General features: G+C 43.6%; 1 long non-coding RNA gene across 1 annotated transcript; it reads right to left on the bottom strand.

The window, feature by feature from the left end:
- Positions 1 to 44,344: 44,344 nt before the first annotated feature.
- Positions 44,345 to 53,384, bottom strand: LOC145528908 (uncharacterized). Its single transcript, XR_014070784.1, has 5 exons — positions 49,771 to 53,384; positions 46,936 to 47,096; positions 46,528 to 46,740; positions 46,003 to 46,260; positions 44,345 to 44,609 (listed from the first exon to the last, which is right to left on the bottom strand). It is a non-coding gene; the product is annotated as an uncharacterized LOC145528908 (long non-coding RNA).
- Between the last annotated feature and the right edge of the window lie 18,705 nt (positions 53,385 to 72,089).

The following is a 72,089-nucleotide window of genomic DNA, read 5'->3' as shown; positions in this document are numbered from 1 at the left end:
ATTTAACTCATCATGATCCATAGAAGCAGGTGCCATTCTCTCTGGAGATGAGAAAACCAATGCTCTAGAATATTCTTAGCCTTGCCCTGTATCTGTCCCTCTGCACACAGAGAACTGAAGCCACATCTGCCTATCTGTGTCCTCCCCACTCCAGGCTGCTCCATGCTGGATGTTTGATAGAGCATTTTCCATGTGCTCCCACGAGTGGAGTCTGTGCCTGAGAGGGGGAGACCCTGTCCCCTGTTAGAGGCAGGACCTGTCGCTGTTGCCATCAATTTCCACAATGGAGATCCTGAGGCCCATGGACAAGATGAGAAAGCCAAGGGCAGAGAGCTCTACTAGCTTGGCCAATGTCATTTAGCTGGGACACAGCAGAGCCAGAAATCGGTTTCAAGCCAAGCTCTGTATCGCCTCCCAACATCCCTTGCCCAGCTGGGGTCTTTGATACAGCTAGGGGTGGGGGGCAGCAGTAACAAAAGGCAGCAAGAACAACCAGCAACAAAATGCCATGTACATCCATGGAGAGAGAAGAGACCCTGTTCTTGGGATGGCTTTTGAGAGAAGGCAGGGGTGGGGCTGGCCCTTGAAGGATGGGCCATTCTTGGAGAGGAGACCAAAACCGACAGAGTAATTCACTGATATCTGTTTGAAAAGCAAGACATGGAAACATCTAAACAGAACATGTTTTAAGATTCAGCATTCAGATTCCTGAAAGCATAGAACTGGAGATAAACCAGCGCTCTGTCGGCATGCCTAGTCCCACACCTTGGTTGTTGTTTAGTCTCTAAGTCACGTCTGACTCTTTTGCAACCCCGTGGACTGTAGCCCGCCAGGCTCCTCTCTCCATGGGACTTCCCAGGCACGAATACTGGAGTGGGTTGCCATTTCCTCCTCCAGGGGATCTTCCCTATTCAGGGATCAAACCTGTGTCTCCTGCATTGGCAGGCAGATTCTTGACCACTGAGCCATCTGGGAATCCCATACCTTAGCAGACTTGGAACAGGAAACTTGGGCTAAGATAGACTGGATCAGAGAAAAAGAGAGAAAGAGATGAAATATATAAATGAAATGAGAGTAGAAAGAGAGAGAAGCAGGGAGAGAGAGATGAGGAGAAGGACGAGGAGGAAGGAGGGTAGGAGCAGGAGGAAGGGCAGAAGGAGGAAGAGGAGAAGAGGAACCTCTCTTTCCCACTCCACCGTGCCTGCTGGACTTCAGTTAGAGAGCAGGAGCAAAGGCCTGCGGTCAGAGGGCAACAAGGCAGTTGGTCAGCTCTAGCAGCAGGCTGAGACATTCTTCTAAGGCTACTTCCTCCTCTGGCCATGCACATCTGAGGATGTGTTTGGGGGGGGGAGGCGATGATTCACCGGTCATCTCTTAAGCTACCTGGCGCCTTAGCCAGTGTATCTGCTCTAGCAAGGAGCCTGAGGATGTCTGCTGATAGGACCAGTGGCCAGACCTCCTCCTCTCTATGCGCTTGGAGAAACCAAACTGACTGCAAAAGCACCCTTCCTTGACTCTTTCCTTGACTCTGCCATCAAGATGGATTTGGGCTCCCCTTTCCCCCTCTGGACACCTCCAGGACTTCCAGCACTCGGGGGCTGCCCACTGGACAGGGCACTAAGACCACTTCAGATCAGATCTTGTGAAAGCTTAAAACTCACTTTCCGGCTAAAGTGTCCTTTGGCACCTATAAAAGAAGCAGGGCAGGGTGCACCCTGCTCCGTCTGAGCCCTGTCTCATACCACGAGGATTTTCTCAAACACTCCAAGTTCAATAACATTCCCAAATGCATTAAGCCAAGTCCCCGTGCCCTGATTTTAAAAGTCATGTGCATTTTGATTGAAATATAATCCACATGTTCCTGATTTATTTACAATTAAATCATCAAAATATTATTTTAAGGGTTGTTTGATGTCTAGGAAACCTTTTGAGGTCGTTTCAATAGGATTTTAAAAGTCCCTTGCCTTAAAAGCCAGAGACTTTGCTTTGCTGAGTGTAAATAAACCCACTGGAGAGGAGTGACTTTCGTCTAGAAATGTCAAGGCATTTGACAGAGGTTTGGAAACAGCTGAAATCCTCGCTGCACTCAATAAGAACCGCAATCAGACCCACAGAATTTTCCTTTGTAATGTTCCCTGTAGCCCTTAGTCAGGTATTCAAAGGCTACCATTCATGCTAAATGTTTCATCAAAATCAAGGGTTGCTTTCCACGGGGAAGGGCAGGGGATGACATTTTCTGGATGCCCTGGGCCTTGTGTTTGGCACTTCAAACATAGGCTCCCCATCACTGCTACTGACAGCCTGATGCCATGAGCATTCACGATTCTGTTTCACAAAAAGGAGGCAGGATCTCCGGGAGGTGAAGGACCCTGTCCATCTGATCCCATGTCATCCGTTTCCATGCAATTGCATCTCGGGTCGTTCAGACACCGGAGTGCTTCTCCACTCACTTTACCTTGACAGCACCGCTCTGTGGGTGTGGTCAAAAAGCAGGGATGTGCATGCAATGCTGGTAGTGGCCATGAGTCTTGCATTTGTGTGAAGCTCTGCAAATGTTCAAATGTCTTAAAACAGTCAGTGTGGAGGTTCCAGGGGAGAGATGGCCACATAGAAGACACTGCAGAGTGCTAACCAAGCGGTGATGCTTAGTTTAAGGCTACCTTCATTCTCATTCTCCCTGGTGGCTCAGACGTTAAGAATCTGCCTGCAATGCAGGGGACCTGGGTTCGATCCCTGGGTTGGGAAGATCTTCTGGAGGAGGGCATGGAAACTCACTCCAGTATTCTTGCCTGGAGAATCCCATGGACAGAGGAGCCTGGTGGGCTACAGTCCACGAGGCTGCAAAAAGAGCCTGACATGACTGAGTGACTAACACACTAACACCTTAATTCTCAATTAGTTTATTGATTATCATTGTGACTAGCAGTTATTTCATTGGATTCTCCCAACATTTTGTGAAGAAGTTAAAGTGAAGATTATTAACCGTGGCTTGCAGATTGGGAAACTAATGAATTAAGAGCAAACAGGCCAGTAACTGCTCTTATCATTAGCAGGAGGTCAGAAAAGAGATGTGGTATACCCCTGGTATACCCACAGGGGTATACCTTCCATGTGGGCACCTGGCAGCAGATTCTGTATCCGTGCTAATTTAGCACCTACTAGTCATATGTGGTTATCTCCTTCTTAATTAATTAAAGTTAGAAATTGCATTTCACCGTCACACTGATGGCATTTCAAGTGCTCTGTATCCAGATGTGATGGGTGGCGACTCTATTGGGTAGCAAAGATGTGGAAGATGTCCACGATGGCAGAAAGTTCTATTGGGCAGCCCCAGTTCAGACTCGTGGTTCCCAAGGGGGAATGAGGTGGGAGAGGGATGGAGTGAGAGTTTGGGGTTAACTATCATATAGAGACTAAATAAACAACAGGTCCTACTGTATAGCACAGGAAACTATATTCAATATCCTATTGTCAACCATAGTGGAAAAGAATATGATTAAGAATGCATAGGAAAAGAATACAAGGCTTCTCAGGTGGCACAGTGGTAAAGAATCTGCCTGCCAGTGCAGGAAAGACAAGAGACTCGGGTTCTATCCTTGGGTCGGGAAGATCTCCTGGGGAAGGAAATGGCAACCCACCCAAGGATTCTTGCCTGGAGAATCCCAGGTACAGAGGAGCCTGGTGGGCTACCGTCCATGGAGTGGCAAAGGTTCAGACGTGACTGAGCATGCAGGCTCTGACTGATACATATACATGTATAATTGATCCCTGGGTCAGGAATATCCCCTGTAGAAGGGTACTGGCAACCCGCTTCTGTTCTTGCCTGGAGAATCCCAGGGACAGAAGAGCCTGGCAGGCTACAGTCCATAGGGTTTCAAAAGGTCGGACATGACTGAAGCGCCTTAGTGTGCGTGGGTCACATATATATATATATATACATATATATACAGATAAGCATACATATATACATATATATTATATGTATATAAATATACATATATACACACACACACATATATCCTGGTGGGCTACAGTCCATAGGGTTTCAAAAGGTCAGACACGACTGAAGCACCTTAGTGTGCATGGGCCACATATATATATACACATACATATACATACATATATATACAGATAAGCATACATATATACATATATATTATATGCATATAAACATACATATATACACACACACACATATATCCTGGTGGGCTACAGTCCATGGCATCACAAAGAGTCGAACAAGACTGAGCAACCAAGTACACAGGGAATCACTTTGTTGTACAGCAGAAACTTACAACAGGTAACTCAACTATACTTCAATAACATAAATTTTAGAGGAAACAAATCGTTTAGTAAATAAATATGCATGAGTGAGTCCTGTTGTTCAGACCGTCCCCCTTTTCCCTGACATCCTTCCCTGAGCTGCCTCCCTGACCCCCACCAGGGGTTCCTGTGGTCCCCCCTCCCGCCCCTCCTAATCCGCAGCACCCCGAGGGCGCTACCCAGGATCTAAACTGGGGCGAGAACACCAGTCAGGGCTGGGTCCCCAGCAGCTGTAAGGCTCCGAGCGGAGCGGTGCGCTCCCTCGCTCTGCCTGGCCGGGTTTAAGCTCATCTTCGGCAACATGGGAGGAGGGGCTCCGGAGCGGGGAGGCCGGACTGGGGGGGGGGGCGGGGAGGAAGAAGAGACTTCTGGAAGGTGAGACACAGCAGGGAGATGAGGCGTCTGCCGCGGAGGCAGACATCTGTGCCCAGACAGATAGAGTTCCACCGATACGATCTCTGTCAGTATCCTTGTGAGAGATAAACAACTTGCCAGAGCCGCGCGCCGGAGGAAGTGCCCCGCTGAGAAAGTGGTGCTCGGGGGCCAGACTGTCAGCCCCTGCGGTCAGAGACCCAGGGCGAGGAAGGCGGGGGAGGGCGAGGAGCAGCCCGGCTCCTTGCAGGTGACGGGGCCGCAGGGCCCAACGCCACAGATGCAAGAGAGAGAAGGGTGTGAGCGTTGGCACAGAGAGGGGAGAGGTTCTGTGAGAAAGAAAAAAAACCAAAGGGGAGAAGGTGGTGGTGTGAATATTTAGCTCCGTCTCTTGTGAATCAAAATGGGGTGTGTTCTGAGAGAGAGGTTTTGGGATTTATATCCAGAACTGGCTTCTTATCCGTTCTGCAGGGCTGAGTAACTTCCCTAAACTCAGCTCTACCATCCATACACGGGATGTCTGTATTAAGAGAGCCATCACACGAGTATAGCCAAGCTTTTTTTCTTGAAGCAGAAGCCATAAGTTATTTTTCCATGGATCAGCTGAAGGTGGAGGGTGGAGAGATGGATCATGATTGGATGGATGGATAAGTGAATGGATGAGATGGCTGGATGATGAATGGATGGATGGATGGATGAGTGGATGGATTTATGGGCTGATGGATAGATGAACAAGTGGATGAATGGATGCATGGATGAATGATGGAAATTTGGCTGGATGAAGAGTTAGGTATTTCTTATCTTAAAATATTTCTTTAGGACATACCTTTCTCTCCCTGGAGATTGAGCGCTTTTCCAGGAAAGAGGCAGGGGCTGTTTCAGTTTTAAACTCTGGAGCAGCAGGAATAGAACAGATCCATGTACAGCTACCCAGTAAAACTGGAAAGAAGGAAAAGAGAGGGGGGAGACCAGACAGGAGAGAGGAAAGGCAATGGAAACAGAATTTAAACCTGAGTTACTTTGATAAGGTACTTTCATTAGTATTTTATCCATCTGAAACAACTTTAGAAGATGATGCTATCTGGAGATTTGAGTTTGGCTTTAGGGTAGTATTGCAAGTAAAAACACAGGACACCTAGTTAAATTAGAATTTCAGGAAACCGAAGGATGTTTTTTTCCTTAGTTTGTTTTGTACAATATTTAAGAGACACTTATACTAAAACATGTTGCTTATCTGAAATTCAAATGCATTCTGGGTGACATATTTTGTATGGGAATCTTAGCTTAGGGAAAAGAAAAAAAAAAATAACAGACCTTTGGGCTTGTTATTAATGTATGCATATTAGAACTCATTTTACCAAAAAGCTACCCAGTGGGATTCAGAGCAAAAACTTGGTTAATAATAAAGGCACACCTTTTCCCAGCATTCATGGCACAGACATCACCCCAAGGACAGCCCACTTAGTCAAATAGGTGTAGCATCACCCTAAATGTAGCCAATGGTTCCTAACACCAGTGAGTTGAAACTTCTCGAGGGACTTGGGACTTGCTGTAAGAATGGGGCTGTCAGAGTGAATGGGCGTTTTCAGAGTGAATGGAAATGTTTAGCACGCAAGAGGGTGGACAGGATGGACTGGATACTAGCCATTAAGGGACCAATCAAGTCTCAGCCATCCTGGGCCTCACTTTCAGGGGTGTCCCCCACCTAGAGGCAAAAGTGACTCAACAGACTTACGGAAACAGCGGAGAGTTCTAAATCCACTTGTTTTGATTTAGTTACAGCATTTCTTCACCAATTAACCCTTTGTCATGACCCAGTATTCGGCAGTATTATTTCTCCTTCGCTTATCTTTTTACTTTAAAACTGCATTTCTCTATCACATTCCCATGCTGATACAAACAGTTAGTTCTAAGCTGGTCTTTCTGTTCTCTTGCTACCACTAACTACCTCTCTAACCGCACGGGTCCTAATTTTTCAGGACAATCCAGCCAATATAAGTACACCATTTTTTTCTCCCCTTTACTCTGTGGTATTTTCTCCAAAGTCCCATTTGTGAAGAGAGGTTCATCAGAGAATTCCCTCAATATAAGGAATAGTTAAAGGTAAACTTTCTTTTGAAAATTTAGGAATAGCAGAAACATTGTTTATGTTATAGCAGTATATAACTATGTATAATATAAGTGTGTGGAGGTATTCACATCCCTTACTAACCCCCTTATGATGTATCACTTTTTCTGGCAGTATTTGATCCCTGTAGCCCTTTTGTCAAGACACCTCTCCTTCCCAATCTGAAATGATCTTTTGAGAGAGTGGCAGTGATGATACAATAGATTGGAGTTGCTGTTATTAAAAATTACTACTTTTTTTTTTTTTTTTTACTCTGTTGCTTTTGTGACCCAGTGGGATTTTTGATTCCAGACGTTCTACCTGCTTGACATCCACTGGGGAAGTGATGAAACCATTCATTATTTAAAAGTTTGGAAGCCACAAGAACTACAGTATCTAACCAGATTGGATTGACTTTTTAGCTCTTTTGATTAATAATTCATAAACCTGAGGATATGTGAATTGGGTGAGGACTAACCTGCTAACAAAAGGAGAGTAGGCGATGAATGTTAACATGGCTTTGTGTTATTCTACTTAACACTTTGGACCGACAAAACAAACCCATGTGTCATGGAACCTGTTTCATAGTTTCAATCCGCAATCAATATTTCATGATTAATGGGCCCATATGTTCACACAGGGCCCCTGCCGTACAAAATTTGCACACGTATCTCCCACGTGGTGATTTACAAAATGTCTTCTCTGAAAAAAAAAAGAAAAAGGATTTTGCTTTCTCTAATGAGAACGCCTGTTTACCTTGTTTACCAGGCTGTTTTGTTTTTAATAGTTCCTTTCTGGATTTCATAAAAGGTAGACATCTCCATTGTAGCAAATGAATGTTTGGACCTCAGAGTGGCAATTTACTCTGGAAAACCATTGGAAAATTCTGCAAATGGTAAAACATATAGAGAGAGTTATATAATTTGCAAATAACACATATCTAAACCTGGCTAGTAAGCTGCAGTGTAAATGTTATTTCAGTTGTCATCTGAGGACGGGATTTTGTATTCTGCCTCTGTCATTTACCGTGTGCTACCTGGATGGAACAACTAACTGCTTTATCTACCTGAACCCCATTTTCTTAATACATCATGTGATTAATAAAACCTACCTTTTGCTGTGAAAAATGAAGCAAGATTATCTAAATAACATACATTATATGGGGTTTTATAGCAGTTCCTCCCTCATTTGATTTGAATATGTGTGAAATGCTCAATATTATTAATATTATTAAATATTACCAATATTATTAAAATATGTTATGAGTCAACAATATGTTATTTAAAATGTGTTATAAGCCACACTGTTGGTAGTATGTACAGTGTATAGGAATCATTTTATAAGCTATAATGTTTTAAAGCAAAAAGTATCATTAGATTTTCTCTAGCATTTAACATGGTATTTATGTGAAAGAGATGTAAGTTTTTCATTTCTAAGAGAATTAGCTTAGTCATTTATTAATGCAGGGTATTCTAAAAAAAAAAAAAAAGGCATAAAAAAATTCATTCTACCAGTTTCCTCAGAAAACTTCCACCTTCTGACTGTTTGAGGTCCATTTTAGCTGATCCCTATGAGGACTTGCCAGGTGGCACTAGTTAAAGAACATTTCTGCCAATGCAGGAGACAAAAGATGTGGGTCTGATCCCTGGGTGGGGAAGATCCCCTGGAGGAGGGTTTGGCAACCCACTCCAGTATTCTTACCTGGAGAATTCCATGGACAGAGGAGCCTGGCAGTTTACTGTCCATGGGGTTGCACAGAGTTGGACACGACTGAAGCAACTTAGCATGCAATAGGAGGGCTTCACATCAAAGTCCCTACTTAGGAGAATCTGATAAACTGACCCCAAGATGTAAGCTGCTGCAGTCACTATGGAAGACATTATGGAGGTTCCTTAAACAACTTAAAATAGAGTTAACATATGAGCTGGTAATCACCTTCCTGGGCATATGTCATATGAGCTGGTAATCTCCTTCCTGGGCATATGTCTGGAAGAAATTCTAATTTGAAAAGATTCATGCACCTCAGTGTTCATAGCAGCACTGTCTACAATAGCCAAGACAAAGAAGCAATTTAAATGTCCATTGACATACACGTGGATAGGGCTTCACTAGCAGCTCAGATGGTAAAGCATCTGCTTGCCAATGCAAGAGACCCAGGTTCAATCCTTGTGTCAGGAAGATCCCCTGGAGATGGAAATGGCACCCCTCTCCAGTATTCTTGCCTGGAGAATTGCATGGACAGAAGAGTCTGGAGGGCTACCAGTCCATGGGGTCACAAAGAATTGGACAGGACTGAGCAAATAACACACACACACATATATGTGGAAAAAGATGTGATATAAATATACAATAAAATACTACATAGTCATAAAAAAGAATGAAATAATGCCATATGCGGCAACATGGATGGACCTAGAGATTATCATACTGAGTGAAGTAAGTCAGACAGAGAAAGACAAATATCATATGCTAACACTTATGTGTTAAATCTAAAAAAAGTGATACAAATTAACCTTTTTTACAAAACAGAAATAGATTCACAGACACAGAAAACAAACTGTTGGTGACCAAATGGGGAAGGTGCAGAGGGATAAATTAAGACATTGGGATTAGCAAATACAAGCTACTATACATAAAACAGATAACCAACAGGAAGCACAGGGACCTATACTCAATATCTTATAATAAGGCGAGGGTGGGATGAATTGGGAGAATGGCACTGAAACATGTATATTATCATATGCCAGTCCAGGTTCGATGCATGAGACAGGGTGCTCGGGGCTGGTGCACTGGGATGACCCAGAGGGATGGGATGGGAAGGGGGGTGGGAGCGGGGTTCAGGATGGGGAACACGTGTACACCCGTGGTGGATTCATGTCAATGTATGGCAAAAGCCACTACAATATTGTAAAGTAATTAGCCTCCAATTAAAATAAATAAATTAAAAAAAAAAACTTATAATGGGAAAGAATCTAAAAATTGTGTATAATATATGAATCACTTTCCTGTACACCAGACACTAACACAACTGTGCAAATCAACTATATTTGAGTAAGCATTCAAAAATAAATAAATAAATTTTAAAAAATATTTACATTTCACAGATTTCAAATAAAACAACAGCCACCACCTGCCAAACACCCTGACATATTGAGACTCACATCCTGAGCCCTTCCTTCAGAAGACCCGTGACTGGTGAAACCAGTCACCCTGCGTGCTCTCTGCCCAGTGACAACCCTGAGGCCTCTTGAGAAGGGGGACTGGATTCGGCCCATTTAGCTCACCAGAACTGGAAATGGACTGGGTTTTTCTCCGAGGAAAAGTAAGGCATCACAGGAAGACAGCTTGGCCTGGAATCTGTTGCCATTGTTTACAAGTGTGTACACGGACATATGAGCATGCGAAGCTCTGACTTCTCTTCTGTCAAACCTGAAAAAGTGATTGACTCCTACATTCCACACCCAGTGTCCTCAAAACTAAAAGTGAAAGGCTCAGATCCTGCTCCCTTCAGCCAGTGAACTAGAGGAGAAGCAGGATTTTTAAGCAAACGTCCCTCAATTTTCCAGAGTGGTTTATTACCTAGGGCTTCTACTCTCAGAACTTTGAGGTAGGGGTGGTTTCAGAGCGGCCTTTGTCTGTGTGATTCTTCTGTGTCTAAATATCCCACAGATTTAGGGTTTTGCAGGGTAAGATGAGGTCTTTCCAGACACGTAGACTTTTCTTACTGATGGACTCAGTCTTTTCTCCTTTCCCTGAGATTAAAGAAGCAGGGGCAGTCGTAAACCTTCACTTCTCTGATACCTACTGCACAGAAAAGTGAGGATGAAAAGAAGCTTCGATCCCGGTTCCCAGCAAATAGAAGGAGCTCGCCCCCCCCTCAGTTTTGCCCACTGGTGGTGATGGCACTGTTGCTGGCATCAGTGTACTGTCTCCATCCTGCATCATCAGGTGCAGAGACAGAAGCCTGGAGAGGGCCAGAGTGCCATTGGTCCAAAGTCAGACACTCTGAGGTCCAGCCCTGGCCTACCTTTAACATCCCCAGGCTGCCTGTCCCCAGCAGGGAGAGAGGAAGAAAAGACAAACTTGTTTAGAGACCCTGCTAGGTGCCAGGTGATGCGCTGGGGACATTCTTGCACTATCTGACTCCACATATTCTGCGGGAGACACTTTCTGTATCCTTTTGTTGGGCTAGAGTCCTGCCTCCCCTTCTGGATCTATTTTGAACATTATCTGCCAACCTTTCTGCTCCAGCGTGGTGAGCTGTCTCCCATGGCGAGAGGCCACCCGTGACTCTCAGGCAGCTTTCTGCCACTGCAAATTTGAAACAGCATTTAACAGAAATTACTGACATTTGTCTTGATGGTTTTTTTTTTTTCTTTTTTACCATCAGGGATTAGGAAGAGCAATCATCTCCTGCCTCTCATCAATTACTTTCCCCCGTATCTTTTGCATTTTCCTGCAGAACCATTTTGCAGGTACAACAGAGCAATCTTTAGAGATAATCTGGTGATTATTACAAATTCAGCCTCTTACACTATAGGCATTAAGAGATGAAAATTGCCTGAAGTCCACTGTTGTACACCCAATCTGTACTTCTGGACTCCTGTCCCGAGGTGAAAATGCAAACAGAGGAGATATTTAGAATCATTTTGACAGTTCATAAAATTAAGCGGGGATTAGGGATTCACTTTTTTTTTAAATAATGCCAGAGGGTGCACACAGTGGTAATCGTATCATCCTGCAACAGGTCCAGTCAAAGTTGAGGGGACTATCTGGGAAGAGAGAGGGAAAATGTCAGGTTATTAAATCTGCCATGTATCAGCTGTTGAAAATTCATTTTTTAAACTTTAAATGAACCGTCTGCCTAATGGAGACGCTATCCCCAGCTCCCAACATCAATCCGTCCTTCTCTGGCGTCTATTTTGTTCAGACAATACATGATTTAGCTCCAATGTCTGTGCACATGACTACATCTAGTCAGAGGGGATGATTGTATAAATATGCATGTAGTACAAATAGTTTAATTTTAATTGGGGTAGAGTAGCTGATGTTGAAACTATTTGCATAATTTTGAATATTGAATGTGATATTAAGCATGTGACTGACTCTATTAAATATAAAAAAAAGTACTCATTTTAATTGCATTGTGGGACAGGAGCTTAAGTACCAAATCGTGTGCTTCTGGTCCTTCTTCTAAGTGTTAAATAATTGTGACCAGTAGATTCTCTTCCCAGGGTGTTACTTTCTCTTAATACCATTGGAGGATTTTTAGACTAAAATGATCTTTAAACTGCCGTTTTTGAAAGATCAGTGATCAAATTCTCCTTCATGGGCCAAAGAAGAGCTCTTGGTTCTCAGTGTATTAGTCGGTAAAATCTAAGATAGGCTGCAGTAACAAACACTCCCAAATCTTGATGTCATAACATAACGACTATTATGTTTTGAACAAGCTCTGTGTCCTGTGCAGCTTAGTATCCAGAGACCTGTGCTTACACATATTCCATCAATTTGTCACTGTTCTGTCTAAATATAGCATCTTTTCATTTGCATGGTAGGGATAGAGATTGCTGAAAGGTTGCACGTGGAGTCTTCTACATTTTTTCCAGAAGTTTCAAATGTCAATTCTATGCATAACTCCTGTCTAGAAGTAACCACATGGCTCTGCCTAATTGCATGGTGGCTGTGATGTATGGTGAAGCAAGTGGAATGTTTGGTGATCACCATTGTGTCTGCCATAATAAGATCATGAACTATTCTCTTCTCTTTGATAAAAGAAGATGAAAGTAACAAGTTAAAATAGAAATGCCGTGATGTTTGAATGACCCACAAATATACAAATTTACGTTCAAAAAGGGATGAAATGATGGGTGTTCTTCCTTGTTTAATATTCTGACTAAACTTCCCACCCCGCCCCCAAAGAGGTGACTGAATCATTGTTGCATCACTGAAGTTCACAGGTGCCCAGAGGGGATGATGGAAATCATGAGAACACCTACTCTCCTTGGTGTTGAAACCTGGTTGTGAGAAGTATCATTTGAAAGAGGTCAAATGGGGCTGCTGGCTTTATTGCATAGAATAAAAAGGTAGAAGCTCACAGATTTTAGAAATCTGCCCAAAATCTTGAAGCTCTTTCTCTTCTCAAGCTGGGGCCACATTCCCAACACCCACAATCTTCACTGGCACCATACGCAGTCCTTGGTGAAATCTCAAGAGTGCCAATGTCCGAAGGAAAATCTAGAATCACAAAATTAAGGTAGGAGAGAAGGCCATTAGAGTTTAAGTGTGATCTCCAACCTTGCAAATAAGCTTGAACTTGGTGTTTTAATTGTATTTCTAAACACACACCCAGGGTAGTGTAGTGTTAGTTGCTCAGTTGTGTCCGACTCTTTGCAACCCCTTTATAACTCACCAATCTCCTCTATCTACGGGATTCTCCATGCAAGAATTCTGAAGTGGATTCCCATTCACTTCTCCAGAGGATTTTCCCAACCCAGGGATCGAACCTGGGTCTCCTCCATTGCAGGCAAACTCTTTACAGTTTGAGCTACAGGGAAGACCTGTAGCTCAAACACAAATCCAACACCCATAAAATTGATTTAAACAAGTATTCTGGATCAAAATGCTACAAAAAGTTGAACTCCTCATTCTGCACCCCTGTCACCACCTTTGAATGCATGCCTTTTCCTCTAAAACCCTGGAGAATGATCTGATGAATCAGAGGGTCCACCCTGGGAGGAGAACATAGACTTCATCAAGGACTTTCCTCATCCCTAGAGTAAAGTTCTACATATCTGCCCAGCGGAATATTGGAATTGGTAAGACTGTACCGGGTGCTTCTTACTCTTTGCTTCTTTAATAGGTGTGCCATTGCCCTTACTCTGCCACTTGCCTTGTAACACATTTGTATTGTCCTTGGTGGCGGGTTAACAGCTAACTTTTATAGTTGGTAAGAGTCACCTTCAGACTTCACATACTGACAAATATGAGACCCTGGATTTTGATCCCTAACACAGAGATTTGGCTGAGATTTTCAGAGCATCTCTCTTGGAGAGATGAATCCATTTTGCAGGATTGAAGGAGGAAGATGAATACTTGTGATCAATGTGGAAGATGGTGAAAGACTACATGATTGTTAAAATGTTTTCTACTCTGAAAGAACAGTCCTGTGGAAACAGAATCCTTCCTGCCACAGTGATACCAGCCTCAGTCACATAGCTTTTGTGGCCAAGAAAATGTGAGTGAGAGTGACATGTGCTCTTCTGAACGGAAGTGTTTAGAGTCCTCATGTGGCTCTTATTCTATCCTCTCATCTTTAAGACCAGTATGTGCCAGATGAAGAGGGGATACTTCAGAGTCATGGCACTCCTGTGATGAACATAAATATGAGCTACAAAAGCACTTTCGTTGTTGTGAACCAATGTGGCTTCATGATTGTTTGTTACTCTGGCGTAGCTGACTAATACAAGCCCACTATATGTTTCCCTGTCACCAAACCCTTCCCTTCCATCCAAATTCCCATTGTTTTGGTTCAGGTTGGCATCAAATTCTTCTTTAGTTTTGTAAAAATATTTTGTTTAATTTATCTTCCACTGGTCTAGCCCCTCTCTGCTCCACTATCTGTACGCAGCCAGAGTAATCTCTACAAAATGCAGTATCTGTCTTTCCCCTTTTGTCCATACAACCCTTCAATGTCTCACCATGGGCTTCATCAGTTCAGTTCAGTCGCTTAGTCGTGTCCAACTCTTTGTGACCCTGTGGAATGCAGCACACCAGGTTTCCCTGTCCATCACCAACTCCCAGAGCTTGCTCAAACTCATGTCCATTGAGTCGGTGATGCCATCCAGCCATCTCATCCTCTGTCATCCTCTCCTCCTCCTGCCTTCAGTCTTTCTCAGCATCAGGGTCTTTTCCAATGAGTCAGTTCATAGCGGAATGCAAACTGCTTCTCCAAAGCACCTCATTATCTACTCCCTGCCACTGGCCACCATTCCTATCTCCTGCACACTGTCTCTCCCAGCCCTCACATACATGCTATAGTTGTGCTCATTTCACTCTTTGCACATGCTTCTCTTTGCCTCATTTTCTCTGTTTGAGTAAGTCTCCCTCAGGCATTAAGTGTCAACGCACGCAATGGCACCCCATTCCAGCACTCTTGCCTGGAGAATCCCATGGACGGAGGTGCCTGGTAGGCTGCAGTCCATGGGGTCGCTGGCAGTCGGACACGACTGAGCGACTTCACTTTCACTTTTCACTTTCATGCATTGGAGAAGGAAATGGCAACCCACTCCAGTGTACTTGCCTGGAGAATCCCAGGGATGGGGGAGCCTGGTGGGCTGCCGTCTATGGGGTCGCACAGAGTCGGACATGACTGAAGCGACTTAGCAGCAGCAGCAGCATGCTTTATCTCCTCTATATATTCTGCTCTGAGCAGCCCTCCCTCATGGACAAAGCATGTTGCCCTTTTCCGTGGTCTCTTGGTATCCTGTGCTCACTGCCTTCCTGCCCTGTTCCATTCTCCTCTGCTTCTTCTAGGATTATCACAAAGCCCAGAGCATGAAAGATACTCAGTACAGTAGATGCATGAATGAATGAATGATGAGTGAACTGCACACCATCTTTTCTGATGTATGTGAAATCCTAGCATACCAACAAGGCTAAGGTCAGAGGGATATAAAGAGAAGAGTGATGGTAATACTCAAGTGGGTGAGAAGAAATCCCAGGTCTTTATGTCACTGTCTTGCCTTTGGATTCACTCCCTTAAGTTTCGACTAATGATGTAGGGAGTACCCTGAACAGGACCATTCTCTTCCTTCTTTCTCCTCTCCTCTCCCCCTGTTGCCTATCGACTTTGTCTAGTGTATGTCTTTCTAAGAAAGGAAGAGAAGGGTCTATGAGTGAAAGAAAGAATTAAAGGGTTGAAAGGGGGGCCCTGGGGACTCAGTGCTCTGGGACCATGTGTTCTAAGGAAGAGCACACAGGTGGGTGAATTCACGAGTCTTCAACTATTTATAAGGTCACAGTGATGCTTATCTGCAAGCTTCTCTCCTCAGCAGGTCACATAAGAGCTGTAACTGACCAGACTGACTGATCCAACATTATCCTTCCAGATTCTACCAGGTACCTAACAGAATTGACCCCAGATGGGCAGTTGAGGCATCATCTCATAAGTGCCTTGGAGCAGGGGTGAGCCAGGCAAAAGAGATCCTCCAAACAGTGACCCAAAGACACAAACCACATGCACATTTATAATCATGGCTCATGACTATGTCCCTGAAGTTTGCACCTGAAGCTCAGGTCTTGCTACATCTTTCTTTGGGGGAAGCTGTGCCTCTTCTCTGGGTGTTAGTCCCCTCAACTGCAACACAGGGATGCCAAAAATAATAGGTGAACATGTTGAATGAACACTTAATGGGCACCAGGTCCCTCTCTCAGTTAACCATCGTGTGACTCTACAAGAAGAGCCGTGACTATCTTATGAGGAAGCACTATTATTTTCTCTCATTTCATAGATGGGGAAGCTTAGAGATGTTAAGCAGTTGGTTTATCGCATATCAGTAGAGCAAAAAGTGATAAGCCAAAAACTCCATGATCACCACCCAGACCCTAAACGTTGAACTATCAACACCTGACTGCTCTTCTCAATCTTCCTTGGCTGACTTCATCCATGCCCATCTGTCCCCACCCAGAACCTCCTGAGCCATCACATCTCCTTCTGTTTTCATCAGTCACTCCCACATCTGAACACACACATGTAACTTTCTATGGTATGAACCATTTATGAGCTCTCTCTTTACTAGCTTGTAATCTCCCTAAGGACAGGGACCCATACCAGTTTTGTTCACTAATAAATTCTAATACCTAAGAAGAGCCTCAGACTTGGTAGGTGCTCATGACTATTGAATGAATGCAGGAATGATGATGAATGAAAGTATGACCCAAGGTAAGGGATTCCATACAATGGCTCAGAATCCCACCACAGTCTCAGAAATAGATAGAATAGTCTCTATCTATTGTACAGTTTATAATGCTAGAACTGCCATGGAAGGTCACAAGCTCATCTTCCACATGGAAATTATCTCCCTTTGGCAGGTCACTCCTGGGAATTGTGTGTGATAACCTTTGAGGATAAACGGCCAAGAAAATAATGATGATGATGATGAGGATGATTTTCCTTGGGGCTCACTGGGGGAGGGGCTTTGGTAAGACTACTAGATGCTAGACTCCAGTGGTGTCTGAACCCACTGAGCCTCTTACCTGATACCAGGAAGGCGTCTCTCACATTAAGATAAGCAGACCCTCTGAGAGTCCCCTTGGCCCACGTGTGAACCCCATACCACCAGCTACACAAGCACCTTCCTCTTGCTTGAGAGCGACAGAATGTTCCACAGTGTTTGATGGGACCAGAGGGAGGAGGTGAGTGCAAATTTCAATATGAATTGATAACACTTAGTCAGCCAGCTTCTAAAGCAAAGGGGTTGTGAGCTTTGAGGACAAGCCTGGGAAATGTGCTGACCTGCTCTCACACAGGGTCAGATCTGAGAGGAGAGGATGGGGGTTTCTCAGTAGCTACCAGAGAATTCATATGGTTGTAACTCTGGTTTTCCCCAGGATGCTGAGTTTAGGGAAGTGATCCAGAGGGAGGTGTAATATGTTTTACACATCAAAGTAGAGGTCACAAAGCCTCATGCCTATTTGTTGTTATTCAGTAGCTCAGTCGTGTCCGACTCTTTGTGATTCCACCGACTGCAGCACGCTAGGCTTCCCTGTCCTTCACCATCTCCCAGAGCTTTCTCAAACTCACATCCATTGAGTCAGTGATGTCATCCAACCATCTGGTCCTCTGTCATCCCCTTCTCCTCCTGCCTTCTGTCTTTCCCAACATCAGGATCTTTTCCAATGAGTTGGCTCTTTGCATTACGTGGCCAGAATATTGGAGCTTCAGCTTCAGCATCAGTCTTTCCAATGATTATTCAGGGTCGATTTCCTTTAGGATTGACTGGTCTGATCTCCTTGCCATCCAAGGGACTCTCAAGAGTCTTCTCCACCACCACAGTTTGAAAGCATCAATTCTTCAGTGCTCAACCTTCTTTCTGGTCCAACTCTCACATCCATACATGACTACTGGAAAAATCATGGCTTTGATTTGACAGATCTTTGTCAGCAAAGTAATGTCTCTGATTTTTAATATGCTGTCTAGGTTTGTCATAGCTTTTCTCCCAAGGAGCAAGCATCTTTTAATTTCACGGCTTAGCATGCAGCTAATATGAAAAGAGTGGGGACTGAAGCATACACAGAACACACAACATCTCTAAACGGGGCAGCAGTTTCTCTGCTCCAAACTGTCTTTTCCAGAAAAAGAAGGAAGAACCTCACTTACTGTTTTGTTCATAATGATTATTATTTTTTTACAAGAATGAGAATGTTTCCAATCTGTAGAAGTGACCAACCGGTTGTATAGCATCACAAACTTAATGGATATGAATTTGAGCAAACTCCTGGAGATAGTGAAGGACAGGGAAGCCTGGCTTGCTGCAGTCTGTGGGGTCTCAAAGATTCAGACACGATTTAGCCACTGAACAACAAAGCAAGAGTTCAATTCAGAGGAAGGTGGTGAGAAGAGGGCAAGTAATTCTGTGTTGGATATCTGCTAAGCTCTACTGACATTTGTTACCTCTTCTTTTCTCAGAGCATTATCTCTCTCTTCCTTTGCAGCTGAGGAAGCTATAGCCTAGGTAGGAAAACTTTTACTCGCCAAAGATGCCATGGCTGGTTGAGTGACTGAGACTAGTGCAGATCTTTCTGACTATAATTGCATTCCTTCCAGCTCTCAATTGAACACTTTCCAAAAAAACTTGCCTCACAATGGACTGACTATTCTTGTAAAGTAATGAACTCCCTGTTACTTTGAGCAGTCAAACAGGGTCCAGATAACTTCCCAAGAATGTTGTAAGAGAAGTCTAGCTTTGATAATGAAATGAGACCAGATGAGACGTAAGATCCCTTTAAGCATTATGACTCAGTTCTTTTTCTAATACCGTGTAGCTTTTGACACAATAATCTTTGCTCCATAGATTCACTTTGAGTAGAATTTAATACGAAAAGTCTACCTTGAACACAGAATTTTTTATATCCAGGGACATGATGGAAATTTTGGTGTGAAGGTAGTATATTAACTCCTGATGATTTGTTTTTTTCAATGCAGACTTTCTCGCTATTTTAAATCCTTTGAAGTATGAGCCTGTGAATGCATAGAGGGCTCATCTTACAGTTTGCAGTCTTGTAAATTCATGTTAGTGGCAGCAATTAAACCTACAAGGATAGATGACAGCCTCTTAGAAGGGAGCCAACAATACATGTGTACTGTATTTTATACTGAAATCACTATAATTATTATTTCTGGAAAATAATGTGTCTGAATAGGGTTGACTAGAAAATGAATCATAAAGCCAGATAATAATATTAAATAGACCACATTAGATTATTTCTGGAACAAGATGGGAGATAGATAACTAGCTTTCTACCCAGACAGAACTAGCAACGATAAAAAGTAAATATATACAGCAAATTCAATATACATTTCATTTTTCTTCACATATGCTAGTTCAGTTAATCAATACAACACATCTGGGCTTTGTCTTTGCCTAATTTATAGGGAGCTTGGCATTGTGTTATAGATTTTAACCAGGAGCTTAATGTTCAGACAATTGTGTGAGAGGGGCATTGTTACCATTTTTAATATTATCATTACTATTATTATTATTGTTATTCCTTTTTGAAGATGACTGAATATAGCCTCAAAATGGTGTAATGCCTTAATCAAAGATGCTAGGTTGGTTTGTGGTTGAACTAATCCTAGGAGCAAAATCTTTTAATAAGTCTAATCTCTCTTTTTTATTCCAATAACATAATGCTCTACCAGGAAAGAGAAAACATTTTTTTTTTTTTTATTGAATTGCTAGTAGCTGTACATGGATTTTAAGGCTAAACAAGTATTGGGTTTCCGTGGTGGCTCAGACAGTAAAGAATCTGCCTGCAGTGTAGGAGACTTGGGTAAGATCCCTGTGTTGGGAAGATCCCCTGGAGAAGGGAATGGCTACCCATTTCAGTATTCTTGCCTGAGAAATCCCATGGACAGAGGAACCTGGTGGGCTACAGTCCATGGGATCTCAAAGAGTCAGACACAATTGAGCAACTAACAGGTGTATAGGATCACAACTAGGTTTTGATGTCATGCCAAGACTACTACAATGAGAATTAGGAAAATTGACGTGATCAATCTTCTCGGGCAATGCCCTCTTCCATGTGTGGAATCAAATGTTTCAGATGTTGAAAAATTATCTATCATCTCTTAAAATTTCCAATGGATAATTTTAATTGACTCTACATTGCTAATTTTGAGATATTAGACATCATAAACATTTGTGAAGTGAATTAAAAAAAAAAAGATCGTGCTTCCAACCTTAGTGTTTAGGAAAATCTATTTTCCCCGCGTAAAGGAAAAAAACCCAGTTCTCCTTCTCCTATGTGCCTGTCCTTCAGTCTCACATGAGCACCACACTCATAACACTTCCAACATCAGATATGCAGGGGTTTTCCCACACAGAGCAATTCTGCAACACCAGTTGGGTGACCCATAAGTTAACTCAATTCTAATGCTATCCACCTGGAGATCCCACAGGCTAGGGGCTTAGTCTCACAAAAGTGACCGTCACCCCTCAAAAGCCAATCGTAAGTAGTAGCTCTCCAGATTACCCACAACTTCTGCCATACGTGGCTACAAATTTGAGGTTACCATGACTAACTCTTCCTTGGATTCAATTATTTGCTAGAACAGTTCACAGACCTCTGGAAACACTTACTTATATATATATTAATGTCAGGTTATTAAAAGATATGATCAAAGATGTATGACTTCCCTGGTGGCTCAGACGGTAAAGCATCTGCCTACAATGCAGGAGACCTGGGTTCAATCCCTGGATTAGGAAGATCTCCTGGAAAAGGAAATGGCAACCCACTCCAGCATTCTTGCCTGGAGAATCCCATGGATGGAGGAGCCTGGTGGGTTACAGTCCATGGGGTCGCAGAGTCGGACACGACTCTGCAACTTCGCTTCACTTCAGAGATATAGATAAACAACTAGTTGAAGAGATAGATAAGATTAAGTCTGGAAGAGTCACAAGAGCAAGAGCTTCCACCCTCGTGGAGCTGGGCTCTGTCCCCATCCTCTTATGTAGAGGTGTTCAACCACCTGGGAGTTCTCCAAACCCTGTACAACTGGGATGTTATGGAGGCTTCTCAAGGTAAGCATGATCAGTTATTAACTACATTCCCAATTTCTCTCTTCTCTCCAGAGGATGGGAAGTGAAGCTAAAAATTCTAGGTTTTTAATGGATTGGTCTTTTTGGTGTCCAGCCCTCATCCAGGAGCCCAACAAGTCATCTCATTAGAACCAAAAACACTGCTATCACTCAAGAAATTACAAAAGTTTTAGGCATGGCAAATTAGTCTGATTCAACTGAGAAACTAGTACAGGCTCAACCTATTTGCTAGCTCCTCAACTGTGTGAGAAGAGAAGAAAAAACTAAATGAGGAGTCATTTTAGAGATCATCACATTAAACACACTCAGTGGGAAAATTTGCCAACTCGTAACAGCATCTTTGTTCAAAACTTTATCTAAACCCACTAGCTCCCAGGCATGTGTGGTTGACATGGAGTCCTTGAATCAGAAAGATACATGTTTTTCAGTCAGAATGGCTGCTATCCAAAAGTCTACAAGCAATAAATGCTGGAGAGGGTGTGGAGAAAAGGGAACCCTCTTACACTGTTGGTGGGAATGCAAACTAGTACAGCCACTATGGAGAACAGTGTGGAGATTCCTTAAAAAACTGGGAATAGAACTGCCATATGACCCAGCAATCCCACTGCTGGGCATACACACCGAGGAAACCAGAATTGAAAGAGACGTGTGTACCCCAATGTTCATCGCAGCACTGTTTACAATAGCCAGGACATGGAAGCAACCTAGATGTCCATCAGCAGACGAATGGATAAGGAAGCTGTGGTACATATACACAATGGAATATTACTCAGCCATTAAAAAGAATACATTTGAATCGGTTCTACTGAGATGGATGAAACTGGAGCCCATTATACAGAGTGAAGTAAGCCAGAAAGAAAAACAACAATACAGTATACTAATGCATATATGTGGAATTTGAAAGATGGTAACGATAACCCTATATGCGAGACAGAATAAGAGACACACATGCATAGAACAATTTTATGGACTCTGAGGGAGAAGGTGAGGGTGGGACGTTCTGGGAGAATAGCATTGAAACATGTATATTATCATATGTGAAACAGAACACCATTCCATGTTCGATGCATGAGACAAGGGCTCAGGGCCGGGGCAATGGGATGACCCAGAGGGATGGGATGGGGAGGGAGGTGGGTGGGGGGTCCAGGAAGGGGAACACATGTAAACCCATGGCTGATTCATGTCAATGTGTGGCAAAAACTATTACAATATTGTAAAGTAATTAGCCCCCAACTAAAATAAATAAATTTATTAAAAAAAAAAAAGAATTCCATAAGCCTGATTTTATTTCATATACAAAAATACATTTTGTTTTATTAATTAAACTTTTCTCTACTAAAGTATCACTGCATATAAAATTATAACTATCTTATTATAAAATAATATAAAAATAACAAAATTGATAAAATCTATGAAAAAAACTTCAGTGCACAATTAAAGTGTACACTAAAGTTGTATAGTGTACAACTTTTATTTAATAAATACTATGAAAAAATGCAAATTATTTTTGAATGTTTATCAGAAAACACCAGGGTTTGATACTATCCCATCATAGTTTAGCAAACATAAGTAGACGATTAACCAAAGAAAAATAAATAGTAATTGTAAAAAATTACATTGAATAGTCAAGGGAGGATCAGCATATTACTAAAAGTGATATTTTTAGGAAAACACTTTCAGAGTTTACACAGGTACTTTCACAGCCAGTGGCCCATCCATTCCTCAAAATCATCTTTTGTGGCTGAACTATTTTTGATTCATTTCTGCCAAAAAAGAAATTGATGCTTAATCAAGTTAAGTGATTTGCCAACAATCTCTCAGCTAAAAGTAGCAATGATGCATAGAAAGTCCAAGCTCATAGATTCAAAGAAAAGATTTATGATTGCCAGAGATGCAAGGTGGAGGGTGGGCAAAATGGATGAAGAGGGTTAAGAGGTACAAACTTTCAGTTATAAATTAAATAAATCATGACGATATGATTTGCAGCATGATGACTATAGTTAATAATCCTGTAGTTCATAGATGTAAGTTTCTAAGACAGTAACCATAAAAGCTCTAATCCCCCAAAATACGTATATGGTGATGAATATTAGCTAGGGATACTGTAGTGATCATTTCACAGTTTTGCTGTTGTTGTTCAGTCAATAAGTCATGTCCAACTCTGCAACCCCATGGACTGCAGCACATCAGACTTCCCTGTCCTCCACTATCTCCCGGAGTTTGCTCAAATTCATGTCCATTGTGTTGGTGCTGTTATCTAACCATCTCATCCTCTGCAGCCCCCTTCTCCTTTTTCTTTCAATCTGTCCTTCAGGGTCTTTTCCAGTGAGTTGGCTCTTTACATCAGGTGGCCAAAGTATTGGAGCTTTAGCTTCAGCCTCAATCCTTCCATGAGTATTCAGGGTTGATTTCCTTCAGGATTGACTGGCTTGAACTCCCTGTAATCCAAGGGGCTCTCAAGAGTCTTCTCCAGCACTACAATTCAAATGCATCAATTCTTTGGCACTCAGCCTCCTTTATGACCCAACCCTCATTGTACGTGACTACTGGAAAAACCACAGTTTTGACTATATGGACCTTTGCACGGTACATACAAATATTGAATCATGTGTTGTACACAGGTAGGTAATATCATGCTATATGTTGATTATACGTCAATTAAAAAGTGCTACTGAGGCAAGAATATACAATTGAGAAAAGACAGTCTCTTCTCAAGTGGTATTGGAAAAGCTGGACAGCCACATGTAAATCAATAAGTTAGAAAGCTCCCTCACGCCATACACAAAATAAACTCAAAATGGCTTCAACACTTAAATATAAGACAGGACACTATAAAACTCCTAGAAGAGAACATAGGTAAAATATTATGTGACATAAATAATTTTCTTATATCAGTGTCCCAAGGCAATAGAAATAAACAAACAAACAAACAAACAAACAAGACCTGATCAAACGTATACATTTTTGCACAGAAAAGGAAACCATAAGCAAAATGAAAAGACAACCTACAGACTGGGAGAAAGTATTCTGCAAATGATGCAAATGACAAGGCTTTAATTTCCAAAATATACAGCAGTTCATATGACTCAGTAATAAAAAGACAAACAACCCAATCAAAAAGTGGGCACAAGAATTAAATAGACATTTCTCCCAAGAAGACATACAGATGGCCAATAGGCACGTGAAAAGATGGTCAGTATGGCTAATTACCAGAGAAGTTCAAATCAAAACTACAATGAGGTATCATCTGACTGCTGTCAAAATGGCCATCATTATAAAGTCTACAAACAATAAATGCTGGGGAGGATGTGGAGAAAAGGGAAACTTCCTGTACTGTTGGTAAGACTATAATTCTGTGCAACCACTATGGAAGACAGTATGCAGGTTCCTTAGAAACAATAGTTGCCATATGATCCAGTAATACCACTCCTGGGCATATATTCAAAGAAAACTCTAATTTGAAAAGATACGTACACCCCAATGTTCAGAGAAGCACTGTTTACAATAGTCAAAACATGGAAGTGACCTAAATGTCCGTTGACAGATAAATGGATAAAGAAGACGTGATATATATGTGTATGTATATATATACATATATACACATATATTTTTACACCATTTGCAGCAAACTGGATGGACCTAGAGATTATCATACAGGCTTCTCTGGTGGATCAGACAGAAAAGAATCTGCCTGCAATGCAGGAGCCTTGGGTCCGATCCCTGGGTTGGGAAGATCCCCTGGAGAATGGAATGGTGAACCAGTCCAGTATTCTTGCCTGGAGAATTTCATGGATAGAGCAGGCTGGTGGACTTCAGTCCATGGGATTGCAAACAGTCAGACGCAACTGAAATGACTAGCAGTTTCACTTTCATACATATTACACATATATGTATATACATATATATATATATACACGTATATATGTATATACATATCTGAATCACACTGCTGTACACAAGGCACAACATTGTAAATCAACTATACTTCACTTCAAAAAAAATTTCCTCTCAGCCAGGTATTGGTTTCACATCTCAATTTGATGGGCCTTCTGCTGCTCTTTGTTTTTAGACTGCATAGTGGTTGATTAACACTGAGGAACTAGAGGAAATTGGGGGCTGCTCAGGAGCTCCGTTTATGCCACCAGGTCAGAAAGCCAAAGCTTTCCCAGAAATGTGCCACATGACCACATCTGCTGCAGATGGTGGTTTAGTCTCTAAGTTGTGTCTGACTCTTGGGATCCCGTGGACTGTAGTCCACCAGGCTCCTCTGTCCATGGGATATTCCAGGTAAGAATATTGGAGCCATTTCCTTCTCCAGTAGATCTTCCCGATCCAGGGATTGAACCCTGGTCTCCTGCACTGCAGGCAGACTCTCTACCAACTAAACTACCAGCGAAGAGGCTGGGAAAGTGCATCTCTGACAAAACAAAATCAGTTGAGTCTCCTGGCCTGTGACCAATCAGGAGTCATCTCCTGAGATTGGGTACACTGCCATCCCAAAACAATTGGAATCTTTTAATTTTAAAAAGAGGTGGCCAGGTGATGGTTGGGTAGACGACTCCCAGTGACTCCCACAGAGGCTTTTGTTTCTTGTTTTACAGTTCCTTAACTCCTGACACCTTGATTTCCATGTACTTCATTCTCAACACATAGGAATTCATTGAATTTAAACCATATGAAAAATTAAATCAAGGGGCTCATCAAGGGCCCCTCTTGTCTAACAGATAAACTTGCAAAATTTACAGCAAATGTTTGGGGGCACTGTAGTGAGTGTGTTACACGAGATTTCTCCAAAGACATTCATTGAACTGGGACTGGCTGATCCCTGAAACCCCCACCCTCAGGCTGAGACTCAGCTCAGACACTCCTGAACCACCGAGCCAACCCTGGCCCTCGCCCGTGTCTCCTAGTGGTAGGTGCTTCTTCTTGGTTCTGCACAGGTTCCCAAGTTTCTCTCTCCTTTCCTCCCTCCCTCTATGATCTCTCTACCGCCCCTCTTTCCTTTAAAGATATCAAGAGACTTCATGTTCTGGTGTCTGCCCCCCCCCTTCCTGCCTAACTAGATAACGATCAGCAGAAGAAAGGGAAGCGGTCCCCTTTTGCTCTGTCTCTCAGCCTCTCACCCCTGGCGCAGGAGCTGGTCGGGGCTGGGCACCTGTGTCTGTTGTGTTGAATAGAGTAATGTTCCTGCAATCAGTAAGAAGCTTGGACCAGAACCCACACGCTGGATTGGCCTGTCTATTGCAGAACTGGGCTTCATCCTCACTAAGGATGCTCCAGGATAGAAGCCGACACAGGGTGTCCGGACACAGAGTAGGACAACTAACACCAGGCTGGAAGGGCTCTCTGAGCATCTCAGCTCATCTTCATCCCAGAATCGACATCACAATTCCCCCGCAGAGCGCTGCCTGCTCATCTCCGTCTTTCTCCCCTCTTCCTCCTTGTCACTGGACGCCCTCCGCACAGATGCCAAGTTATCTCTTCCCCAGCCACCGCGGCGTGTTCCCCTTCTCTGTTCCTATTTCCCATGCTCCACTGGCTTGGGACTGAGTGGCAGCTCGGCTCCGGAAAGCAGGTGTTGCGGAAGTGAAGCGCGCCTGGCAGACAGCACATTAGGTAGCATTCGTCCCCCGAGAGCCCCAAGGCTCCAAGCTTTCACGGTCCCAACTGTTCCTCCGAGGGGTAGGAAGGCCAGGCCTGCCCAGCCCTGACCAGATGTTGGTGGAAGTTGCCAGACTGCCGCCAAGAAAATTGCTGTTAATTTATCTAAGGTGTAATAAGTATTAATGGAGCCCCTTTCCCATGTTTTTGTTTACAAGAAAGGCTCAAATCAAAGTTGACACGGGGGCATCCATGTGCACTACAGGGCATGACTCAGATGGAACTCTGCTCTGAGAGTCTGGAGAGGCGGGTTCTAGCCCCTGTTCCACCACTAACTTCCTCGATAGTCTGGAAACATCCTTTAGCATTTCTGGGTTTTGCTTTCTCCTTTGTAAAATGGGAGAAAGAAACTAGAAAAATCTTGAAAGTCTGTTTCAGGTCTCAAAAATGATGGAAAGAGTAAAACCTGGGACTCTACATTCTGCGCTTCCCAGATGGCTCAGTGGTAAAGAATCCACCTTCCAATGGAGGAGACGTAAGAGCTGCAGGTTCGATTCTTGGGTGGGGAAGATCCCATGGAGGGAGAAATGGCAACCCACTCCAGTATTCTTGTCTAGAAAATTGCATGGACAGAAGAAGCCTGGCTGGCTATGGTCCATGGGACTGTGAAGAGTCGGGCATGACTGAGCGACTAACACACACACTCCGCATTCTCCTCATCCTTAAAGATGCAGCCTTAGAGCCAGCCTCACAGATTATTAGAACTTGAAGACCTTGGTGGTCCTAAGTTCCACCCTTTACTTGATAGATCGGAGGCCTGAAGAGGCTTGGTGAGCCCCAGGTAGGTCATCACGTGGGTGCAGGCCCTGGGCTCCTGGATTCCAGACCCAGGTCTGGTCCTTTCTCCACCTTTCAGACCAGAGCTTCTCACCTAGGACAGCTGACTTCTCAGCCTGCGTTTCACAGACAAGACCAGCTCACAGAGAGAGAGAGGGGAAAGGTTCTGTGTGAACTACTCAAGAGTGAAACTGGAAAAGAGGTGAGTCGAAACCCGAAAGGAGGTGAACTGACTGTGTTCTGGCCCAGAGGAAACCGTGGGCTGGCTGGCCTTGGACCCAGAGCTGGAAGCCCTGGCCAGCACCTTTGATGGGGCCCAGCAACTGGGCCCAGCTCAGCAGTTTCTGACAGCTTCACCCCCGACCAAGCAGAACTCAGGCCAGATTTCATGCGAAATGCAGAGCTCCCATGAACACCCAGCTCAAAGTGAAACACAGGGCAGTGAGAATTCACACAGCCCGAAACCAAACGGGGGAAAAAAAGGCCTTCAATGAATTCCCTCCAGCTCGCCAAAACTGCCTCCCAACACTACAGTTCACTTCCACTTTTCAGTCCAGCTTGACTTTGCAAGTCACAGTGATCTCGAAGGCAGGGCCTTGTGCAGGATGGAGCCCTGGGGTCTCAGAGACCAGGGTTAGAATCCTTGGCCCAGGATGTGGTGCTGTGCATCCTCAGGCTGGTGACTTAACTTCTCTGAACCTTAGTGTATGGATATGTGATGGTAATAAGACTTGCTCTCCAGGCTGTTAGTCAGCAGCAGAGACAGTCACTGACCTCTCTCTTTTTGCCAATCTGCTATGTGATTTTTATTCAGTATCCTTTTTAACCCTTAGTATAGTATTATCATGGCCATATAGTTGGTATCTGCATTTTTCACAGCTTTACCGAGATATAATTTACATGCCGTAAGATCCGCTTGCCCCAAGAGTGCTAAGATCTTCATTTTATAGATGAGAAAACTGATGCTCAGAGGTTGAATACCTGAGACCCCTCATTCTGTACACTTACTCTATAAAGGGCCAGGTGGTAAATATCGTTGGCTCTGGGGCCACATGTTCGCTGTTACAATTACTCAACTCTGTCCTTGTAGCTCCACAGAACCACAGATAAGTTGCAAACCAATGAGTGTGGCTGTGGGCCAATAAAACTTATTAAAAAAAAAAAAAAGGGCTGAGTTGAATTTACTGGCCCTTGCTGTATAGCATGCCCCTGTTGCAAACACTATAATTATCGCCCAAGGCATTCAGAATTAAATCTGACCTCTTTATCCTATTGTACGAAACCCCTCACCACCAGCCTCTCCCCTCCTAGGGCACTGAGACCCCCTTGCTGTGTCTCAGTCGTGTGCATCCCCCCTCCAGCCCAGGTGGGGGCAAGTCCTTCTGCAGTCCCACAAGGTCCTCCCCTCTCTTGTTTGGCTGGCCTCCTTTTTCCCCTTAGGTCTCAGGTTAAATACTGCTTCTTCATAGAGCCCTTCTCAACCACTCCACAAAGGATGGTTCACCTTGCTTGTCCCTTTCAAAGCGCTTGACTCTGCCTGCAGTCCTTTGATGAACTGGTGCTTTGAACTGTTTTCCATCAGTTTCCCCACTGGTGTGGGAAGTCTGTGAAGATAGAGATCATGTGTATCTTGTGCTGGGCTTCCCAGGTGGCGCTAGTGGTAAAGAACTGCCTGCCAATGCAGCGGGCGTAAGAGACATGGGTTCAATCCCTGGGTGAGGAAGATCCCCTGGAGAAGGGCATGGCAACCCACTCCAGTATTCTTTCCTGGAGACTCCCATGGACAGAGGAGCTTGGTGGACTACAGTACATAGGGTCACAAGTCAGGCAAGACTGAAGTAACTTAGCATGCCTGCACACACACACACACATATTTTGTTCTAGAGGCTCCAGTGCCTGGCATGCAGGAAGGCACCATACACATTTGTGAAATGAATGGAAGGGATCACAACCCTTCTCTTGGTTTCACAGTCATGTCCTTGGCCATTTTCCTACTGTCCGTACACGGGATCCTATGGTCACGACAGAGAAGGTAGCAGAATATCACTTAATTCTTTGCTCCTTTCTCCCACTGAAACTAGCAGGCACCTTGCTTGCCAAGTGAAGACACACATCCTCAAATGATATCAGTTTCTAAAGAGATTGAGAGATGGTCTGAAATACAGGATTGGAGCTACAGAGAAAGTTGCCTTCTAAAGATCCAGGCAAATACAGATATGTGCGCTCTCATACTTAGGGACCTGGGGGGAAATCCCTTGGTTCCAGCATAACCTCTGCTCCCTCTTCACCAACAGAGGAGAAAAGTAAAGGTACCACTCCCGACTTTATATTCGTTTATTTTCAAATAATGTCTGACGACCGTTTTCATCCTGGAAACATTTAGAAATTGTGCACGTGCTCATTGTTTTCGACCCTTTCTTTCCTTTTTTTTTTTTTTTTTTTTTGCTCATTGAAACCTGCTTGAAAGACTAAGGGCAGGCTGCCAATTTCTCTAACCGTGAACAAAAAAGAAGAGAAAAAAACACACACGCAAACCTCAGAGAAACGTGTTTAAAATGCAGACAGTCGTTTGGTCCATTTTTGTCTTGAGTATCAGGCAGGAACGATCAGGAGCTGAGTTTTCTGGGCTTTCAAGCTAGCTCTTGATCTGCAATTATGAGAGTCGCTTTACTCAACATCAGGAAACAAACGCAGACCCTGCTCCGAGGATGAAAGCATAGCCCTGGTCAAACTCTGCTCTTGAGGATGTGTTTAACGGAGTAGCGGAAGATGATTAAATAAATCAGGGAATGGTCCTGTCTCATCATGGATGTTCTGTAAACTCTTGGCTTCTGAATATGCCCTGTTGATCTAAAATTGGAAACAGGCTGGGAAAGTTGAAAGAGTTCTGCTTGGAATCACATCTCCTTGGGTTTAAATCCTGGCTTCATGGCTTGCTCTCAGTCGCAAGCTAGCTCAGTTTTAAATCCCTTGGATCTTTGGCTTTTTTCTTTAAGCTAAGTGGAAATAATAGTACCAGTCCCATAGACTGACTTTGGTGAATAGATGTATAGTACTTTATGGGGTCAGTACGTCCATCTCATATAATGTCATCAATACAAGGAAACTAATGTTATTTTTACAGCATTTTCTCTAGTCAGCGGCCTTGGCTGTGTAGAGTTTTGCCTGCATATCGTGCATACAAAATACCCCATATGTTTGATGTGAGCTCCGGGGTCTGCGACCAACCATGATTTTAAAAAGCAGATGTTATTAATCTTCTAAATACTGCACACCAGCCATGGTGTCATTTAGGACTGACAATGGATGGGCTGCCTTGTTCCCTCTTGGAGATAATTATTTCGAAGCACTAGGAGAGGCTGTTTGTTTTTTAAGAGTTGGGGCCAATTTGCCTTATGAGAACCCAGTGGCAGCCTGTAATGAAAATAGGAAAATAAGTAAAAATAAGCACAGGCCCCAAAGCTCGGTGCCGAGCATTCAAGGTGGAAGGCTGAGAATCAAAGCAAAGCTCACTGGAGACCCAGGAGTGCCTGCCTGTAACCTATTACAGAGTCGGGAGAAGTTGATGGAGAAACAGGGTCCCAGGAGAGTCTCCCAGTAGGAGGGCATGTGTAATAGAGTCAGAGAGTATGTCTCCCAGAGTCCACACTTTGGATTCATAACGGGACAATTTCTAGGTTCTGTTCACACAGGAATGAGGTTCTATTACCACCAACCAGGTTAGGATGTGTCCTGCCTCCTGAAGAAACGCAAGAACTTAATTCATCTCAACAAATGTTAATTATGCACCTTGTGGTTGTTCAGTCGCTAAGTTGTGTCTGACTCATTGCAACCCCATGAACTGCAGCACACCAGACTTCCCTGTCCTTCATTATCTCCTGGAGTTTGCTCAAATTCATGTTCACTGAGTCAGTGATGCTATCTAACCATCTCATCCTTTGCCATCCCCTTCTCCTTTTGCCTTCAATCTTTGCAAGCATCAGGGTCTTTTCCAATGAGTCAGCTCTGTCCGTGGGATTTCCCCCGCAAGAATGCTGGAGTGGATTCCCATTTCCTACTCCAGGTGTCTTCTCAACCCAGGGATCAAACCTGTGTCTCCTGCAATAGCAGGCAGGTTCTTTACCAAGCCACCAGGTAAGCTACAAATTGATTTGGACAAATTAATACAAAGACAAATACAACAACAGCAACAACAACAAAAATGGACAGCAGATATTTAATAAAAGAATACAGACAAATAACTAATAAGGATACGAAAAAGTTTTCAGCACTAATCATTATCAGGGAGATACATATGAAAACCGTGTTGAGATATCACTATATACTTGCAGAAATGGTTGAAATTGAAAGTACAGGTGATGCTAACTGTTGGCGAGGATATGGAACAAATAGAAAGCATATTACTGGATAGTAGCGAAAAATGGTACAGCTATAATGGCAAAACACTAAATGTACACCAAAAATTCTACTGCTAGGTATTTACCCAGTACAAGTGGAAAAGATAAAACACAAGAAGATTTGTAAGGATATGTTTGTTGTTGTCATTCAGTCACTCAGTCATGTCCAGCTCTTTGTGACCCCATGGACTACAGCATGCCCGAGTCCCCTGTTCTTCACCATCTTTTCTGTTGACTATGAGGGCTACTCCATTTCTTCTAAGGGATTCTTGCCCACGGTAGTAGATATAATGGTCATCTGAATTAAATTTGCCCATTTCTGTCCATTTTAATTTACTGATTCCTAAAAGATGTTCACTCTTGCCATCTCCTCTTTGACCACTTCCAATTTACCTTGACTCATAGACCTAACATCCCAGGTTCCTATGCAATATTGTTCTTTACAGTATCAGACTTTATTGTCACCACCAGACACATCCACAACTGGGCGTGGTTTCTGCTTTGGCTCAGCCTCTTCCTTCCTTCTGGAGCTATTTCTCCACTCTTCTCCAGTAGCATATTGGACACCTACTGACCTGGGGGAGGGGATTCACCCTTATTTACAATAGATGAGGGGTGCATGGAGGGGCAATGGATGAACAGATGGTGCTGTGTTGGTACAAGGAAATACTGAGAAACAAAAAGAAACCGGCTACTGATTCATGCAGCAACATGGATAAACCTCAAAAGCATGTCGAGGTAACAAAGGAGAACATATTATATGATTCGTTTGATATACAGTTTAAGAACAGGTCAAACTAGCATATGGGGGGGGCAGAATAGTAGGTGCCTCAAGGTGGGGTGGAGGTGAGGAGTCACTGCGAAGGCTCATGAGGGAACTTTCTGGGGTGCTGACAGTGTTCCATATCGTGGCAGTACTTTTGGCTATGTGGGTGTATATATTGGTTAACGCTCATTGATTCAGTCACTCAGTCATGTCCGACTCTTTGCGACCCCATGGACCGCAGCATACCAGGCTTCCCTGTCCATCACCAACTACCAGAGCTTGCTCAAACTCATATCCATCGAGTCGGTGATGCCACCCAGCCATCTCATCCTCTGTCTTCCCCTTCTCCTCCTGCCTTCAATCTTGCCCAGCATTGGTCTTTACCAATGAGTAAACTCTTTACATCAGATGGCCAAAGTATGCTTACGATTTGTTCATTTTATTGAATGTAGATTTGATCTCCAAAGAAAAAAGAGCCATAAACAAATATAGACAAAATATATACTTTCTGGAAAGCAAAGCTTTAATGCATTATGAAATATCTGCACTTAAGAAAGCTTTCCAGGTGGCGCTAGTGGTAAAGAAGGTGCCTGCCAAAGCAGGAGACTTAAGAGACAGATTTGATCCCTGGGTGGGGAAGATCCCCTGGAGAAGGAAATGTCAACCCACTCCAGTATTTTTGCCTGGAGAATCCCATGGATAGAGGCTACAGTCCATGGGGTCACAAATAGAGACGACTGAAGTGACTTAGCATGCATGCATGTAAGAAAGATAGAGAATTTATTAACAATTCAGATTAATCTTAAAAGTCTGTGATATCTATGTCCACTACATGGGGCACAACACAAAAAAACTTGGTTTTAAAAATTGAAAATGTCCCTTAGCCTTGAAAACAACTACTCTGTAAATCAAATAAATCGCTCACATTATTCAGGAATTAAAAAAAAAATCCCAGAAAGCGACTTGAAAAAATCCTTCTGAATGCCCTGAACAATAGATGTTGAAAAAAAATAGGAAGAAAACACAGCAAGGACTGCCACTTTTCAAACAATGGAGATAAAGAGAAGACCCTTAAAGCTCCCCAAAGCACCAATGAGCAGGTGGGAGGCAGTGAATGGTGATTTAGAGTCTGGGGGTCTGTGATCCACGGTGCATGCAGTGTGGTCCTCACATGGGCTAGACAGAGATATCAGCCTGTGTCACCAGATTTCAACCTTATGCGAATGCCATTAGGTAGCTCTATTTTCTTTAGAGAGAGGTAACCAAAGACCAAAGAAATTAATAAACAGCTTTTCATTTCAGTTGAGCTATGACTTGAATCTGACCCCATGGATTCTGTTCTTTCCACATTCCAAAAATTTCAAAATGTTATCTTATTCCCCACCGCCCCCCAACTAAATGCTTAGGCTAAACTTGTTTAGTTGCTAAGTCCGATCTGACTCTTTTATGACTATAGCCTGCCAGTTTCCTTTGTCCGTAGGATTTCCCAGCCAAGTATACTAGAGTGCATTGCCATTTCCTTCTCCAGGGGATCTTCCTGACTCAGAGATCGAACCCATGTCTCCTGCATTGGCAGGCGGATTCTTCACCACTGTGGCACCAGGGAACTGACTGCATACCAGGCACTGTGTTAGTACTTATCCATGTTAACTCATTCTTTCCTCACGTAACACCTGCATCAGTATTGTGATTACCTAGTTCTTAGTTTAGGGATCTGAGATCCTGAGAGGTTGGGTAGATTCTCCAAGGCCATACAGCTAGTTAGTAACACTGCTTGTATTAGAACCCAGGCAGCCTGGTTCCCAAGCTTTCCACAGGGCTACTCAGATCAAACCAGTCAATCCTAAAGGAAATTAGACCTGAATATTCATTGGAAGGACTGATGCCAAAACTAAAACTCCAGTATTTTGGCCACCTGATGCGAAGAATGGACTCGTTGGAAAAGACCCCAATGCTGGGCAAGATTGTAGGCAGGAGGAGAAGGGGGTGACAGAGGATGAGATGGTTGGATGGCATCACTGACTCGATGGACATGAGTTTAAGCAAGCTCCAGGAGTTGGTGAAGGACAGGGAAGCCTGGAGTGCTGCAGTCCATGGGGCCGCAGAGAGTCAGACATGACTGAGCGACTGAACTGAACTGACTAAGCAAATTGGAATGTGATACCACACCATCTTCATCTGTCCCTTCCCCCTTTTCTGGAAAGGAATCTTTTTAGGTTTGTAAACTCTACTGCGTTCTACCCACGCTGTTTCTTGATCTAAGGCACAGAGAACCTTTCCTCCACTTTCTTTGAGATGATAAATGCATCCCTGTTAGTTTCCCAGGGCTGCTGTAACAAATTACTATGAACTCAGTGACTCAAACAACACATATTCATTATCTTAGAGTCCTATAGGTCGAAAGCCCAAGACAAGTTTCACTGGGCTAAAAGCAAGAAGTAAGGCTATATTTCTTCCTAGAGGTTTTAGAGTAAGATTTCTTCCCCTTGCTTTTTCTAGCTTCTGGAAGGTGTCCCCATTCCTGGCTCATAGATTTTCCTGCATCTCCAAAGCCAGCAAGGCAGCATCTCTCCAGTCTGGCTTTCATGTTCACCTCTTTCTCTCTACTTAAGCAAGGAAGTGTTCTCTACTTTTAGCGGGCATATATGATTAGATTGGGTTTGCCTCGGTAGCCCAGGATCATCTCTCATCTCAAGGTCCATATCCTCCATCACATTTGCAAGGTCCCTTTTGCCACATGAGGTGACACAATCACGGATTTCAAGGCTTACATGGGCACTTCTTGTGGGGTCCTCTAATCTTCGTACAACACTACGCAAAACACAAAGTCACCTGGGACATTGCACATGTCGCTGACTATACCCTTGGATTCAGGCAACTCTCACAGTATCTGAGAAGCCATTGTTCAATAAAGAAAGTTTTTACATGCATTATTTCCATGAATATTTCAATGCCTGACCCATAAGGCTTGTTTTTGTCACTACTCTCAATTTCACATGAGTATCTGCATTAATATTATGACCATTTTAACTAGCATCTGAACATCAATGCATATGTTTTTCATATTTATCATTTGATGGGATAAAGTGGGACTGTGTGTGTAAAAGGACATTGTAAACCCTGAATTTCTAAGCAAAAATCAATTGCAATGAAAGACTAGTTGACTGAGGGCTAGGAGAAAGCTCGGGGTCCTGGTAGATGCTCACTAATGCATGTGGAAAGGAACACGGAGCACCCCTTTTGCTCTCACTTAAAGGGAACAGAAGGATCTGAACTTAATTTAAGCTTAAGAAAAGTTGATGATTTTATTGCTCTCCAGATTTATAAAGCTACTAGAGATTCTTGCAGAATGAATTATTGAGGATGAAATTGAACCCCAAGCACAGCTGAGCAGTGGAACGCACTGTTGGGGCAGAGAAGGCATCTTCACTCCGGGGCAGGAGAGGAGGTCATTTTGAGCAGTCCTGAGCTCTAGGCATGTAATTTTCTACTCTACACTGACCTGAGCACACAAGGGGGTGGGAGTGGGGGGCACATCTTCTAAGGAAAGAAAGAACAGAGGAGAAGGCAAGCTGGCTCAGGTTCATAGTGCGATGGAGAAAAGGACCCCTCCTCTCTGGACTTGGAATACAGAACTGGCTTTGAGATTTCCAGAGCTTCTCTCTGCGTCCCTAGGCCTCAGTATCTTCATCTGCAAAGTGAACCTAAGGGACCAGATGGAATTCTAAGGGGTCTTGTATCCCCAAACCACACCATTTTGTCTCAATAACATGAACCCAGAGAGAAGCTGGATTTTTGCTTCTCATTCCACCATCTGTCTGCACCGCTGATGTATATCAGCACACATCACCAAGCCATTTCATGGCTGTTTCGATCAGTGCTTCTCTCACGTTAATGCCCTGTGAATCTCTTGCAGAGCTTATGAAAATGCAGATTCTTGTTCTAAAGATGCAAACATCAGCAATTCTGGTAAGTCCTCAGGTGATGCTAAAACTACTAACCGGATGGGTCTAGAAATGATCATACTAAGTGAAGTAAGCCAGACAGAGGAAGACAAATATACAATACTGCTTATATGCAGAATCTAAAAAAAATGGTAGAAATGAACTTATTTATAAAACAGAAACGGACCCACAGACATAGAAAACAAACCTGTGATTACCAAAGGGGAAATGGGGAAAGCTAAATTAGGCATTTGGGGTTAACATATACAACTACTGTATATAAAATAGATAAGCATCAAGGAAAACTGGGGTTTGGCATCAGACACGTTGGCGATCACCTTGCTGCTGTGAGGTCCTGGCATAGTCACCAAAGCTCCCCCAGACTCAGTCTCCCTCTGAAAAATGGAGTGTGTGCTAAGTCACTTCAGTCATGTTGAGCTCCTTGAGACCCATGGACTATAGCCCACCAGGCTCCTCTGTCCATGGGATTCTCCAGGCAAGAATACTGGAATGAGTAGTCATGTCCTCCTCCAGGGGATCTTCCCAACCCAGGGATCTAACCCTTGTCTTTTTTTGTTTGTTTGTTTGTTTAATTAATTTATTTATTTTAATTGGAGGCTAATTACTTTACGGGCTTCCCTGGTGGCTCAGGGGGTAAAGTGTCTGCCTGCAATATGGGAGACCCGGGTTCGATCCCTGGATCGGGAAGATCCCCTGGAGGAGGACATGACAACCCACTCCAGTATTCTTTAATGAGTTGGTTTTCACCAAATAGACAGGAATCAGTCTCTTATGTCTCTTGGTTTGGCAGGAGGGTTCTTTACCACTAGCACCACCTGGGAAGCCATGGAGTGCTGGGAAGATAAAGTTAGAACACGTTTAGCATCAGGCACAGGACCGACACCTCCTTTCTATTTATCTGTACTTTCGATTTTGGCTGCTACCTCCGGCCCCCACGCTCAGATTCCGACAAGCCCAGGGAGTCCACCCTTGTGTCTGTGCGCATTCCTCTCTGTCGGCTCCACAACTAAAAGACCTCGGTCCTCAGGGCTATGTCTCAAGTGGCTGCCATCAATTCCCTTTTAAGATGGGAAATGATTTGACTATCTTTGTTGTTGCTACTATAAATGCTCTTGGAGTCACATCAAATGGGACAAATTTCAAATTTCACCCATGAGACCTTTATCAGGTTTGCATCCCATTTAGAGACCCATGGTGGAAAATGGATTTCAAAATTGTGTGCACTGCATTTTGAGGCTGAATATTTTAAAACCTGAATGCATAACCCAAAGTTGGCAGAGGGTGAATAAAGCATAGTGACCCATATCATTAAAGGATATCAACTCCACTTCTGGGAATGAGTGGAATCACTTATCAAACAGCTCACTTCCCAAATTCTCCTAAGTTACAACAACAGACAGGAGAGATTGGACTCTTTTCTGCTATTTCCTCCTGCGTCTTCCCTGTGCAGCTTTTTGGTACTCTAGCCTATGAAATAAGATTACAGGAATTTGTAAATCATTAGAAACTTGCCAGCTATATGTCCGTGACTTAGAAACTGGTAAATTAGAGGGGAAAAAAAAGCATTATTTTACATTTACAAAGTTTTCAATGGACATCAGATTAGGTTTAAAATAGGTTATAAAACACAGTTTCTGACTCAAACCTACAGATAATCCTTTCATAGTTGAAATGGTTCATATAGCACTAGAAACATCACAAAATACCCTATTATGAAATGTGGATTTACCACCATGCCTTTTACAGTCTGCAGCATTGCTGAGTCTCATTTTTGTTAAACGTTATCATGTTGTCAATTTTCTAATTTCATTCCTAATCTTGAAAATGTGCCCCTGATTTCTATTTCACTTATCCCAGTAATAAGATATTGTTTTCTCTTTCATTGTCTATTTTCCATGGCGATCATGATGTTGCCATTTATTATTGTTTACAGTCCCTAATATACATCTTGACATCCAGGGCATATATTGTAAAACTCAGTGAAAATCTGTCTAAGAAGATCTAGAGGATGGTGGAGTTGTGTTATCGTGTGTCATCTATTCATAAGCCATTGATAGCGTAAGATAATGTGACGACTTCTTGTTCTTTCAGATATTTCTCCTTTGGTGGCTGTGTAGGGTCTGATGTCTTAGGTTCCAGGGTTTCAGCCTTCACCTGGCAGAAACTGAAGTCTTGGGGTGGGGGCAACAGATGTAGGAACAGACACGCACTATGTTGAGTGATTACGGCTAATCCTTGTAATTGTGTACGACTTTGGAGATGACAAAAGGCTTTCACATTTATTATCTCATTTGATCTCTATAGTAGCTCTGGGAGATAAGCACGGCACTTGTCATTAACCCTATTTGCCAGACAAGAAAGCTACTGGGAATCGAGGTGGCATTTTGTGGTATTTGACGATGTTCGGACCAGGGACCTGTTCATGACCGAATCCTAGCAGATGGGTCACACCTCCCCCTGGCAGATGTGGGGGAGGAATGAGAGGTGGACAGGGTCCCCCGCTGGGTGGATGGCAATGGTCCCAGCAGACCTCTGAATGGGGCCAGGCAGAGGGGATGGGCAGGGCATCTGATCGCCCAGGTCACTTAAGTCTTCACTGCTATCCTGGTCAGGCCACGTGGGTAAGGAATATCCAGCAGAGATGAATCTGGCCAAGACCTTCACTCTGCAAGGAGCTCTCACATGGACCAGGCTTGGGAAGAAGGAGACACACACACACACGCACACATACACATTCTTTATTTAATCCTTAAGGAAATTATATTTAGTTATCTTCACTTTAGAGATTCTTATTCTGAAATTTAGAGAGAATAAGTTATTTCCGAGATATACAATTAATAGATGTTATTGTAATAAAGAAAAATGTTAAGGGAATTCCCTGGTGGTCAGGTGGTTAGAACTCCATGCTTCCACTACAGGGGCCCTGGTTCACCCCTTGGTCAGGGAATTAAGACCCTGCAAGCCACGGGACGAAGCTAAATTAAAAACAAACAAACAGAAAGTTTAAAAGTTTGACAATGGATTGTTCTTTCTGTGTATAAATATAGATGGTCTTCCCAGGTGGTGCTAGTGGTAAAGAACCCACCTACCAATCCAGAAGATGTAAGAGACACAGGTTCGATCCCTGGGTCAGGAAGATCCCCTGGAGGCGGGCATGGCAACCCACTCCAGTATTCTTGCCTGGAGAATCTCATGGATGGAGGATCCTGGAGGGCTAAGGTCCACAGGGTTGCAAAGAGTTGGACACGACTAAGGTGACTTTGCACATATGCATAAATATAGATACAGATTATACATTTGTATATGTGTGTATAGCACTTTATATAGATCTATATGCATGTATACAGATATAGATATTAATATAGAGAGACAGAGATGGCTAGATTCTTTACTTTCCTTCAAGTATACAGCACAGGTGTGGAGAAGGGCAGGTATAAACGTACAGCTTATTTCCTCTTCACACCCAAGTCAGGAAGCCGGGCATCACCACCCATCAGAGAAGCCCTCCGCAGACTCGCCTCCATCCTACCCATCCCTGCTTCTCATAGCCTAGATTAGATCTCGATATACAGGATCGAGATATCGATGGATCGTGCTGCGTTGTGTCTGGATTCTTTCACCCAGTACATTGTTTGCGAGATTCAATCTATGTATTTTGCCTTGAGGATTCAATTGTGCTAATCAATAAGTGAGCTTTTAACTTAAGAACTTGATTTCTTGGTCTGTAACCGTGCCCTGACGTTTCATGAAGCTAAAACTGCACATAAGTATTAGAAGGTGCAGGGGATACCAGCTAATGGAAGACCTGGGTTTGTGTCCAGAGCAGATCTGTAACTAGCTGTGTGGCCTTAGACAAAGCCCTTAACCTCTCTGTGCCCCGAGTCTCTGGTAACTTGGCAGGGTTCTTCTCCAATATCCACTTAATATGACATTTCTAGATCTTGTGTCCAAGAGGTATAAATCAGGATATCTCCCTCAAGAGTAAGACATGTTTATTTTGTCCAGTTAACTCTTCAGACGTGGAAGTTTTTTTCTAACCCAGCTAGTAATTCATTATATTTTCTATTCAGCAGACATGCATGTTCAGTCACAGTCATGTCTGCTCTTTGCAACGTGAAAGAAATGTGCTATGTGAAAGAGACATGGACTATAGCCCTCCAGGATCCCCCATTCATGGAATTTTCCAGGCAAGATTACTGGAGTGGGTTGCCATTTCCTACTCCAGGGGATCTTCTCGACCCAGGGATTGAACCCACATCTCTTGCATTTCCTGCATTGGCAGGCCAATTCTTTACCACTGAGTCACTGGGGAATCCCTATGCTTCTGTCAATTTAAGAACTCATTCTGGCAAGTTCCTTCCCCTGTACTAGGCTGGCAAAGTCCTTGCTGGCCCTTCTGCTGCTGACACCTTTCCTTCCAGCCTATTCTCCAGACAGAATGGGCATTCATCACAAGTGTGATCTTTCTAAGCTCAAACCCAACCCTAATTTCCCCCGAAGAATGCTTTTCATCAGCCCCTAGCTGTTGGTGGAATAGATTGCTAGTTATTTCACACGACATGCAAATTCCATTTAAATTTGGCCCACCCTGCCTCATATTCCAGGTGGCACTAGTGGTAAAGAACCTACATGCCAACGGAGGAGACATAGGAGACATGGGTTTGATCCCTGGGTCAGGAAGATCCCCTGGAGGAGGGCATGGCGACCCACTCCAGTAGTATTGCCTGGAGAATCCAGTGGACAGAGGAGCCCGGTGGGTTACAGTCCATAATGTCACAAAGAGTTGGACTGAAGCAACTTAGTATGCGTGTGCATGCACCTCATATGCAGCCATTTCCCTAACAAACCGTCGTGTCGGGTGCCAGGCCCCAGATTCTGACTCTGACCCAGCAGCTGCTTTTTCCTCTGATTGACAGGGCACTCTGCACAATCGCTGCATCTCAGCTACAGCAAGGCCGGGAAACCATGCCTCCTCCCCACACCTTGGGGCCAAATACAGCTCCATTTTCTGGTTGTATAGCCCATGAGCTAAGGATGGTTTATGGCTGAAAAGTTAAAAAAAAAAAAAAAAAAAGAATATTTCATGACATGTGAAAATGATAGCAAATTCACATTTTAGTGTCTGTAGATAAGTTTTATTAGAGCACAGCCATGCCTCCATTTAGGGATTGTTCACAGCTGCTTCCACAGGACAAGGGCAGAGTTGCCCGGATGTGACAGAGTCTGTGTAGACTGGCAAAGCAGAAAATACCTACTAGTTAGAGCTTTACAGATAGTCTGTCGTTAACCTCTGATCCCTATTAACAGTACTTTGTATAGGTAGATATACATGTATGTATATATGTGTGGGGGGGCACTTTCCAAGTGGCTCAGTGGTTAAAGAATCCACCTGCCGATGCAGGAGCTGCTGCTGCTGCTAAGTCGCTTCAGTCGTGTCCGACTCTGTGCGACCCCATAGACGGCAGCCCACCAGGCTCCCCCGTCCCTGGGATTCTCCAGGCAAGAACACTGGAGCGGGTTGCCATTTCCTTCTCCAGTGCATAAAAGGGAAAAGTGAAAGTGAAGTCGCTCAGTCGTGTCCGACTCTTAGTGACCCCATGGACTGAAGCCTGCCAGGCTCCTCCATCCGTGGGATTTTCCAGGCAAAAGAGTACTGGAGTGGGGTGCCATTGCCTTCTCTGAGGAGATGCAGGAGACACAGGATCAATTCCTAGAAGATCCTCTGGAGAAGGAAATGGCTGCTCACTCTAGTATTCTTGCCTGGGAAATCCCATAGACAGAGGAGCATGGCAGGCTGCCGTCCAGGGAGTTGCAAAGTGTCGAACATGACAGCAACTGAGAATGCACATATGCAGGCATATGTGTATGTGTGTGTGTGTGTATTATATATTAATTCATATATATATGTGTATATATATATATATATATATATATATATATACACATAATTTATAATTTTTTACTCTGGGTAGTAATCCTTTATTCACTTGTGTACCCTAACCTCTAATACAGAGCTGGACATAGCAATGTGCATACAAGTGTTGTTAAATTGCCTCAGCTGCTTTGGTCCACTGTTTAAGTCAGTGACTCTGAGGTTTAACTAAATAATGGTTAATGCATTTACCCAGAAGTTGTATGTAGACTTCAGCTTAGAACTCAGCATGTATGCTAGTGAGTGGGAGTAGTAAATCTGGGTCAGTTGCTCAGGTATTTACAGTTGGCTATTGAGTAATGGGCATTGTGTTAGCAATACCAAGTTCAAGACTGGAAGAGATGACCAAGGTATGAGTTCTCCCCTCAGGTTTACATTTTAAAGGGTGAAGATGGATGATAATGGATCATTTGGACATGCTTTTAGTTGGGTCTGTGTTTTAGGAGAGAGAAGACATTCATTCTTCAAGCAAATCATTTGACTTCACTAACCTTGACTTTCACATTCAGAAATGGGCTTGTGTTTAACACAGATCAAGCCTGAAGTCCCTTCCAACTCTAAGTCTACAGATTTATTTATTTTTCAATTTGACTTTTTTATTTAACTTTTCAATAGATGTCTTTGTAATCAACGGCATCCAAGCATTTAGCTTGTTTTAGCATGTGTGCATTTATCTATTCTAAAGGCATTATTCAGAGACTTTTCATCACAAAACTGGAGGGAGATCTTTCGATCTTAAAAAATACTAGAATATGTAAACAAAAGACTCTCCATATCAAGGAGAAGATAAGGCTGTATTTCGAAGTTCATTTTTTTAATTACCAAATCACTTCAAACAGTTTCCAAACGTAATAAGAACAATATGGTGAGGCTCTTGATGTTGGCTTCCACAATTAGTGTGTTATTAATTAAACTCTTGAGTAATATAATAACTTGACGGTTAAAGCCCCTCTTTGCATTTAAAGTGCATGCAAACTGTGGCTCCAATTATAAATAAACTCTACTGCTATGGGCTTAAAACTGCAAATTTAATTATTCAGAGCAAATTGTTCAATTGCTGCTCTGTTCTAGAGAAATGCTTCCTGAATATTCTAGTGGGTTCAATACAAATGTGTGTCTAAAGGAGAGTTCCATAGAATAAGCTTCCTTGTATATCACTCTGTCACCCCATCCTCCCCACCCTCTCTGCTTCTGCTCCAGGTTGAAAATCCACATGGATTCTACCAGCCTCCTGGTTCTTCCCGTTCCATCTACCACCCTCTCGGTTCTTTGCTGCTAGAATAAACTCCACACTAACCATGATTTGAGCATGCCCCTCCATCACTTAAACACTGTCAAGTATTTCCATAAGTTTCAGAATGAAGCTTAACCCCTCCCCTCCATAGCCTTGTACACCTGTCCCTGAAAGGAGACACATCAGCCACCATGTCTAGCTCCTTAGCATCTGTCCCTTACTCACCCATTTGTTCATCATGCTGAACCTGTGACTTCAATGAGCAAAACTGTTTTGTGCCTCCAGTCCTTTGCACAAGCAATTCCTTTCTCCTGGAATGACTTCCTTCTGTAGCGAACTCCTGTTTGTCTTGTGTTACCCAACACTGTTCATTTTAGTGCTGGAAAGAGAGGATGCCTCTTGGAGCAAGCCTGAGTCAGTGTTGAATAGCCCCAGAAAGCAGAAAGTCATTGCAACTTCCAAGGCCATCTCAGAAAAAGGACTCAAGAACCCTAGTTCAGGACAGTTATTTATATCACTTGGGGATTCCAGAAACCAAGTCACTCCTCCAGATCATTGTTTTCCGTGACTTCTATTTGCTTCCCATTAGAGAAAATCTTCAGTCTGGAGTGAGCTTTGTGAAGAGCCTCTGAGGTGCCATTGTCTCTCTATTTAAAGGTCTCTAGAGGACCATCTCCAGGAAGGAATGGCGCTAATTCAATACGTCAACTTCCCTCAAGAAGACCATCAGAGAAAATGACGACCACACGAAGATAACCTGCAGGAAGTTAAAAGTAGTTCAGTAACTCTAAGAATGGGTGCAGACAAATGGTTATGGGGATTTTAAAAAGAGAATGACCAGTGCTGGTTGGGGAAATGTTCAAAGACTTCATGAAGGAAGTGCCATTTGTGATAAAGGTATGAAGACCAGTTAGTCTAGTTAAGACCTGTAGATATCATGGGCTAGTCTCTATACATCATCAGGTAGGACACTTACTTTCTGTCCACAGACTCTCTACCTTTCATTCATACCAAAGATTCTGGGGTCTTCTTGGTTTGTTTGGGGGGCTCTTAATCCAAAGCAGTGATTTCCAAACTTCCATTGCTGAGCTAGACAACCTACTTGACTTTTGCTCTATCTTATCTATCATGTATGCTATTGTCTCACTATTGCTCCCTTTAATGGAGTCATTTTTTTCTTTAGCTTGGATGAATCTTTTTTTTTGCACAAATCTATACTATATTTTTAAAGGGATGACAGTATCCTACATCATCAATTATAAATGAAGATAAAATAAAGACAATGATAATAAAACATTGCTATGAAGTTCTAGCTAGATGCTGTGCCTACCAAGGCTTGAACCTATGGCTTGCCCTCTCTCTGTTAAGAGGAGAGACTGGAAGTCTGTGTAGAAAGACATTAAAAATACACATGCATGTGTCTCCAACCTTAAGCTTTCTCCTTGAAGCCATTGAAATCAAGTTGAAAGCAATAGATACTTTTCATCATGAGATTTGGTGCTATCTGATGCCACTGCCATGCACTGCCTAAAATCATCTCAGGTCCCATCTGTGTAGAGCTGTACTCTTGGAGAATTGCTGATAAGAAGGTAAGAAGACTGATCCCATGTCCAGAGACCTGGTTCTATTGCCAGGTCAGACACATGTCCTTGAGCAAGTTACTGAATCAGTGGGACACAATCTCCATGTGTCCACAATTAAGATAATGCTGCTGCTGCTAAGTCGCTTTAGTAGTGTCAGATTCTGTGCGACCCCATAGATGGCAACCCACCAGGCTCCTCCGTCCCTGGGATTCTCCGGCAAGAACATTTCCTTCTCCAATGCATGAAAGTGAAAAGTGAAAGTGAAGTCGTTCAGTCATGTCCGACTCTTAGCGACCCCATGGACTGCAGCCTACCAGGCTCCTCCATCCATGGGATTTTCCAGGCAAGAGTACTGGAGTGGGTTGCCATTGCCTTCTCCAAATTAAGATAATAATGCATGTTATATTTATTTCCGTGAAGTCATTCACCCATTAACATTGGAAATAACCACTCTGCACCTACTATGTGATAGGTCTTTTCCTGGGCTTTGGGCTGTTTTGAAGAAAAGGGGAGATATTGGTTGTGAAAACACACTGGGAGAGGATAAACAGCCATTACCATCATTACCATAGCAATAAGCTGGGAAAATGAGTCTTTCCTCGATGGTGCTCTTCCAGCCTGCCCACATCATGCCTGGGAGGAGGCTTTCTTGGCCCAGGAATCCAGAGAGGCTTGAGTTAGACTGGAGAGGCTTGAGTTAGACCTTCTGCAGGTCCCCTGGAGCCTGGTCCTGAGGTTTAGGATGCTGCCTTGTTTTTTGGGCATTGTCTGAACATCAGGGCAGGTACTGTTACTTTAAATCTCTGCCGAATGCAATTAAAATGCCTGTGAGATAAGATCAGAAGCTAAAGAGAACAGCTGAAGGGCAGTCAAATTATTTTAATAATGTAACCATGCTTCAAATTTTAATTTGGTTTTACTTTGCATGCTTTATTATCTTAATGGGACAAGTGGAAATGCAATAAACTTCAGAGGTCTGATCAACTTGAGCCTTAAAATTCTTAGTGATAGTTAGAGTAAGTCTCCCTGATGCTTCCTGATACTTTAAGATCAGAATCACAGAGGGCTCTGGATTTAGGGGTTAAATCTCACCTCTGACCCTGATGCACATGCATGCCTTTGCTTCCTCTTCTGCCAAATGTAAATAGTGCTTCCTGCCTTGTCCATGTCTCCTGAAGGTCTCCATGGGCTTCAGTGAGTATGTCTCAGAGACATACCTGAACAGTGTACAGAGAAGACAGGACAAACCCAGCTTTGGAAGACTCCAGAACCTTGCCACAAGCCATCTTCCAATGTTAGCTCTTTCTAAAAGGGAAGACTTTACTGACATTTGCACGTATGCCTTCTTACCTCTATGTGTTCTTATTTATTGTATAATGTTTCAAAGTCCACTGTTTCAAATTCTATCATCTGCACATGACCTCTCCCCTCTTTCCTCCACTGCAAACCCCACTCATCAAACGGCACAATCTACCTGTAAAAGAGCGGTTAGCTGCTCACCCTTTTCTCTTCTTCCCATGCACGTAGCTAGCCTGCACTTGCTAAGTTCCCTCGCAGGTATATGTAGCCATGACTGAGCTCTAGCTGAAGGAACACAAGCAGAAGTGATGCACTCCTCTTCCAGGAATGCTCCAGGGCTTCCTGGTGAGCATTGCATGGAGCTGTTGAGAAGGTAGTTGTATATAGGTGACTTAGACCTTCCCTGTTGGCTCACATGGTAAAGAACCTGCCTGCAATGCAAGAGACCTGGGTGGGGAAGATCCCCTGGAGAAAAGAATGGCTAACTATTTCAGTATTCTTGCATGGAGAATCCCATGGACAGAAAAGACTGGCGGGCTACAGTCCATGGGGTCGCAAAAAGTCAGACATTACTGAGCAACTAAGCATGTACGCAGCATAGGGGACTAAGTTAAGTGACCAAGTCCAAGCTGCAGTTTTATGCTTGGGAGTTAATATTTAAAGACATCTGACTGGATAATACCACCCAAGGAAACAAAAAGATAAAAGAAAATACAAGTGTCTGTAAGCAGAGTTCTAAGCACTGCCATGTCTAGAGATCTGAGTGATAGAGATGGTTTAATGAATGGCAATAATCCAGCTGAGGGAAGGGGTTGAGAAGGTGAGGCAGGTCAATGGAATCCTAATGCTGACAGGTCACATGTCATGGAGGAGGAACTGGTGCCAGATTTCACAACCAGCATCACGGGTAATCTGCGGGAGAGCTGACCAAACAGGACCAGGAGGCTGGAAACTTGGCTGGAGTGTGTCCCTGGAGAGGATGGAGACCTCGGGGGGCCAAGTGTATGGATTTTTGCTGTCACTGGGGACAGAGGGTCAGTCTGCTTATAAACATTAACGGAGTGTGCTTGGAAGCTTGACTGGGTGGGGAGGTAGAAGAGTCGATTCTAGTCCATTAAACTGACTCCACTTTCCTTATTCCTTTCTTCCCTGGCCCTTGAGTAAGTGCTAATTAGAGTGGCTTCCTCAGAGAAACCTCTGGACCACACGGGTTCAGCTGGAGCCCTCTCTGTGCCTGCCCAGCATCCTTATTGCTCCTGCCTGATCCTGGACACCTTTTCACTGCCCGTCGATCAGATCAGGATCCTTGTGAGCTGAGACCATCCTCCTTGTTTTTGCTGGCGTGGAGTGGGGTGCAGAGTAGGTCCTCATCTGGTGCTTGTCAACAGAATGGTTGCAAAAATGACAGTAAGATGCAGTTCCTAGGTGTGGAGTGGCTCAGGGTCACGTCGAGAAGGGAAGAAACTGTTAATTGCTGTTTGGAGTGGGAGGGGCTCTGAGAGAGGTAGTTAGTGATCAATGAGGCAGGGAAGAAAAGAAGAGCTCACTGTTCTGAGACGGAGCAAGGATGCTCAGCCAGGCTGGAGAATATTCTCCTGGTTGAGCTCTCAAGTGGGCAAGATGGGACCTCCGCTATGTCCTCCAGATAGGCTTCCAGAGCTGTCTGGGTGTGCACTCAGCTTTCCTCCAGCCCCCAGCAGAACACTGCATGGTCCTACTATGTGTGAATAGCACACAGCTCTCACACAAACCTCAGCACCTGCTTCAACAGTCAGCACCGGCTTCCCGGGTCTGCAGCTGCACTCATGGACCCAGGGCTCAGAGAGCCCAGCACGTGGTCCCATGCTCTGCGGTCGCCATCTTGAAATTCTTACTTTTTGAATGAATGGCTCTACATCTTCATTTGGTGCTATTCTTTTGTATTATATACTGACTACTGTAGGCATTTATCCTGTTTAAAAGGATGAGGCCACTGATACACATCTGGATATCTGGGCAGGGTCAGTTTCCTAAGTTCATGCATGGTCATTTGGTTATGTCCAACTCTTTGGATCCCATGGATGGTAGCCCGCCGGGCACCTCTGTCCATGGAATTATCCAGGCAAGAATACTGGAGTGGGTTACCATTTCCTCCCCCAGCGAATCTTCCTGACCCAGGGATTGTACCTGAGTCTCCTGCACTAGCAGATAGTCTTTACCACTGGGTCACATGGGAAGCCCAGATTCCTAAACACATTTCTAAGTTCTGACTTTGTCTCTTTCTACATATATCTCTTTACATGATTCCATTGCCTGTGAGCTCTGAACTGCAGACCCCATGTGGAGTAACATGGACCCAAAAGATGGCTGAGAATTGGGAAGGTTATTTTCTACCTGGAATAACCTAGAAGTTAATCGAGGTAGAGGGGACAGGACACAATTTGATTCATCAAATATACATATATGAGAGAGACAGAGAGACCATGCAAGGCATCTGGTGTGGAGTGAACAGTGTACCATATGAGCAATGGATGCAGGATATATATCCTGTTGCCTAGACAGCAAGGAACACATCTTCCTTGTGATGCTCAGGGCTCCAGCATGAAGTCATTTATGACAATAAATGCATCTTCCACATCCATGACAAGGATCTTTATAATCCTTCCAACAATGTGTGAGGCATGAGTAAGCCTTGGACCCATTACCCAGGTAAGAGAACTGAGTCCTGAAATGTTTAGTGAGCTGCTCTGGGCTCAGCAATCAGTATCTTGAAGCCAGACCCCCAGAATCTGAAAGATGCCTGGGACCAGTCTCTGTCTGTCGAGTGTGTAGACTGTAGAACAGCCTTCATTTCGAAAAATGTATTTAGCCCTTTTATTTCTGAGTGAACAAGCTGTCATTTTAGCAGGAGCCAGAAAGGTGACTAGTTCTGTGAAACTTTCTTTAAAGAATTTATGAAGATGAAGGCTCTGCAGACCCAGCCTGTCTGCACGGGAGTTGAGAGGAGCTCAGGAAGGCACAGACGGCCCCCTTTGCCCAGGATCGTCATCTATTTACCTTGGGTTTGACCTCCAGCTAGAAGCCTCGTGCTTGGGGAAAAAGACCTTTCTTTCTCATTTTTAACGTCGTGCTGCCTTTCAGCAAGCGTCACCCGGCAGGGTTAGGCTGGCCTGCTGCACCTTCTAAAGCCCAGGGCTGCCGATGGGAGTCTGAGCTTCTACGGGGAGTTCGTTTCAGCTCAGAGGCTCCCCTTGAATCCAGACCTTAATAGGGCAAAATGCACTCTCCGATTTTGTGGCTTTAAAGAAATTCTTTTAGCCGATAAATGTCCCTTCTGCCATAGATGTTTCTCACAGGAACTAGAGTGCAAAGGGGAGATTAATTAAAAGCTAACAATTCCCAGTTCCAGCACTGGCACGTGGGGTCAGCCTGAGTCTGAAGGTGAGATGCCCGCTGCCAGTCTGGGGTGTGAAGCATGTGAGGTGGAGGCCGGGGCAGGAAGGTGTCCTTTGAACAGGCACCCGTGGAGCAGACCCTGTGTCGCGGTTGGGAAAGGAGCCGAGGGAAGGTTCCTTGGGCTTTGAAGAACTGCTCACTGTATCAGTGGAAGTTACACTCTGTGTCAGGCCCTGGCATCAGTATGCCAGGCAGGGACAAGGGGAGGGGACGGGGGGCTTCATTCTTTCTCCCATTCATTTAGTCGACACTCAGTCATGACTGTGTCATCACTGCACCCAGAGCATCTTCCCATGGGTTACTCCAGGCACAAGGGGAGGGGGCAGGGGGCTGATGGCATTCATTCATTCACTCCTTCAATTAGTCAACACTCACTCAGACCTTCTTCCCTTGGGTTCCTTTGCGTGGTCATCATTGTGTCCTTCCAAAGATGTTGAATGTGACCTTATCTGGAAATAGCATCTTCGCAGATGATCAAGTTAAAAGGAGCTCATGAGGGTGGATGCTGATCCAACATGACTGGTGTCCTTATAAAAAGGGGCCTTTTGGACACAGATGCACGTATAGAAAGGAGGCTATGTAAGGTAAAGGTGGAAATCGGGGTGATGCTTCTACAAGCCACAGAACACCAAAGGTTGCCAGTAAACCACCAGAACCTAGGGAGAGGTGGAGAGCAGATTCCCCCTCAGAGCCTTGGAAGGAACCCTGCCAAGGTTTTGATCTCCGACTTCCAGCCTTCAGAACTGGGAGGGTAACTTCCATTGTCCTAGGCCGTCTGGTGTGTGTACTTTGCTACAGCCGTCCTCGCAAACTGACACAGCACTCCAGTGGAGATGAGCGGAGCCAGGCAGGTTTCGTAAACTGCACCGTGGAGGTGGGCATTGAAACACTGGGGATGTTGGTGGCGGGCAACTTGTTCTGTGTGAGGGTGAGGGGCGATCTCCCAGGGATGGTGCCCTCCCGGCTCTCCCTTAACATCTGAGAAGACCGTCCCGTCCAGCAGGTGTTCCAAGGCCAAGGGTGCGGATAGTGCATGCTGTGCTCAGTAGCAGGGTTTATACGGGAGGGAAACAGAAAAATCAACAGACGCGCATAACAAAATGTTCACGAAAGACAGGAATTGACACATCTCACGGTGTTTGGGAAGGCAGTATGTCAGCCTCTCTACTCTGAACCACCCCTCAAATATTCCTTTCTCACTAGGCCTTTCCAAAACCCTGAGTTGCATCCCTTGTTAATTTCATTAATGTCATTCATCTCAAGCTCTCGTAGGCAATATGGGCTCTCACTTTTAGTAGATGTCAGCAATAATAATGATCCCTGTAAACCCATCTCAATCAAAGGGCAGCTTTAGGATCTGTAAGGAGAAGAGCACCAATCTATTTTTACTTCTAGGTCCCGTGTTACTCAATGACAAAGAGTGAAATTGATTTATTTTTGTTGTGCCCAAACCTAGAAAACCCTAGGAAAAGTTGTTAGTCCTATATATATCCTAACAGGAAAGTGTTGGACGTCAAGCAGCTAATCCAGGCCAGAGTCAGGTGTAAGATCTGTGTCTTCTGTATATTGGACTATCTCATTATCCAGAAACCCCTGTCCAGCCAGCTTAGACATTCATGGTTACACTCAGAATCCTGGATATGGTCTCCAAGTACAACTGCATGTAGCTGTGTATCTGTCTTGCTGCTGCAGTTTGAGAGGTTGGGTCACCCTCAGCAGCAGTGGCAGGCATGACTTGCCATCACTATGGAACTATTGATCAGTGGGTCTAGATTTCCACAGGTCACCGGTGTGAGTCTCTAGGACCCAGGTTGGATCCACCAGGATCCTCATGGCATCTCGGAAGGTCATTTCCAATTCCTTTTTAGTATTCATCTTAGTCAGGTTTTCATCACATCCGTTGCAAAAATAGCAACTCATAAGTGTCAGAGAAGTATTACGTGCCAGAAACTGTCACAGATATATACATATATATACAGATATGTTTCTAATTGCCCTTTGCTAATCATATGCCCAGGCACCAAACTTTCATTTGTCAAGAAATCTGGCCTCCAAAGACAATTTCTTATTTAGTCCTTCTGACAATCTGTGACTTAGATCTTCTTTGTTTGTGAATGAGGAAATTGACACTGAAAGGATCTAGCTAAACTGCCCAGCCTCATAGCTGAGACCATCACTGCCTCCACAGTGTCTACATATTGCTTTTCATGTTTTCCTTCTCTGGGACAGTGTTGCTCTACAATTAGGTCATGTTGCTTAAGCCAATGCTATGTCCTTTCTGGTTAACTGGCTGAGTTTGCAAAATGAGATAAAGGGGACCTTGAGAGGAAGAGATGAGGATGGATCATAGCCTCATTCATTGCTAAGTGGGAGGCAGAAGGCAAAACTTACCCAAGAGTTAGAAACCAGTGAAATGGGGTCTCTACACATCAGCCACCACTCTGACCCTCTGCTCATGAAAAACCAAGAATTATAGGGAAAAGAAAGTCCACATCTACCACAACAGCTAAAAGACAGCATTGGTTTGATTCCAGAAAACAGCTGCCTGAAGAAACTCAGTGGACACACTGCAGAAACCTCCTGTGTGTAACTAATTTCCACACCCTTGTGGATTTCTAGCCAGTCCAAGTTGGCAGCTCAAACGTCCAAGTTTTGCTGTGTGCTTGCTATTTAATACCTAGCCTTGTTCCCAGCTGTGTTCTGCAGAGCAGCAAAAATCAAGCAAAATTCTAATAACATAAATGAGGAAAAAACATTTAGCCCTGCCATGTCCTGGGCAGGCCTGTTGGAGCCATAAAATAGGAGCTGGAGGACTCAGATTTGACTCTGAGTTCTGCTACTTACTAACTCAGTGACCTTGGAGAATTGATTTATCTTCCCTGAACTCCCACTTCTTAATTTACCAAAAGGGCTGTTGTACAACCCAAGACCTGGAAAGCAATAAGCAATGTGTGTGAAAGCCAGTACTGAAGCTTCCATACCATTTTTCCTTCACGTATAGTTTAAACACTCCTCTTGGCTTCCCCTTTCCCTTGAACACATTTCTCAAAACTAGTGAATACACCTTAGCACTTTATAATGACCTGTGTACTTGGGCAAACTCCAGGAGATGAAGAGGGACAGGGAGGCCTGGCATTCTGCAGTCCATGGGGTCGAGAAGGGTCAGACACGACTTGGCAACTGAACAACAACAACTGAGATCACCTGTTCTTGTTGCTGGTATGTGGGCAGATACTGCAGAGATAAGTATGTGTGTCCCCCAGAGGAGTCCCCAGACAAACAGAGGGATTGATGTAATAATGCAGATGTCATCAATGCAGGGAGTTATGCTCAGAGCTATTACAGATGCAGAAACAGAGGCTGGAAAAAACCAAGAGCAGAAGATGAATCCTTCAACCTGAGAGTCTGAGAAGTTGCTTTACATCTGCAGAATGTCTTCCATGAGCTGAGCCCATGGGGCAAGTGGAAAATTCTAGACTGACCAATGAACAAAGTCACAAGCACAGGTTACAACAGGACACAAAGTTGCAGCACAGAGAAAATGATGGCTGTCTGGGATTTGTCACGGGGAAGTGTATTTGAGTCAAGGCATGGAGGTTAAATGGCTTTTCCTGGTGGCTCAGATGGTAAAGAATCTGCCTGCAATGCAGGAGACCCCAGGTTCAATGCCTGGATTGGGAAGATCCCCTGGAGAAGGGAATGGCTACCCACTCCAGTATTCTTGCTTGGAGAATTCCATGGACAGAGGAGTCTGGTTGGGCTACAGCCCATGAACACACAAAAGGTGGACACAACCCAGCAATTTTCACTTTTTTTTTTTTTGGAGAATGAACAAGGTTTATTTCAGGTGAACTACTGCATTTTTCAATGAAGCGTGGGTGAAAATAAATGGTCCTTCACAGGTTTGAGGGTGGTTAAAAATTAAGATTACAGAGTTAATTAAAGGGCATTAAGAAGCTTGGACTTCTTTCTGGAGAATCTGTTCAGTTTCAAGGGGAGGAAAAGAAAATCTGTGCTTCACGTAGCTGCCTCAGGCTCATGGTGGAAGAAGCAAGGACACTTTGAGATAGTGAAGTCAGAAGGACCGGATGAAAGGTGGCATTTGACCCTATGTCATATCCAGTAATAAATGCTCTTCATTCATTTTCAGTGGATAAATAAAGATAATCTGAAGAAAAGTGAAAGTGTTAGTCACTCAGTCAGTCATGTCCGACTCTTTGCAACCCCATGGACTGTAGCCTGCCAGACTCCTCTGTCTGTGGAATTCTCCAGGCAACAACACTGGAGTGGATAGACATTCCCTTCTCCAGGGGATCTTCCCGACCCAGGGATCGAACCTGATTCTCCTATGTTGCAGGCAGTGATTCTCCTATGTTGCAGGCAGATTCTTTACAGCCTGAGCCACCAGGGAAGTCTGGTAATACATATTATGTATATATGTATACAATATATTCATATATACATACATGTAATGCATATAGTGTATATGTAATATTAATATATGCAATGTAATAAATAGTAGAATGTCATTCAACCATATCAAAGAAGGATATTCCTCCATTTGTGATGACACAGATGAACCTGGAGAACATCACTATAAATAAACCAGATAGAGAAAGATGAATACCACGTGATCTCAGTTATATGTAGAATCAAAACAAAAAGAGTTGAACTCAAGAATCAGATTGTAGAATGGTGGGAATATTACATATAGTATGGTAACTATAGTTAATAACACTGCATTAAAGAAAAAAAGGAACTATGTGATGTGATGGAAGGCTGTGGTAAGCATTTCACAGTATATACATATATCAAATCATCACATTATTCACTTCAAATGCATAAAATTATATTTGTCAATTATACCTCAATAAGGCTGAGAGAAAAAAGAAAATCACAATCAATCATATAACTTGCATTCTCCTTCCTGGTGATTGGCGAGCTGGATGTGTGTGACCCAGTGCTGACCAATGAAAGGTAAAAGGAATATTTGTTATTTCTGGAAAATATTTTCTCTTGTATTAAGAGATACACAAAGCAGAGATTACCCTTACTATATGTTGAATTCTGTCTCCAAAAGACTTACGTCGCAGTCCTAACTTCCAGTCGCTCAGAATGTGACCTTATTTGAAATAGGGTCACTGAAGATGCAGTCAGTTAGAATGAGGTCATTCTTGAGTAGGTTGAGCATTTAATGCACTATTTCTGATGTCCTCATAAGAGAGGAGAAGAAGAAGAGAGAGAACACTATAGGAAGACATGGAAATTCACAGAGAGAAGACCGTCATGTGATGATGGAGGCAGAGGTTGAAATGATGCAACAACAAGCCAAGGACCAGAGGAGATTGACAGCAAAGCCCAGCGGCCAGAAGAATGGAGAAGGGATCCTTTCCTGGAGGCTTCAAGGGGGGCATAACTTCTACCCTCCAGAACAGTGAGACAGTGTCCGTTTTAAATGTTGATATTTTATTACAGCAGCTATGAAATGAATACACCCCTCATCGTGAGGTCTGCTTCTTTGAACTGCTGAACTTTGAGGGAAGCTGGCCTGGGGACATTCTTCATGAGCTCAGAAAGGTCAAGAAAAAAGCAGAAGTATCTTTGGTTCCTTGGCTGGGCTGATTTCCCTGGACTCTCTCTACCATCCGAGTCCTTGGAGTGTGATGTAGTATCTCACCCAGTCCATTTGAGTTGTGGTTCCTATTATTTCCTGGTAAAAACATCCTGTTTAGCCAGGTTGATACTGCTGGTTCAGCAAGGTTGTACATCACACTTAAGAGAGGGGCTTCTTAACTTAATGCTTTGAAAAGACAACAAAAGCAGGTTTGGGGAATCACCACCCTATCATTCCTGATGAGAACATTGTGTGACTCCTCAATGGGCTGGTGCACGTGAGTTCAGCATCACTCCCCATTTCTTCCTCTAAAATCACGCAAGTGTGGCCGGCGGCTGAGCCGGGTCACACGAGCTTCTCAGCTGTCTCCCGGTGCATTCTGGACCTTCACCTCTGAAAGCGTTGGTCGCTCAGTGGTGTCTGATTCTTTATGACACCGTGGACTGTAGCTCACCAGGCTCCTTCATCCATGGGCTTTTCCTGGCAACAATACTGGAGTGGGTTGCTGTTTCCTTCTCCAGGGGATCTTCCCAACCAAGGGATCAAACCCAGGTCTCTCACACTGCAGTCAGACTCTTTACCGTCTGAGCCACCAGGGAAGTCATCATCTCTGACCTGTAGTAAAAAGGACAAATTTGCTTCAGTGCCTTCATATATTAAACCACATTCTTTACTCCGTACTTGCTTAAAATGCAGTCCTTAGTAAAGTGCATTTTTACAGACAGTATTGATTCCCTCTCTTATCTTCTGCAAATGACCAGCTCTCTGCTTGACTCCTTGACAACAAAGACCTGGGACAATGGGCTGGTTTTTCTCTCCAAGCTCAGTGCCCATGTGGCTGCTGTAGTTCCATTTTCTCTGTACGGGGACAGTGTCCCTAGGTGGCAGGGTAACTGGAAGGGTAGAATAAGCCCCTCTGGAAGGAAAGAAGCATCTCATGCTTGGGGATCTGGTGGAAAATGGACCCACCATTGCACAGATCCAGAGTACCTCCTGGGTGACATCAGTGATGTTCTCTTACTGAAAGCATCAAGCTCACCCCACCCCACACCTCTGATGCAACCATTGAAACACAGGGACAACTCAGATATGTGGCTGTTTCATCCTTGTGTGTCCAACCCTGTGTGACCCACACATAACACAGTACCGTGAGAGTGTCTGTATTCACTGAATGTGGGTGTGGTCCATGTGCTTGCTAGGGAATTTACATCAATAACAGAGAAGAAATATTGCCTCAATAGAAAAAAAAAATTGTGGTAGGTACCATTTTATCTATTATTTGCGGATGGAAAAACTGAGCAACAAAGATGCTGAATATTTTCCGCCAAGAATACACAGGTGGTTTGTGATTGGACTTTGAGTTCATATTTCCCAAATATGTATTTTAGAGTAAGTGAGATCAGAGAAAGGGCTTCCCAGATTTCACTAGTGGTAAAGAACCCACTTGTCAATGCAGGAGACATAAGAGAAGCAGTTTCAATCCCTGGGTTGGGAAGATTCCCTGGAGGAGGGTATTGCAACCCATTCCACTATTCTTGTCTGGAGAATCCCATGGACAGAGGAACCCAGAGGGCTGCAGTCCATGGGGTCATAAAGAGACGGTAATTTAGCACACGCAGATCAGAGAAAGCATGGGCAACAGGCAGCACCAGTGATCAAAGGGCATGGAGGGAGGAGAGCCACTGCAGACCAGGCCCTGAGCTCTGAGAGTGAGGGGCACAGGTGGCCTCGGGCATTCTATCCAGGATTGTAGGGTTTTCTGGACTCTCATGAGATGGAGACTTGTTTTATTCATAAATTAAAAAGAAAGTATAAACTAAAGTGCTGGGGATTGCAGAGACTCCAGAGGAGTTTGATGTACCTGCTGAATACAAATGGGACAGAACTAGCATTTTAAATGTCCAGTGCCAAACACAACACTGTCCTAGGAATCCGACCTCATTTCTCTCCACTTACCTTTTTTGGGTAGAGAGACTGAAGCTTAGGAGGGTCAACAAGGAGAGTTACTACAAGTGTAATGGCCGGAAGGAACAGAAAAAGAGACTCCAAACCTAGGCTGGCCTGATGCCAGGATGTGACCTGCCCCCACTCACCCGATCACCTAGCAGGAAAACGACCCCATTGCCCGGGTCCTGTACACAGGTCCCTGACCATGATTTGGCCAGAATTTACCCTGTTGAGAGCAGCCTACTCCTAGAAAAAGACTATGAGTTCCCCTGGGGAGCTCCTAAACCTGAATCCTTCCTGAGTGTGTCTGTCTTCTCTGGGACATGACTACATGCCTCCTAAGCTGAGATGCTTGGGGAGGACCCAGGCAAGCTAAGCTCACCATCTGAACAACTGGGCAGGTTCTATGATGTGGGGAACAGCAAACCCACCTGGGGTAGTCGCCGAGAGGCCAGGGTGCCTCCACCGTGGGCTGATTGCATTGCTCTTTCAGTGTCTGAGAAGTGGAGAGGTGGGTGTCTTCCTGGGGATTCAGTCTTCTTTCCTCTCTGGTTATTCCCTCTTACTTTCTCAGCCTCTCTTTTGCTTTACCTCGGTGTTTTCTATGTTCTCAATGAAAGTGTGATTTCTCTCTTTCCATTTTTTTTCTCTTCTCAAATCGTTCTTTGTTTCAAAAATATGCTGGGAACACTGGAGGAGGAAAACTGTTTGGGCGATTTAACGCTAGCCTGCCTGGTAGATGAGTAATTTGACCAGCTGACCCATCAACATATGATCGGGAGATTGACAGATACATTGATGTAGCTAGAAATGGGTACCTGCATATCTATTTATCTGTCTATCCATCCATCCCATCCATTCATCCTATCTATTTATCTATCATCTATCACTATCTGTTTATCTTCATCTATCGCTATCTATCTATCTATAATCTCTCTGTTATCTAGTGGAATGGGGATGTCTATATCTTCCAAGCATCTATCTTTGAAACAGGAGGGAAAATTGAGCTCCTACCTTTATCACATGACACTTCTGCTTCTCCTTATGCGTTTAAGCCAAGCCCCGAAATGCATCTTATCATTGTCAGACTCTCCAGGGAGCAAACCTCCCTGGGATCAGTGAAAGGATCTGCACCAGGTCTTTTATATTTACTTTTTTTTTTTTTAAGGCTGAGTTCAACACTGTTGGTGGCACCAAAAGAAACCACTGCCACCAGTTGAAAAGTTAATTATGGATTGCCCCTTGAAATAAAACATAAGTTTTATTGGAAGTCAAGAGATAAATAAAACCAGCTGGAGGGAAACTGTCATGAAACGGCTGTGACGAAGCCCATGATGTTCTGCTTAGAATAAACAGTCCTTTTATTTTATTTTTTTTTAAACCCGGGTCGGCTGCGTTAAAGTCATCATTCCTTTCATGTGGGACAAAAGAGGATTTGGAAAGGGAATTTTCTTAAATCTGTGCATTGAAAATGCAGCTTATGGGAGCCTACAGAAAATACATTTTGCCTTTTTCTTACAGTGGGTTCCTCTTAATTGTGACTTTTATAAACCCCTTCTGCAGCCATCATAACCATTCAATTAACTAACTTCGTTTTTGTATGATGAAAAGAGCCTCTCTCACTGAACATACGGCAATTATTAGAATGTCTCTGAAGTCCTTTTTTTGGTGATATGAGAATCTTCTAGATAAAATAAGGTTTTATTTATACAATCCTAAAATATATGTGACTGTGAGAGCTATAAATAAATACTCTATAGTAGATGCAAAATCTCATTATAAGTAACACTTTTATTAGCATATCCATTGAGCAAAAGGCCTTATGATGTTAATGTTAACAAAATTAATCTGGAGCCATTCCATTCAACTAATAATTCCTGAGCTCCACCAACGAGGCACTGTGCTAGATACTGCATCCATGTACATATGTGTGCTTGTGGGTGTGTGCGTGCTTTTTATTCAAGCATTCTCATTATCGGGGACGCTATTTTGTAGCTAAATCTATACCATACTGAGATTGATGAGAAATTTCTGTGTGCTAGGTCCTATTCTAAGCACTTTATATCTACTAGCTTACATCAACGCTGAGAAATAAGTATTATTACCTAGAGATAAAGATCCTGAGAACAGAGAAGGAAATCAAATTTTCTGTATCCACCTAGATACCAACTGGTTCAGCTGGTGCAGACAGTAAAGCTCATCTAACAAAATATTATCTGAACTAATAGACATCTAATTAGGTATCAAAGTCAGAAATGTTAAAAAAAAAACAAACTTTATTATACTTGGAAGAACCAAGAAAATTTCACTGAGAACATAAGATTGGACAGAGAAAGAAGGAGGAATGGAGATCAGAGGAAACAAAAATATAGACATGGGAGTGTTTTATTATGAATGAACAGCCACAAAATAAGAACCTAAATGAGAGGTGAATGGTAAATAAGTTCTTATATAGCCACACTGGTCAGTCAGTCATAAAGTTGTATCTCAGAATAATTTGAGTATGTGCAAAAATATTTACAATACAAATTCGAGTGAGAAAGCAAATGTAAAAGTTTATATTCAATATAATGGTCGTAACAGTGTACACTTGAAAAACTCCAAAAGACAAATAGCATTTTGTTCTTTGTTACCAGAGTATGGGTGATGCGTATTTTCACCACTTCATTATTTCAGAGTCCTAGTATTTTCTTCATATTGATCAGGAATTTCTTTTAGAAACTGGAAAAGTTTTAAAAACATGAATATAACAAAGAATTAAGGGACCTTGTATATTTTGTCACACTTTTCCTGGCTTTGAAGTGAAAGTGAAAAGCACTCAGTCATGTCTGACTCACTGTGACCCCAAGGACTATACAGTCCATGGAAATCTCCATGCCAGAATGCTAGAGTGGGCAGCATTTCCCTCCTCCAGGGGATCTTCCCAACCCAGGAATTGAACTGGGATCTTCTGCTTTGCAAGTGGATTCTTTACCAACTGATCTACCAGGGAAGCCCCCTGGCTTTAATGCGCTATTCAAAAAATATGTAGTAAAGAGGCAAAGCACAAGTTTAGACACAGAAAATCAGCGTTACTCACAAATTGTGCTTCCTTTAGTGCTCAGAACGTTCAGGTACTAGTGTCTGTCATTTAAAGCTTTTTGTGCTGATGATATGGCAGTGGATGGAGGTAACAAGGTGAGGCTGTATTGACTGCAACTGTGATACATCCATGGAACAAAGGTATGAAGAGGGAGGGGTGACATGGATGGGACATTCCATTGGTTTCCATGTCTGGTAAGATAGCAGCATTGATGGTAGTGAAACCAGGCATAGAGGTAGAGGCATGAATTTGAAATTCAGACCACCGTTGAGCCAGGCTGGTTGTCTCAACACAGGTGTTTGGTCTCTGTCTGTTTCTCTCCTCTTGGAGATGATTTTTCTGTGGTTGGAGATTTGCACCCCCAGTCCTACAATGTGTTAGAGGCAAACTGAACTAGATTCTGTTTCTTCTCCGTCTGCACTTTCAACAACCCATTAGTGAAGCCTGGCAATTCTCCCTTTCTTTTTGAGCTGTTCTTTCCATTCTTTTCTTGCTTTTCAACCATTCATGTTCTCCAGGGCAGGTGGCTGATTCTGAGCTCCAATTCTGCACCATTTAAAACATTTCATGGAACATTTTTTTTTTCCTACTGTACTGGGAACCATTCAGTAATGGGTGAGAAAAACCTTCCTGAGCCTATTTTTCTAATTAAATAGAAGTTAGGTCATGCAAACAATCACAACATAGCTGAACCAATTCTTGCCCAGTTTGGGATGACTACAAAGGGAATCATCTCCAATACCTGGAAAGGTCCAATAGAACTGATTTTAGTTTGAAGAAGCATTCAGAGTCCTTGATAATTTAAAACTCAGCTTCTTATTCTAAAACCACAAGAGGATTTTTTTTTAACCGTCTTACAAGTGTAGGGTTTTGAACCAATGCTATAACGTCAGCAGTACATAAAAAGTGAATCTTAACTTGGAAAGAAGAACGTTCCTCTGATCAGAATTTGTGTGAGAACGGATGTATCACAACACATTCAGTATTATATTTCCTTTTATTTTCATAATAACTTTAATTTATATGAATTCCAAATTATATTAATCATAACACTGGCTATTTATTCTTGGTGATGAGATTACATTTCTTGGACATTTTCAAATAGCCATCAAGATGAGCAAGTTGGAGGAAAGCAGCACTGTCGTATGCCTGTGTTACACGTTACAATTTGCAGAGCACTTCCATTTTTGTAAATTAATTTTTTCTTCAAATTAAAATGTGAGAAGGTATGAAATTCTTATTAGCTTTATATTAATGAAAGGGAACATGGGTTATAGTAAATTAGGAAAATTAAATAGTTCAGGGGATTTAAATAATTAGATCATTTCTAAGGCTTGCCTTTTCGTAGTTCATTTTTCCATCCATCCATCTGTCCATCTATCCGTTTATCTCTTTTATTTTCATGTCTGTATAACTGTGTATCCTTTCTCTCTCCACACATAACTTGTATATAAAAGTAGCTGTGCATTCTAACAAACCAGCAAGGTGCCTGCTCTAGTGGAGTGTGGCCTGATGATCCAGTGGTTTGGACAATGTTAAATGGACGTGAACGTCAATATCCATAGTGATCTTGTGTCTTCTTTTACTACCGCGGACCTGGGGGAGCATCCTCAACCTGATAGCTATGATCCTGGGAGGGCCTCCGGGGGAATCACGTGTAGGGGAGAAGGTCAGCTCGATGTGGATGACGAGGTGAGGAAGGGAGGATTCTGAGGTGGGCCAGGACAAAGCAGGACTGGAACACTGTTCTCATAGTCGAGACAAATATTCATGCAGCCTTTGGAAAAGCTGGAAAACAGAGCCTGAGAAGGATAGACAGAACCGCGTGATTTCCACAATTAAAGATTTCCTGAGGGTCTTCCCTGGTGGCCCGGTGGTTAAGAATCCACCTGCCAGTGCAGGGGACGCGGGTCCGATCTCTGGCACAGGAAGATTCCACATGCCCCGGAGCAGCTAGGCCTGCGCCCCACAACCGCTGAGCCTGCGCTCCTGGAGCCCTGAACCACAGCAAGAGAAGCCACCGCGACAAGATAAAAGCCCGCGCGTAGCAACGAAGACCCAGCACAGCCAAAACCAAACGCATAGATAAACACATTTAAAGAAAAATGTCTTGGACCAAGGGTGGTAAACCGTGGTCCTCAGGCCAAATCTGGCCATCCACCTGTCTGTGTAAGGGAAGCCCTGTTGGAACCTAGCCACTCCTGTTTGCTTATGTGTTCTCTATGGATGCTTTCCTACATGCAAGGGACTCCTCTGTCCTAGAAAGCTGACAAGATTCACTCTCTGGCCCTTTACAGAAAGGTCTGCCAAGCCCTGAGGAGGGCCAATTGCCCAGAGAGGCATCTCAGCTAGCGAGCACCTTTATGTGTCAAGTTCTGGAAGGACACTAAACCTGGTTAGTGCCTCAAATAAATAAAATATTACAGACCTTCTCAGTCAAAGGCACAGAGTACAAGAAAGGAAGCAAAAAATAATAATAAAAGATAATCCCAGCGGATTTATTGTTTCCGCCCTGAAGCAAGGCAGTGCATCTGAAGAGCCTTTATCCTTTGGGGACAGGAACCCACCGGCGTCCACAAGAAAGGAAAATGGGACAGATGAGAGGGCCGAGGGCTCAGGAGAGGGGACCTGGGAACCCACAGCCTCAGTCTCCCCAGATCAGTGCCAGGACTGAGGCCACAGCTCTCTGAAGACTGACCCTCGCTGATCAGGGCTCCTTTGGCTCCCCACATCACCTCCCCACTGATGTGGGAGCCATTCTCTGTTAAAACATGATTTGCAATTGAAATATGATCAGTGCATTATTAATGCCAGGAGCAATTCTGGGGCAATTTTATTTACTCTCCTGCAGTCTGAAGATTCACAGGAGAGGAGGGAAAAAGAAAAAGGACAGGGGAATGGTGGAAAGAAAAAAAAATAATAAAGGGAGGCAGACAGAAAAAGTGGGAAAGAAAAGAGATCGGCTTGCTTTTTTTTTTTTTGATGTGTTTGCCTTCACGACTTCGAAGTTCTCGCTAATTCCATCTGTCCACAACAGAGCCATCGACGGCGAGAAAAAGCATTTCCATATGTGCAAATTAGCATCCAGGCTCCCTTAATCTGTGCCGTGGTCCTCTGAAGTAGATGGTGAGCTCGCCTGCCAAACCCACTAATGGCATCCGAATAGAGGAAGGACTGACTGAAGCCGCTGTTCCCCCTCCAACTCTGGGCCGGCCCTTCCCTCTTCTGTATTTTCCACTCTGTTCTAAGGGTGTCGCTTTGCTCAGCTTCCAATAAACACGTGGTCCCAGCAGCGCCGCTCCCTTAATGAACGTCCGCTTCCCTCCAGACCCACCTGTCTTGCTTCTAATGAGAGCGGGCCCTGGCAGAGTGACACAGCAGTCACCAGCACTCAGCCTGGTTGTCGAGGATTTGTAGGGTGTGGCTGGCTCCCTAGGGCCATGGGGAGCTGGCAAGCACTGCCCAGGGGGCCCAGCTGGGCATTCACAGGCATGCCAGGATGCCACAGTTCCCTGTCCCTGGCTTTCTTTTGGCCCCACTCTGCTTCCCTCTTGCTTTTAATCTGGCACTTCATTCCTGCCTCTGAGTCTTCTACATCCATTTACGCAAGGAAACAGCAGAAAACGAATCTGGGTCCTTTACTCAGGAAGCACTGACTCTTGTAGAAACAGCAGCTCAAGAACAAGTCAGGAGAAGGTTGAGGTGCCTTACAAAGCAGCTGCATAAGGACAGTGTCAACACCCCTCACTCACACTATGATTGTGGTTTCCTAGGTTTCAGCCTTGGTGTTCCTACAACATTTTGGCTTGTGCCTCCCTGGTGACTTAGACAGTAAAGAATCTGCCTGCCATGCAGGAGACCTGGTTTCTATCCCTGGGTGGGGAAGATCCCCTGGAGGAGGGAATGGTAACCCACTTCAGTATTCTTGCCTGGAGAATCCCATGGACAGAGGAGCCTGATGGGCTACACTTCATAGGGTCACAAAGAGTCAGACACTTTCATTCTTTCACCCACCCTATAGCAACCCTGTTGGGTGGCTTGTATCTCCTTTCCCAGCTCCGAGCACACATTCCTCAGCACAATGCCTTCCTTACAGGGTTCTGGGAGAAATCTCCCATGCCTGGAGGCTATGTTTTCTATAAACCATTCTAGAAACCTCCACCTGTTCATCTGCTATGGAGGAAACAGGGTAACTGGAGAAATTGGAGGGGACAGACCCTGAATGTCACAGAGCTTGATAACATCCTCCCTGCCCCACACTGGTCAAATTTTCCATACACTTGTTGGGAGTCCCCACGCTGCTGGAGGCATTCATTGCTGTTCTTTGCTGTTATTGCAGAACAAAGTACTAGGGATACACTGGAGTGGGAAATCAGATATCTTGCTCCCTTTTCTCCTGTCTGTGCCATTTTCATTCCTTGTAGATATCAGCACCTGAGACTCAAGACCAATATAAATAAATAGATAAACTTTGGCTATTGCAAATGCCTCTTGCTGAAGAAGAAGGGGTTCTCCAGTGATGGGGGAGAGACTCACTTACAAGGTGGGTGATGCTGTGTGCACTCAGGTCTCCGGGTTCAGAAACTCTGGGGCTCTACTCCAGCTCGTGTCTTCCAATGCCGCCGTCAGCCTCTGCATGATCTCCGGACGCTGAATCAGCCGCCGTGCTTGGATTTGTCTCCCTGAGGGCTCCAGAGGGCCGTGAGCACCACCACCCCTTCACCGGTGCTCCGACACAGTGGCCTCCAGCGCCCACTCTCTGGGTAGCCCCAGATTTCCACCCAGAGGAATCCCCTCCAGCCTTGGAGAACTTCAGAAATGGATCCAGAGAATTCCAGAAGGTACAGGCTGACCATGTGTGGGAATGGGACTTGGCAAGCACACTGTTTTCCTTTCCAATCTCTTATTTTATAGGAGAGAAGAGAAATTCCGAAAGAGGTAGATGGAGTGAGACAAGTACCTTCCTTCAGGGAGGCCTTGGACAGAAACCACATTGCTCTTCAGTGCATCCAAATTTACTCTTTGAGGCCCCAAGGGCAGTTTGGAAGAAAGAACAGAGAATGTGGGAAAAAAGAACAGCATCCTTTGGACCCGCAGATGGCTGCCATGGGGAAAAAGAATTACACTTTGGGAAATCCTGGGGAGACAGGTGACAGGGGTCGAGTTAAAGAATTAGTCCCTGACCCTCAGACCTGTCAAAATATGAAACCGGTAGCCTCAGGGTGAGTCTCAAATAATTACTGCCATTAACAATGGAAATTGCAAGATAACTGCTATTTTGCGGTGGTTGCTCTTGCTGTTCAGTTGCTAAGTCATGTCCGATTCTTTGTGCCCCCATGGACTGCAGCACACCAGACTCCTCTGTCCTCCACTACCTCCCAGAGTTTGCTCAAATTTGTCTCCATTGAGTTGGCGATGCTATCTAACCATCTCATCATCTGCCAGCCTCTTTCCTTTTGCCCTCAATCTTTCCTAGCATCAGGTTCTTTTCCAATGAGTCAACTCTTCGCATCAGGTGGCCAAAGTGTTGGAGCTTCAACTTCAGCATCAGTCCTTCCAATGAATATTCAGGGTTGATTTCTTTTAGGATTCACTGGTTTGATCTCCTTGCAGCCCAAGGGACTCTTAGGAGTCTTCTCCAGAACAATAATTCAAAAGCATCAATTCTTCGGTGCTCAGCCTTCTTTATGGTCCAACCCTCATATCCATACATGGCTACTCCTATTTGCAAAGTGCTTTATAGACCACTGAGCCCATTTCATTGTGATCTGTACCTTGATCCTGGTACTGTCCCCATCAAGCAAGTATGAGTGTTCATCCACCTTCAACAAATGAGGAAAATGAGGTTCCCAGGGTTTAGAGAGTGGTGGAAGCTCTCACAGCTAATAATGAGCAAAGCCAGACTGGCTGAACCTCCTCCTGCCTTCAAATTTGAAATTAGTCAATATCATGAAACCATAATCACCAGTGGGGCTCAGGAACACAGGACAGTGCTGGGATGATGTACCAGACTCCAGCTTTGTATGGGTGCCTAGTTTGGAGCAAGGGAATGTTTCTCCAGAAGGCTAAAAGTGTGGGACTCTGTGGATGAACCAGTGATCAGACAGCAGGCTCTCAGACAAGCTGGGTAAAAGATACTCATAACTTCTAATACACGACCTTTTTTTTCTGTATTATGTACAGGAATTCTGCATGGAGTTCCTTTTGTCTGAAGTCTTCCTCCCCTCTTCTCATTTATAGGATTCTTAATAAATTGTCACTGGACAAAGCAATGGCACCCAACTCCAGTACTCTTGCCTGGAAAATTCCATGGATGGAGGAGCCTAGTAGGTTGCAGTCCATGGAGTCGCTAGGAGTCAGACATGACTGACCAACTTCACTTTCACTTTTCACTTTCATGCATTGGAGAAGGAAATGGCAACCCACTCCAGTAATCTTGCCTGGAGAATCCCAGGGACGGGGGAGCCTAGTGGGCTGCCGTCTATGGGGTCGCACAGAGTCGGACACAACTGAAGCGACTTAGCAGCAGCATAGACTCATAAATTTAAAGGAAGAACCTAAACTCAAATCAATGACCATTTTCTCAATCCCTTGTTCTCAGGTGCCAACAACATCCCCACACCTTACAATTCTCAAGCTGGTCTGTAATTTGTATTCTCTTTCCTGTATCCTTCATTAGAAGGTCTTCCCTGGTGGCTCAGATAGTAAAGAATCTGCCTGCAATGCAGGAAACCCGGGTTCAATCCCTGGGTCAGGAAGATCTTCTGGAGAAGAGAAAGGCTACCTACTCCAGTATTCTTGCCTGGAGAATTCCATGGACAGAAGAGCTTGGCAGGCTACCGGACAAGGGATCACAAAGAGTCAGACACAACTGAGCGACTTTCACTTTTTTCACTTTCATACTTTATTAGAATATGGATGCTTTGAAGGTAAAATCTAGGTCTTCTGTATCTTAAACAGCTCAGTCCCTGGCACAATGTATATGCTAAATTTGAATGAATAAATGAATGATGTTTATACTCAGCCTTTTAGAACCTGATTGCCTTGGGATGTCCAATTTTTTTCTCTCTCATATGCCCACAAGACTTGAGCTACTGGTTGAAAAGAGGTACCACACCTGATCGTCTGGCCCTCTTAGTTCTGAGAAGGTGCCCCTGATTGCTAATCCTGACTTGCCTAGAGGTGCCAGAAATAAAACCACAGCCTCTTGAGCGTAGCAGACTCCATATGCTAGCCCCCTCGGCTGCTAAATCACCAGCCAGCCTAAATTTGAAACATTTCTAAAGTGTTATACAATGTTGCAATAATGTTTTTACAAAACAAAGGCTGAGTTACTGGAAGCCATTTTCGACCAATCAGCATCTTATTGGAAAAGGAGTCCTGCTGGGTACTATTGGTGACACAGTGGAAAAATATACATGTATATATGTGTATGTATATATATGTATCACGTGTGTGTATATATATATGTATATACATGTATATATATGTGTATATATATATATATGTATGTGTGTGTATATATATATATATCACAGGCAAGGCTCAGTCTGAAAGCATCTTCTTTCTAAGTGCGGAAGAGGTGGTGAGGGGCTATGGTTGAAGTGGATCTGGGGAGGGGCCAAGGAATGGGGGCAGAAAATGGTTAAAAGTGAAGAATGTCAGGTCAGACTCGCTTCTGGGTCTTGGGGACCAACTGTACTGAGATAAGATGGTAGATAAGATAGGTATTAGAGTGGGGAAAACTTAAATCACACTCAAACTTCATTCACATGGAGTTTAGTCCACTTACAATGTTTCTGTTCTTCAGCTAAATTGACACTGGTCGTGTCTCAGGACAGGGAGGTGACAGCTCTGATTTAGTCTGTGTGGGTCAGACCACACTTGGTATTTTGTATTTAATTCTGAATGCAGAGCTTCACAGAGGGCACACAGGGGAGACTACTCAGAGCAGGGCGATGGAGATGCAGACAACTTGAAACATCAGGGCATGTGAAGAAAAATGTGAAGGAGAGTAAAGTCAACTTTATCTTAAATAACTAAAGTACTATAATGGAGGACCTGAATTTTGTTTCCCCAGAATTCTTTTTCATGAGGATTTCTATTCAGTATTCCATTATATTTTTAAATAAACTACATTTTATACTACAAAATATATGCATATCTCTCCTTGATACCCTGTTTGAGTTCTCTAGTTGTTTGAAGATATCCAGAAAGCAGGCTTGTGTGTCTTTGTGCACACAACCATGCACATGGGTTTTAAAATTACTTTTATACAAATGAGAATATATTATACACATTTATCTCTGAACCAAATTTTAATCCACTTGTCAATAAGTCAAACATTCCATATCAGTGTGGTATATGTGTGTGTGAATATGTACATATACACACATACGCACATTTGTTTATGTACAAAGGTATAAAATATATATATAATACATATGTATACATCCAGAAAATATATGAAGAACTAAACTTCATTTCTTCATTCTTTTTAAGAACTGTTACTCCACTACGTGTGTGTTTATGTGTATGTGTGTAACAAAACTTAAACAACTTGCTATCAATGTTTAGAGCATTTATCATGTTTTGATTCTAAAGAAACTATTTCAGCAATTATCTTTACACAATTTTCTCTGCAAACACTTTGCCATAAAATCATCATGTTCAAGGTCTGCGGGGTTTTATTTTTTATTTTTGGCTTATGGATCCTTTTTCCTTTGAGGTATATTTGCTTTATAACATTGTGTTAGTTTCTACTGTACAGCAAAGTGAATCAGCTACATGTTGACATATATCCCCTCTTTTTTGGATTTCTTTCTCATTTAGGTCACCACAGGGCCCTAAGTAGAGTTCCCTGTGCTATACAGAAGGTTCTCATTCCTTATCTATCTCATACATAGTATCAGTAGTATATAGATGTCAATCTCAGTCTCCCAGTTCATCCCTGCTTCCCCCTTGCTACCTAGGCATTTGTTCTCTATCTGTGTCTCTATTTCTGCTTTGCAAATAAGACCAGCTGGAAAAGGTCAGTTTTCATTCCAATCCCAAAGAAAGGCAATGCCAAAGAATACTCAAACTACCGCACAATTGCCCTCATCTCACATGCTAGTGAAGTAATGCTGAAAATTCTCCAAGCCAGGCTTCAGCAATACGTGAACTGTGAACTTCCAGGTGTTCAAGCTGGTTTTAGAAAAGGCAGAGGAACCAGAGATCAAATTGCCAACATCCGCTGGATCATCGAAAAAGCAAGAGAGTTCCAGAAAAACATCTATTTCTGCTTTATTGACTATGCCAAAGCCGTTAAGCTGTGTGGATCACAATAAACTGTGGAAAATTCTGAAAGAGATGGGAATACCAGACCATCTGACCTGTCTCTTGAGAAACCTGTATGCAGGTCAGGAAGCAACAGTTAGAACTGAACATGGAACAACAGACTGGTTCCAAATAGAAAAGGGAGTACATCAAGGCTGTATATTGTCACCCTGCTTATTTAACTTATATGCAGAGTACATCATGAGAAACGCTGGGCTGGAAGAAACACAAGCTGGAATCAAGATTACCGGGAGAAATATCAATAACCTCAGATATGCAGATGACATCACCCTTATGGCAGAAAGTGAAGAAGAACTAAGGAGCCTCTTGATGAAAGTGAAAGAGGAGAGTGAAAAAGTTGGCTTAAAGCTCAACGTTCAGAAAACTAAGATCATGGCATCTGGTCCCATCACTTCGTGGTAAGTAGATGGGGAAACAGTGGAAACAGTGGCTGACTTTCTATTTTTGGGCTCCAAAATCACTGCAGATGGTGATTGCAGCCATGAAATTAAAAGACGCTTACTCCTTGGAAGGAAGGTTATGACCAACCTAGATAGCATATTGAAAAGCAGAGACATTACTCTGCCAACAAAGGTCCGTCTAGTCAAGTCTATGGTTTTTCCAGTAGTCATGTATGGATGTGAGAGTTGGACGGTGAAGAAAGCTGAGTGCCGAAGAATTGATGCTTTTGAACTGTGGTGTTGGAGAAGATTCTTGAGAGTCCCTTGGACTGCAAGGAGATCCAACCAGTCCATCCTAAAGGAGATCAGTCCTGGGTGTTCATTGGAAGGACTGATGTTGAAGCTGAAACTCCAATACTTTGGCCACCTGATGTGAAGAGTTGACCCATTGGAAAAGACATTAATGCTGGGAAGGATTGGGGGCAGGAGGAGAAGGGGACGACAGAGGATAAGATGGTTGGATGGCATCACCAACTCAATGGGCATGGGTTTGGGTAAACTCCAGGAGTTGGTGATGGACAGGGAGGCCTGGTGTGCTGCGATTCACGGGGTCACGAAGAGTAGGGCACGGCTGAGCAACTGAACTGAACTGATACATTTTTTTCTAGATTCCACATACATGTGTTAATATACAATATTTGTTTCTCTCGTTCCGACTTAACTTCATGCTGTCTGATAGTCTCCAGGTCCATCCACGTGTCTGTAAATTGACTGTGGATGTTTATTCTTACAACACTCACTGCCCCGTCTTCCTCTAGTGAGGCAGCCGTGGTTAGCACTCTGAGCAGCAGTGAAATACTACATAGAACTCCCCATCCCTGGCCCACACTGTGTTTTATTAGACTCTGAATTTTGCCAATCTGATAGATGAAAAATAACATCTCACAATAGCTGTAATTTGCATGTCTCATCTCCAGTAAGCTTTGCGTATTTTCATAGGCTTAAAAGCCATGTGTATTTCCTCTTCTATCAACTACCTGTTCTTATCATTCTCTCTCCCCATCCCTGCAAACTTATTATAATTCCTTACATGACTAAGTTTCAAAGAAATTAACCAAACCTCTTTGTCCTATCTTTTAGATCATGAAAGCATCTGGAAAGTGTGCACATGTGACACAATTCATATATCCTCTCTTCTATGGACTCAGGAGCCATGCACAGGCAGGGGTCATGGGCTCTTATCCTGTCTCCACCTCAGTTTTGAGTTGGGATTTGAGCAAGTCCTAGCCACTCTGGGTCTTCACCTTCCACTGGGAGTGGATAACAACCCACAGAAGCACCATGGTTCTTCATGGGAAGACTCCAAGGCGAGGATGAGTGGGAAAGTTCTTCCACACTTTAAGGGTCGGCATGGGTGTCTAGGCTGTAGTTTGGTCTGGTTAAGATGAGCAGATTGAGCATAGGCTGCACTTATTTCTGTATCTTCTGGGCTCATCAGTTGTCTCATCAGGTGTTCAACCACAAAGGCCAAGGGTAAGGCAAAGACCTTGAATAAAGG

Source organism: Giraffa tippelskirchi, chromosome 12, assembly GCF_054371585.1.
Source record: "Giraffa tippelskirchi isolate mGirTip1 chromosome 12, T2T-mGirTip1v1.2.pri, whole genome shotgun sequence".
In the NCBI taxonomy this organism is placed as follows: Eukaryota; Metazoa; Chordata; class Mammalia; order Artiodactyla; family Giraffidae; genus Giraffa; species Giraffa tippelskirchi.
The sequence above is the reverse complement of the archived record's forward strand: the minus strand, read 5'-3'. Positions and strand labels throughout refer to the sequence as shown.